General features: G+C 48.9%; 2 protein-coding genes across 7 annotated transcripts in view; both read right to left on the bottom strand.

The window, feature by feature from the left end:
• The window catches only part of LOC144121288 (transducin-like enhancer protein 4), a 67,118-nt gene extending 65,993 nt beyond the window's left edge, over window positions 1–1,125 (bottom strand). For 2 of the 6 annotated variants that reach the window (XM_077654409.1, XM_077654411.1), the window contains exon 1: window positions 653–1,125. In XM_077654409.1, the coding sequence (XP_077510535.1) occupies window positions 653–673 (21 nt within the window). In that variant the 5' untranslated portion in view covers window positions 674–1,125. The remainder of the gene's footprint in view (window positions 1–652) is intronic. The other 4 variants (XM_077654410.1, XM_077654413.1, XM_077654412.1 and 1 more) reach the window with 3 other exon arrangements.
• A 22,563-nt stretch (window positions 1,126–23,688) lies between these two features.
• Window positions 23,689–69,810, bottom strand: LOC144121287 (transducin-like enhancer protein 4). Its single transcript, XM_077654408.1, has 20 exons — window positions 69,371–69,810; window positions 52,879–53,043; window positions 52,739–52,783; window positions 52,383–52,445; window positions 50,586–50,660; window positions 49,414–49,678; window positions 48,186–48,208; window positions 45,708–45,800; window positions 44,635–44,688; window positions 42,579–42,822; window positions 40,740–40,879; window positions 38,750–38,814; window positions 37,053–37,233; window positions 33,090–33,158; window positions 31,930–32,031; window positions 28,923–29,068; window positions 27,880–27,991; window positions 25,984–26,066; window positions 25,044–25,224; window positions 23,689–24,896 (listed from the first exon to the last, which is right to left on the bottom strand). The coding sequence occupies exons 1-20, from the start codon at window positions 69,413–69,415 to the stop codon at window positions 24,789–24,791; spliced, it is 2,259 nt and encodes a 752-aa protein (XP_077510534.1). The 5' UTR covers window positions 69,416–69,810; the 3' UTR covers window positions 23,689–24,788.
• Window positions 69,811–72,089: the final 2,279 nt, after the last annotated feature.

The raw sequence follows: 72,089 nt of genomic DNA, 5'->3' as shown, positions 1-72,089 counted from the left end.
GACTCGGGCCGTCAAAAGCTTAGCCAAGTGTGTGTGTGCGCGCGCACTCAATTATGGGCTACCAAGTAGAGCACGCTGTAAAGCGCATAGCGTCACCTACTGTTTGAGGGCGCCTCCTTCGTCGAACTGTACAATACAGCATCGGCGGAAACCCAACAAAGCAATGGACCATAGGTGAACTCTTGCCCTACGCTGCTTTCGAACACACGTTCACGTGGGTGAGGTATTCGCTTACGACTTCAGTTATTTTTCAGTCGGTAAAGTTTGAGAGACCATACACAAGGGGCCCCCATCGGCTGGCGCATACGGTTCAGCTGCGCTACACTTTGGCGCGCATCGATCAAGTCACCACGTTCATCATTGCGGCCAATGATTCCACTGGCGGAGGTGTCGATCGACGCATAAGTTCGCTTCGTGGGCGAGGTTCGCATACGTTACGAGGGCGTGGTGGCGACCCTTGCAAAGCCTTTTCGGCGATTCACCGATTGACGGCGGCGGCGCTGTACCGAAGGCGCCGGAAGAGCGGGCATTATAGCAGCCGGCTCGCCTTGCCGGCGGCGGCTTTCACGAGCGGCGGGAGCGGGCAAGACTCTCGGGGGAGGGCGTTTTTAATGAGCGCCGCCGCTAAGAAGAGCAATTTGCGGCCACTCACCGGATGCCTATTGGGGAACATTGCGGATCGATGCAGCCGCCAGAGACGGCCGTCGGGGGGCGCCGCCTTCAGCTGGCTGCTGTCCACGCCGGCGCGGAAGACGCACCGGGTTCTCAGGCGCCCGCCATGGAGTCAAAATCCCGCACAATCCAAGGTATCCGGCCTCCTCGCGGGCCCCACACAACGCGAAACCCAGGTGCGGCGTGTCCCCAAACACAACACAAGGCCGAGACGCTGCGAGCAATGGCGGCGAGCAACGACAGCGGGCGAGCAGGCGCCTCGGCGGTCGACGAAAGAGCGCGCTGTTTCCTCGGTGGGCCGCGGTGTGGCGCAGCGGCGCAACAATCCACAAGCAGAGAGGAGCGATGGGGAGGAGGGTGTGACACCCTCCCGGCGGGGCTCAACCCGACGACCACCGGCAAATCGGAACACCAAATATGGCTCACAGTATGATTGCCCTTATCAACAAACATGACCGGTCGCCAGCGCCACTTTCTCCCCTGGCGGCCGCCGGTTGCCGCGGGGCGGGACGCCGCGAGCACGTGGGGCGCCCGCCTCCAGGCGCCGCGCGCCAATGGGCGCTCCGCTCGGCACCTCCGCTGACAGCCGCGCGTCAGGAGTGCGTGACCGGCGCGCGGCGCCCTGATCTGTAAATACAACCGCGAGAGATAACCGGCCCGAGCAGTTTTCCCCGCTGCAAGATTTCCGGCCCTTCGAACTTGGTCGTCTTTCGCTCCCGTCGGCCTCAAAAGAAGCGCCGCCGACCGCGCGCCCGTTCTCCACTATAAACAAGAACGCGCCCTCTCTCCCGGGCGTCGCGCCTCTTCCCCACGTCCGCGCTCCGGCGCGCGGGCTTAATTTAAATAAACTCTCCCGCGCTCCGCGAGCCTTGTAAACCCACTTAGGTGGTGATACATTGTGGTGGCACTGGGAGCGCACTAATTGCGCGCCGCCGCCGGCATAATGGAGAGTAATTGACGGACCAGGCGGGCGCGCACTCTTTTCATAATTCTCGCTTCGCCCCTGCGGCGGACGGCTTCACTCACTAGAGCAAGGAGTGGTGAAGTGTCACCCTCTCTGGTGACGAGGCCGCCTCCGGGTGGAATCCGCCTCCAGAGAAGCGAGCGGCGACGATTAGACAGGTTTTCGCCAAATTGCCTTTCTTTTGAGCCTGTGTTCGCGACGGTCGCCGTTTTCCGTGACACCTGGCGTAATGTTCGCGTGCAGTCGCGAGATGCGGCTTTTCTATAATGAATGCCGCTGTGAGGAGGATTACTGCCGCTCGCGCTATACGTGACCCAAATCGTGAGTCTCCCGAAGACAACCGGCAGAGCCGTCGTAACTCGTAGAAAGGATGACTGCCGTAAATGTCGCGTACGGAATGGTCGTTGCGGGTCAAATGCGAGGTCAAGAAACCAACCGCTGCGCTGAGCACCGTGCGCGCTGTCTCCGGCCTCTATCCACGCAGAACGCATTGTGTTTCGTCTCGGGCTGTTGCGTGTAAAGCGTAGACGCTGGCGCTGCACGCCTCCGCTTTTTGCGCTGTGCTCTGTCAAACCATGTACCGTGTTGCGTCTACTGTAGGTACACTTAGCTGCAGACTTCAATATCTATATGGCGATAAAGACGAGCACTCCAGGAGCCCGTTGGATGTGTCTTGCAACCGTATTCCACACAATGATGCGGCAGCCTTACTGCTGGGAGCCTCCTTTCGAGCCTATGGTGTCCACATCGGCGCGGGTTCAGAGGACCCCGCAGTATGTGACGTGTAATCAAACATTTCTGCGTTAGCGACGAGCAGTTTCGTGGAAAAATAACTCCAGTAGGCGCTGAGCTGCCTGTGGAGCTTAACAGTCTGCATCAAAGGAAGCCAGGCGTCTTTTATCTCCAACAACATTTAAAAAAAATAGAATATATAGCAACTTGTGGTTTACTATATATGTAGTATTCTGGTATCCCTGCTTCGTAAACTGCGAGAGGATGGTGAAATGTAATGCAATGGCCATAAAATTCAGGGTGAAAAAGGATGCCGGCTGCCTCGCATACTTGTGGAATTAAAATAGCATCCGCCTGAAGGAGATAAGGATAGTGGCTAAATAAGTGAAGAAAGGCTGAAGGACAAGGGAGAGCAAAGTCACAGGGAGATTAATAAAGATATATATACGCACAGGCGATCAGAAACTGCGGTCGTATACTATACCACATGTAGCAGGTGTGGGCTGAATTTAGCAAATTTTGTGCCGTTGAAATCGCCTTGTGTCGATTAATAAGCGTAATTAGAATTGAGCCATCGCCAGACACGTCGCTTAATCCAACACGCTGCTGGTTATAGAAAGCTTTCAGAAGTATCAGCGGAAATTTCGAAAACAGCTCACTTACGGCAAGCTTTGACGGCGCGGGGTTGCGCGCGCTTGTTTTACGGTCGGGGCCCGGGACTGGCTCTAGAAAGATAGTTGCACCTTTCCGTAGATTACATAGTCTTCTAGTCGATGGGCTGTCAAGCACGACACAAGTCCTTCGCTTGAGAGCACAGCACTACCGATAACGTTTGATAACAGCTCTTCGTACTTCTTTCCCGAACAGTTCGGACAGCTTTCGGACTCGAATCGCGCTTTCCGTGGCACTATATGCGACCTACCGAGTGTTTCACCTAAGATGTTCTGCAAGTTTTAAAGATAGGCTTTTTGAGTCATAACAGTGCTTTTTCGGCATGGTGTAGCGCATCAGAATGCAGCTAAGACGTGCTAACCACTAGGCTGGTTAACTAATACTGAGTAGTTAATTATTTACTATTACTGTGAGTCTCCTTGTTTCTTAAGAGGCACGTAGCCCACGGTAAGCACTATTCATATCAGTTTTTAGAATTTTGCAACCGCATGTCAGGGACTCCGTAACTTTTATTTATTCTAGTGGAGGGAGCGACTTGATTTGTTCTGTAATTTTAAAAATTATTAGTATTATCATTTAATGTAAAAATTATTATTTTTTATATTTGTTCTTATTTTGCACTGCTATAAGGTGTATTTGTGAATGCACATAAAACCTCAACTGAAAAGTGCATTTATAGAGATCTACACTTGAGGAGTGATCGACCGCATCACAAAAGTTTGCATACAGACTGCTTCAGTTCTGCTAATAATTCCCATTAAGAGAAGTATCAATTACTTTTGTTGCGACATGATTGGTCTAGGCTAAAACGAACTGCTTCACGACTGGTATACAAAGCCAACTATGTGCTTAATTTACATAACATCCTAGAATTGAAGCGTTTGTCACAAATCTGATCTTTCTGCAAGCAGTTGAAGTCTTTAGAAAGGGGGGGGGGGGGGGGGTTGCGCTGCCCCCCCCCCCCCCCCCCCCAACCTGTTTCACAGCCCTCGGCATGTGTATTTTGGCGAGATTTTTCGCCCACGACGATGACCTCGGAATTTCCGCTAAATGGGACCCTTAACGTTGCCGCATTAAAAGAACGTTAGACAGCATGCACGCTTAATTTATTTCCTTATTATATGGTTTATTAATGTTCAGAGCAGCCTCTTAGATAACAGTACAGCTGTAATCTAAATATATTAAAGCGATAGAATTAGAGGTCCCGTCCTCGAGAAACGCCGGCGTCTGTCTGTCCGTGTCACGAAAAAGCAGGTGGGCCCACTTGTTGCGGGTAGCCTGACCACCATGGCAGGTTTGCACTGAAATTAATTTAAATAAGTTCTGTGTAATTGCCACGTATGTCCACCGTGGCACTGAGCATCAGCTCGTTAGTCGAGATATAGGCAGCCTCCCGAGGAACTATATGTGCAAGAATGAGCCATTCTGGAGCTCGGTATACGAGCAACCTACAGTCTCGCAAGCTCCACTTGGCGGGGTAGTAGCGCCACTGCGCAAGGAGTGGTATGAGGACTCCCCGCGATGTATGAATCTATGAAAGAGACGGAATTTTTAATCCTATCGCATTGTATATATACTCTGGAGGGTAGGTTGAGCGTGGTTTAAGTTTTTGCCTCTAACACCCTGCCAGACTCGGTCTAGAAAAAAAAAATTAGGTCGCTCACGTTGCATCGAATCAGAAGTACTACGCTTGCATAGTCGCGAAACGTCTTGGGCTGTATCAAACAGCCATGATAATTAAGACATGCAGCGGCGTACAGACATGTATAACATAAACGCAAAACTTACGACAAACAGAGACAGGATAATATATATATTAGATCGTTGTCAACTGCAAAAAGGTAATCTTGTCGAGCAACAGAGATCACGAAGAAAAGAATTATGGGACTGATCAGACATCGGACGTGACAACTCTGCGAATGCATTTGGGTTCGCCCTCGAAGATTGTATTGATGTTTTTACTCTACGAAATTCTTTATATACAGGGCATTTCACCTAATACTTTACATAATTTTTAAAAATAAGCTTTTTGAGTTACAGAAGAGTGCTTTTTTGGCATAGCAGTGTCAACGGTGTAGTACATACACCTAAGACGTGTCAACTAGCAGGCTGGTTAACTAATATCGAATAATTAGCTTTTTAACTATTACTGTTAGGTTCACTAACCCACCATAAGTAATATCCATATCAGTTTTTAGAGTTTCGAAAATGCGGTTGCCATCGGCGCTGTGGCCCAACAAATTTTGGCTACATCGCGCCAAAATACATGCGCTTTCGAGTAGCTAGCAGGCAAAGGAACCTCCCCACTGCACGTAACTCCTCGAAATAGCAAAAATGCGACCCCGTAGATGCAACTCGGTCACATGACCACACAGGTCGAAGATTCCCGGGAATTATATATTCCTGACTCGCTAAGGTCCACCTAGATGATTTTACTTGTTGGCACATTCTCGAAAGTGAGCACTGAACACATTCGGCTCTTATGGTTCTTGAAGCCAAGACCCATTTCGAACATATGGCCGTAGTCGTTCAATGCTTTGATTGACATGACTGTACAGACTGCAACTTTCTCGAGACTGCCCTGGCCTGCTTAGCCATTGTTGCTGAGGTCCACCTGCTTCATATGACTGCTTTGAATTAATGTCCTCGAGTGTGCACCCCCTTCCGTGCCACAAAGCCTTTATCGTCAAGATCCACGCCGATCACGTGACCACAGATGGGACACTCTCACGAGTGCCCTGCCCATTCCTGGCCAGCACACTGCAGTCCTTATTGCTGTGATCTCCCTGTATCACACGACTGGCTGTGTCACCTGCGCCTGCATGGCATCCATATTCTTTGGGCAGTCGCAAGCCTGCGCGATGGCTTCACCGCACCAGAGTCGCACCAGAGTTGTTTGGTCACGCTGATCAGTGGCGCGATCAGCGATGAAGCATTGAAGGGAATCGTATGATGCGTCACTTGGTGAAGCGGCTTTATGCCGGCGAGAAAAGGCGGTCTGATCGTAGGTGAGGGGAGGACAGAAGAGCGCAGACCGGTTGAGCCGAGGGTATAAATAAATTGGCGGTGGCTTAGCTCTGGTTAAACCTGGAGTGACGCTATAGCTACAGCTGGACGAGTGGAACTTGCTCAGTCGAATTGCAAAGTCACTCTTTCGCGGCTCCGTTTCGCTGGGCGTTCCTTCTTCATCTTCGCCCCACTTGACACGGCGCATGCGCACAGCTGTTGCAGCTCGGTTTCGCCGAAGCGCCGCGCCGCCGGCAGCAGCAGCTGCTCCGCACCACGTGGCTGGTCACGTGAACAACCACATGGCGGTGGCGGCGCCGCCACCACCACGTGCCGCCGCCACGCTGAAGGCTCGAAATGCTACCGTAATGTAGCTATCGCTACAAAAGGCAACGAGACAAGACAAAAGAGAGTTTGGCCGACAGTTCGGCAGTGCAAGCAATTCGAGTTCGAGCAAGATGCATGCAAGGAACTCGCGCTGGGGGCGCCAAACGGAGGCAATGGACAAGAGGACAAGAGAAGCCAGCGAGACCACGAGTTGCCAACGAGAAGGGCCCCGTCCGATGTTGAGTTGGCGACGAGACGCCGCCAAGAGGCCACGAAGCGCTGACGAGACATCGGCTCGCAACGAAACGAGTCATAAACTACACCCCGCGGATGACCAAACATCAGGCGTGTCATACACGATCATGGTCACGGCGACGAAATTCTCTTGCCGCCGCTCCAGCTTCGAGTGACGCTTTGCAGATCCCATCAGAACTCTAGCAAGCTTCAATGAACTAATTTTCCAACCTGTTCCGGAGCCTTGCAGTCAGTTGCAACATTCAAGAGTGAGCACTTACTCTCGGCCCTCATAGCCTTTATCGTCAGAATACACGTCGATCACGCGACTATATACAGATGAGATGACATATTGTCGAGATTGTCCATTCCTGATCCACATAGCCCTTATTGATCAAATCCGCCAGGATAACATGACTGGCTGGAACATTCTGGAGTGTGCACTCACTCTGCCCACATAGACTGTATCGTCCAAATCCGCCTCCGTCACATGAGTAAAGGTGACACACACTCGAGTGTGCCCATTCTTGGCCCATGCACATGCCCTTACTGGTGAGATCTTCCTAGATCACGACTGAGTGAAACATCCTGGAGTGTGCACTGATCACTCGGCCCGCATGTTCTTTATTGTCAAGATCCACCTCCACCACCCAACTACAGACGGAACACACTCGAGCAGAGTGCCCATCCCTGACCCTCGTAGCCCTTATTGCTGAGATCCATCTGTATCACATGACTGGTTCGAATATTTTCGAGTATGCTTTAATCCTCTCCCCGCATAGCCTTTTATTGTCCCAGATGCACCTGGATCACGTGACTGGTTCCAACATTCTCGAGTGTGCGCTCACTCTCTGCCCACATACCATCTAGATCCACTCGATCACATGACTGCAGATGGCACCGACTATAGAGTGCCCATTCCTAGCCTACATAGTCCTTATAGGCGAGATCCATCTGTATCACATGACTGGTTCGAATATTTTCGAGTATGCTTTAATCCTCTCCCCGCATAGCCTTTTATTGTCCCAGATCCACCTGGATCACGTGACTGGTTCCAACATTCTCGAGTGTGCGCTCACTCTCTGCCCACATACCATCTAGATCCACTCGATCACATGACTGCAGATGGCACCGACTATAGGGTGCCCATTCCTAGCCTACATAGTCCTTATAGGCGAGATCCGCCTGGATCACATGGCTGGTTCGAATATTTTCGAGTATGCTTTAATCCTCTCCCCGCATAGCCTTTTATTGTCCCAGATCCACCTGGATCACGTGACTGGTTCCAACATTCTCGAGTGTGCACTCACTCTCTGCCCACATACCATCTAGATCCACTCGATTACATGACTGCAGATGGCACCGACTATAGAGTGCCCATTCCTAGCCTACATAGCCCTTATAGGCGAGATCCGCCTGGATCACATGGCTGGTTCGAAAATTCTCGAATGTGCCCCCACTCTCCACCCACATCTCCTTTTTGGTCCTGCTCCACCTAGGCCACATGAATGGTTCGAACATTCTCGAGTGTGCACTCACTATCTGCCCACATAATCTTTATCATCTAGATCACATGGCTGGTTAGAAAATTCTCGAATGTGCACCCACTCTCCGCCCACATCTCCTTTTTGGTCCTGCTCCACCTGGATCACGTGACTGGTTCGAACATTCTCGAATGTGCACCCACTCTCCACCCACATCTCCTTTTTGGTCCTGCTCCACCTAGGTCACATGAATGGTTCGAACATTCTCGAGTGTGCACTCACTATCTGCCCACATAATCTTTATCATCTAGATCACATGGCTGGTTAGAAAATTCTCGAATGTGCACCCACTCTCCGCCCACATCTCCTTTTTGGTCCTGCTCCACCTGGATCACGTGACTGGTTCGAACATTCTCGAATGTGCACCCACTCTCCACCCACATCTCCTTTTTGGTCCTGCTCCACCTAGGTCACATGAATGGTTCGAACATTCTCGAGTGTGCACTCACTATCTGCCCACATAATCTTTATCATCTAGATCACATGGCTGGTTAGAAAATTCTCGAATGTGCACCCACTCTCCGCCCACATCTCCTTTTTGGTCCTGCTCCACCTGGATCACGTGACTGGTTCGAACATTCTCGAATGTGCACCCACTCTCCACCCACATCTCCTTTTTGGTCCTGCTCCACCTAGGTCACATGAATGGTTCGAACATTCTCGAGTGTGCGCTCACTCTCTGCCCACATAATGTTTATCATCTAGATCACATGGCTGGTTCGAAAATTCTCGAATGTGCACCCACTCTCCGTCCACATCTCCTTTTTGGACCTGCTCCACCTAGGTCACATGAATGGTTCGAACATTCTCGAGAGTGCGCTCACTCTCTGCCCACATAGCCTTTATCATCTAGATCCTTCTCGGACCTGCTCCACCTAGGTCACATGAATGGTTCGAACATTCTCGAGAGTGCGCTCACTCTCTGCCCACATAGCCTTTATCATCTAGATCCTTCTCGGACCTGCTCCACCTAGGTCACATGAATGGTTCGAACATTCTCGAGAGTGCGCTCACTCTCTGCCCACATAGCCTTTATCATCTAGATCCTTCTCGGACCTGCTCCACCTAGGTCACATGAATGGTTCGAACATTCTCGAGAGTGCGCTCACTCTCTGCCCACATAGCCTTTATCATCTAGATCCTTCTCGGACCTGCTCCACCTAGGTCACATGAATGGTTCGAACATTCTCGAGTGTGCGCTCACTCTCTGCCCACATAATGTTTATCATCTAGATCACATGGCTGGTTCGAAAATTCTCGAATGTGCACCCACTCTCCGTCCACATCTCCTTTTTGGACCTGCTCCACCTAGGTCACATGAATGGTTCGAACATTCTCGAGAGTGCGCTCACTCTCTGCCCACATAGCCTTTATCATCTAGATCCTTCTCGGACCTGCTCCACCTAGGTCACATGAATGGTTCGAACATTCTCGAGAGTGCGCTCACTCTCTGCCCACATAGCCTTTATCATCTAGATCCTTCTCGGACCTGCTCCACCTAGGTCACATGAATGGTTCGAACATTCTCGAGAGTGCGCTCACTCTCTGCCCACATAGCCTTTATCATCTAGATCCTTCTCGGACCTGCTCCACCTAGGTCACATGAATGGTTCGAACATTCTCGAGTGTGCGCTCACTCTCTGCCCACATAATGTTTATCATCTAGATCACATGGCTGGTTCGAAAATTCTCGAATGTGCACCCACTCTCCGTCCACATCTCCTTTTTGGACCTGCTCCACCTAGGTCACATGAATGGTTCGAACATTCTCGAGAGTGCGCTCACTCTCTGCCCACATAGCCTTTATCATCTAGATCCTTCTCGGACCTGCTCCACCTAGGTCACATGAATGGTTCGAACATTCTCGAGAGTGCGCTCACTCTCTGCCCACATAGCCTTTATCATCTAGATCCTTCTCGGACCTGCTCCACCTAGGTCACATGAATGGTTCGAACATTCTCGAGAGTGCGCTCACTCTCTGCCCACATAGCCTTTATCATCTAGATCCTTCTCGGACCTGCTCCACCTAGGTCACATGAATGGTTCGAACATTCTCGAGAGTGCGCTCACTCTCTGCCCACATAGCCTTTATCATCTAGATCCTTCTCGGACCTGCTCCACCTAGGTCACATGAATGGTTCGAACATTCTCGAGAGTGCGCTCACTCTCTGCCCACATAGCCTTTATCATCTAGATCCTTCTCGGACCTGCTCCACCTAGGTCACATGAATGGTTCGAACATTCTCGAGAGTGCGCTCACTCTCTGCCCACATAGCCTTTATCATCTAGATCCTTCTCGATCACATGACTATACAGATGGCACACTCTCGGGAGGCCCAATCCTGGCTCATGCATTGTTATTTATTTCCACGTCCGCTCATGCACGACTATAAGCAGCACACTCTCAATAGCGCCCACTTCTCCGTACGCGTGACCTAGGCGCATAAGATAACGTTTTCACGGTTGCACCGATGTCGTCTACCTCAGAGAAGGGCCCACGATAGCTTATAACTATTGCTGGAATGGATAAAAATTAATAATCTGAAATTTGGAGCAGCACTGAGAAAGAACGGCGTCAACGGCTTTTTACTCTGAAGAGGACACGGATGAGGAGGTCATGGCATATTGGAGTTTAAAACAATGGTCGCCCGTTAATTAAGTTCAAGATATCAGGAGTTGAAGCGTAAAATTCGAAAGGGCGAAGAGAATCAATGACGCGCACATTGAAAGACAGAATTTCTAATTAAGTGGAAAGCGTCAGCACTGCTAGCTAAATTGCGTCTGAGTACGGTCGATACACGCAATGTGGAAGCATTGACCTGCTCGGCTCTTTGTCTTGTGGGCTCATAGTTTACGTCGACCGGTGAGCACTCTCTGATCGAAGCGGTAAGGAGCGTATAACAACGTCCGCAGCCGTCTGAGGTGGGATAAAGAAATAAGAACCGCCCAATGCTCAGTGTCAGGTGTCAGTTTTAAAGATTCGCTGCGAACCTCTGGTTTAGTTTAGTCTAGTTTAGTTTAGTTTATGGGGGTTTGACGTAACAAAGCGACTCAGGCTATGAAGGACGACGTAGTGAAGGGCTCCGGACATTTCGACGAACTGGGGCTCTTAACATGCACTGACATCGCACAGTACACGGGCCTTTGGAATTTCGCCTCCATTGAAATTCGACGAGCCGCCGCGGTGGCTGAGTGGTTATGGCGCTCGGCTGCTGGCCCGAAAGACGCGGGTTCGATCCCGGCCGAAGGAGGCGAAATTCTAGAGGCCCGTGTACTGTGCGATGTCAGTGCACGTTAAAGAACCCCAGGTGGTCGAAATTTCCGGAGCCCTTCACTACGGCGTCCCTCATAGCCTGAGTTGCTTTGGGACGTTAAACACCCATAAATAAATAAAAATAAATGAAAGAAATTCGACCTCCGCGGCCGGGATCGAGTACCTCTGGTTTAGGAATCACGTGGTCGAGGTTCACGTGGCCGACATTCCAACCTGGGCCGTTATTAAGTCCATCCTTGCGGAGGTTTTTGGTCGTCCCACCGTGCGAAAACTGCGCGCCGAAAAAAGTTTACACGCCTTAATCGCCATGGTCCGAGCTCGGCATATAGGTCGGAACTTTCACCAGCTACAATGAAGATGTGGGTCATCTGCGCAGGCGTGCCGATCCGACTGTTCCTGGGGCTGAGAAGATAAAGCTATCGAAAGGGATCGATGAAGACGCTTTTCATACGCCTTTCAGCTCGCCTTTGATCTCCGGCCTGGACGTCATGCTTTTTCGTTTCCTTTTTTTTTCTCTTATTTATTTTCGATATTTTCCTCATGATATCGCGAATTTCGCTATATCACTTGTTTCATTGCTCACTTAATGATAAAAACTCACGCCACGTGCATTTTATTTTATGGTTGTGCTTTAAACTGAGCCGTCTATTTCTTTTTTTATTTTATTACTCTGTTATTTGATCTATACTCTTCTGGGCTGTAGGCATGTGTTCAAATATTTTTAATATGTATTGACATTTTTCTTTTTTTTCACAGCTTATTTTGCACATAAATAGACGGTTCTGAATTTGATCTACTCCCCTTTTACATAATGTCCTACGGCCGGGCCTATAGCTGCAAAGTATTCAAATAAATAAATGCCTGCGGATGGCGTATAAGGCCAAGGGCTACAAAGCATGACCACACCTTAAAGGCCCTCTCACACGAGATACAACGTGCAGTAACACTTGCGATTACATTCTCTGCATCGAAATGAGAACGCGGTTTTAACCTTAAACAAATCTATATATGCACTGAGCAGGACCTATGTACAAAAATAAGGAACATCTTATACAGAGTGGAACGCAGCAAAACACAGTTTCGAAGCCAATTCTTCATACACTGTACATAATCATATCCGGTGCATAATCGTAGGGAAGTTACAAACTTTGTTTACTTTTATTTTGTTAGCATACCCTCCTAATTTCGACGTTGTTCTCTTTAGAATAAGCAGATGACCACGAGATACTACGTGCAGTAACACTTGCGAATACATTATCTGCATCGAAATGAGAACGCGGTTTTAACCTTAAACAAATGTATATATGCACTGAGCAGGACCTATGTACAAAAAAAAAGAACATCTTATACACAGTGGAACGCAGCAAAACACAGTTTCGACGACAATTCTTCATACACTGTACATAACCATACCCGGTGCATAAGCGTAAGAAAGTTACAAACTTTGTTTGCCTTTATTTTGTTTATACCCTCCTAATTTCGACGTTGTTGTCTTTAGAATAAGCAGATGACAACACCACCACCTCTGTAGAACCCCACAAGTGCGCTGGCGACCACTTATACCCCCAGTGGTAGCACTAACAGCTCATGGTGCGGACTCGGTCTTTCGTCGAGGCCTCGGAAATATTTCTGGCCTCTCTGACGTCATTTCAGCTGATATTTTGCCATTTTCAAACGACCAATCATTAAAATAAAATTAGAAAGTGAACAAAACAGCTGACGCACTTACGCAGCTGCAGGCACAGCATGGACAAACGGACAGAAAATTATTCTGCATGCCGTACTAAGGAAAGCACACCTGCTGCACCTGAAAAAGTTTGTTGACATGAAAAGCAGTATTCTGAAGAGTGCTAGAGATGTGGAAGGTGTGGCAAACCTTGCGCACTGTCGATAGTTTTTGAAATTTGTTATTAATTTTGTCTTCTGTGCGCAGAGCGGATTTTTTTTTTTTTAAAGGAGGCGAGCCTGTTGCGAGGAGGAATATACGACGGAACTTTGCGGGCAGTTGTGCTGATGTTTTTGTTACTGTTTTATATGTGAACTCATCTTCATACTTAGTCTCTTCTCTCGAGCTCTCTAAATGTGCTACGACCCCTCGCACGGAAAATCACTTCTCCTCCTAAAATAAGTCGAAATGGTTTGAGAAAACGGACCCTCTGTCCTCGAGTCCTGAAAAGTGAACGGCAGGCCCAGCTTCCTGCAGCTCCGGTCCAAAAACCACCGCACGGGTATTACATCCTATATATGTACCATACCGCGAGTCTGAATGCGAGGAAACTTGTGCTGGTGTCCCACATGTTTGCAACATGGTACATTGCCACGTACGGTACGGTCAGGAGCGCTTTATGGGTCACTCTTGAGGGGGCACTCAGAGGATAATCATCATCATCATCAGCCTGACTATGCCCTCTGCAAGGCAGAGGCCTCTCCCATGACTCTCCAATTAAACCTGTCCTTTTCCGCCTGTGTCCACCGTATGCCCGCAAACTTCTTAATCTCGTCCGCCCACCTAACCTTCTGCAGCCTCCTGCTACGCTTGCCTTCTCTTGGAATCCCCTAAGGACCAGCGGCTAACTTGCCTTCCCATTGCATGCCCTGCCCAAGCCCATTTCATCCTCTTGAAATCGATTAGGACGTCATCAACCCGATTTTGTTCCCTCACCCACTCTACCCGCTGCCGGTCCCTTAGCGTCACATCTATCATTTTTCTTTCCATAACTCGCTGCGTTGTCCCTAACTTAAGCTGAACCCTTTTCGTTAGCTTCCACGTTTCTTCCCCGTATGTGAGTACCGGTAAGATACAGCTGTTCTACACTTTTCTTTTGACGGATATTGGCAAACTGCCTTTCATGATCTGAGAGAACCTACCATATGCGCTCCGCCCCATTCTTATTCTTCTAGTTAATTCCCTCTCAAGACCCGGATCAGCTGTCGCTAACTGCCCTGAGTAGACGTATTCCTTTACCACTTCGAGCCCCTCAATGCCAATTGTGAACTGCTGTTTCCTTGCTAGGCTGTTGAACATTACTTTGTTGAACATTGTTGAAGATTTATCTTTAGACCTACCGTTCTGCTCTGCCTGTCTAACTCATTGATCATGCTTAGCAGTTCATCTCCTGAGTGGAGGATGGAGCTGGGCAATTTGAACCATGTATTTCTTTGACTCTGTTCGTCCAAAAAAAAAAACGCTTTTCAGCATGGTCTTCCAATGTAAAATTTCTCGCTTGAAAGGAACGACACCCTCCCCCCTTCCCCTTATAAATCCGTCCCTTAGTACAGGGCATTTCCGCACGTAGCAAATGCGCTAAGTGCGCATGCGCATCTTTCTTCTTTGTTCAGCCCCTGAAAGCATACCGCGGTGAACTGGAGTGCTGCGAATCACGCAGGCGATCTCTCCATCCCGGCGACTCCTCGCACTTCAACTAGTACGACACCGAATGACGGTTAGTTCCGGGACGTGAAGCAGCGCTATTTCAATTCAATACCATTTTTGTCGTCGTCAGCCTCTGTCTTCCTGCGCACGCTCGCTTCATGCGTCCGCCGACGGCGCACTCCGTCGAGCGTGCAGTGCTGCCGACACATGGCCGGGCACGACGCGAGCGGAAAAAGAAAGGGGAGGGGGGGGGGGGGGGGGGGGGGGGGGCTCTTTGTTTCATGACGTGGGCCGCATTATCGGCGAGCGCTTCACTGCACACGTGTGCCGCCGGAAAGCAGGGGAGAGGACGCGGCCCCGCTGATCCCGTTCGCCAGGAGGCGCTGAGCGAGACAAAGGCTCGGCAGGACAATTAAAATCCATCTGCGCTACCCCGGCTCGCGGAGGCGGCGTACGTAGACGTGTATATATACGTTGTGCGTGTGTTCTTGTGACATCCGCTGAATTCGCACAAACTTTCGCGGCTGGCGCGCAGGCGTGTATCCGTTCATGCATACTTGAGACTCGTCAGTCTATATCTTTTCTTCGTCTTAGAATAGCAGAAACGAAGAGGTCTAAGTATCTATATCGACTGGCAGTAATGAAGGGGCTTTATATAGTGGGTGCAGTGAAACTACACTGCTCCGGAAGCCTTTATCCAATGTATGTCTCAAATGTAGCCCACTTAGCCGACTTGTTAGTTGCAGTGCTGTTTTTTCTTAAATCATTTCTGGTTCAAGCTTCCTCGCCTGTATTTCTAATGTTGGTGTATCGGTGTCGTTGACCTATAGCGAAAAATCCACGAAAAATCCCCAGAAAACCAACTAGCCCATTCAGTTAAGCAACATAGGTGGGCCACCTAGGCGATATGACCATGTGGTATCATCAGAACCTGCCCATTGGATGGTGAGCAGGTGGCAGTTAAATTAATGATTGGTCGCGAGAGGTTGTTCAGGAAGTGCAATCTGGTTCGCAAAAGTCCCACTGGTGGCAGCACCTGCCATCGCAGGGCAGTGGCGCATCGCTTAACCGCTGTACCATTGCGCCGGGAGTGGTATGAGGACTTCCAGCTATCTATGAATGCAATAGTTTGACTACCTCCGCATGTATGGTCATTAACCATTAGCGCTATCGCATCATACTCTTAAGGCGGAGCCTAAATGCCCTCTCCAATTTTTATTTGTGATTGATTTTTGTCCTCTCTCAATAGCCTCTGCGAGGCTAACACTTGCTCTAAAAATATAAATGATGTTGGAGAAAATTCAAGGTGGAGTAGATTACAATAATGCAAACATTTATTCATTAGCACATACCTGAGCGAATCGCTACTACTACAGGCGGTGGGGAACCCCATACAACTTTATCAGAAACTTCGCCGTCTAAGAAAAATTCACTATGGCCTGCGAAGTTCCTGATAAAGCTGTATATAGCTTTGCTTTGTTGCTTTATGGCTGCGCTCATGTGTATGCTAAAGAGTAATTGCTCCATTCACAGACGCTTTTGATTCGAGGCCGCCGGCTGTTCGCGCTGTACGCATGTAACTGTTTTGCGAATGCAGTTCTTCATGCAGTGGCGCAACGAGAAAGGCAGTGGCCACATGAGCTCACTCGGTGCTCCAAGATTTGCTATGTACTACTTCGAAGAAGAACGTGTGAAACAAGCGTTTGCGGGACGTCTGTCGCACAAACATTTAAAAACGCGCAAGCATGACACTGCCGTGACATTTGGCATTGCGCTGAACCACGCATGTTAACGATGCTAATGGCCAGTACTTTCAACTCTGTTGTGTCCCTTGACGTCTCGTGTGCGGCCTGTTTTTCCGTTCGGCGAAGTCTCACGACCTTTGTGTGCGAAGCGAGGACTCGGCGAGACACGTGTCCACCTGCGGCAGGTTGTGTGCGCCAAGGCTTCGCGTCAGGCTTCCATCAAAACGCCCGTGCGAAGGCCGTGCAACTGTCGGCGCAAGTTACCGACGCAGTCAATTCTCGCACAGCCTCGAGCCCATCTATGCATGCTGCCCCTCTCGACGGCCCAGAGCGCTGCTTCCAGGGGATGCCTGTGAAGCAGAGCCGTCGCCGGTGTCATGTCACTTCCCAGCCGGCCCCGAGCACGTACCGCGGAGCGGAGTTTATGCCGCAAGTCTCTCTCCCGCCGTCGCCATGGTCGGTCGCTGGACCGGTCCCCCCCCCCCCCCCCCTCCCCCCACCGCACCGCAGCAGTAGACAAAGCGAGGCCACGGTGCTTTAGCGTGATGCGACGCGTGGCGCCATCTGGCCACTGCTCCCGGTCTTCCCCCGTGGGGATGGATTTCCGGCGCTCGCGCAGACAGGCGGGGCGTGTCGCCGCCGCACTGAAGGGCAGCCTAGACCGCACGAATCCCTCTGGCCTGGCAACAAGAGAAGGGCCCCCTCGCGCTAGACACCGTACCCGTCCCGAGGGGCCCACCGCGCGTGACACAGGCGCTAATCCAGCCAGCCCATCTAGCCGACAAAAGCGACTGAGGAGGGGACGGGCCCACACCAAATGGATAATACGGGCCCGCTCTTCTCCTCACCCCGTCTCGCGCGCCCGACTCGGAAGGGCCCCCCGCGCGAATGCGTTCCGCGTGCTCAAGCCGCCACCATGCCGCAGCGCTTCTTGTTCAGGAGAGGGGCACCGGTGCGGCTGCTTCCCCTTTGTATCTCTTTTGCTGGTCCCCCCCCCCCATCCTTCCCCACCTCTCGAGCGAGTATATCAATCTCGTGCACGCAGTGATCTCGAGCATTTTCGGTATCATTCAAGATGGCGGCCGCAGCGCGACAGAGGAGGGAGCCATGCACGGCCTCGGTTGAGGCGAGACGCGCCACCGTCTCTTTCGGCTTGCGTTCCGCTCTGCCGAGTTCGCTAGGTGGCGAAGGAGTTGGCGAAGGCGTGCGGGCAAGAGGGATACATGGCTCCAAACAATGTCGTCAGCCCCAGTCCCCCCACCCGCAAGATCCCCCTCCTCTCGCGGCCGCTGGCAGACACAGCCGAGCGGCCAGGGAACACGCCTTCCGAATGGAAGCGAGAAAGAGAAAGAAGAAGAAAACTCGGGAACAATAAAGCCTCGGCCAGACACGAACGCGCAGAGCCCAGAATAAATAGCCGCCGAAGAAAGAAAGAAACGAAGCCGGAACGTCTGAACAAAGAAAGCGCGGCGGAATGGGGGGTGGAAACCACCCCAGAAAAACGATGTTGTTGTTCGGGTGGAATGAAGAGCGAAGCGACGCCCCCTTCTTCCCAGCGGCGGCGGCGGCGGCTTAACAAAACAAAGCAACGGCAAACGCAACTGCGAACGAGACACACTCGTAGAAGCCAAACACGAAGCAAAAGCGGGGCTGCTGCGCCGACCAGACACGGCGCATACACGCAACGCACGCACGCTGAGCACACTCGCTCGCTGCCTGGCATACAGATTGTCTATGGAAATGGAACGGCCGCCGCCGGCGAGAGCAGGAGCTCCACTCCCTCCCCTGCTTCCCCGCCGCGCTCCCCTCTTCGCCCCACGTGACTTTGACGTGCTCCTGTCAGCGGGATCAACTTGCAAAGGTGGGGCTCGAGCGAGTGTTTCATCCGAGTCGGCGGCCGCTGCTCTCACTCCTCGACGCCGTTAAAAAGAAGCGCACAGCCGGGACGGATTCGAGCGAAAAAGAAGCAAGCGCAAAGCATCGCATACAGCTGGCGAGAGCAAGCACGTACAAAAACAGGAAACACGTAAATAGGCGACGCACCAATACGAGAAAGAAAAGAGACAAGCGGCGATAAAAGAAGACATTGACTACGTCGGGAAAGCGCACAAAACGCAAAAGTGTGCCGAGGGGGAAGAAACTAACCGAGCCGCAGATAAAAAACGGCGGCGGGAGGAGTGTGCCGAGGGGAGGAGAAAAAGAAAGCAAAGAGGGGCTAGAGCATGAAAGGCAAGCAAGTACTCGCGGCGTAGTAAAGAGCGAGGGGTGAGGAGCAAAAGCGTCTCGCTGTCGACGCGAGTCGTGTTTTCCTGCCTTTTGGGGCATTTATTTTTTGCTGCTTCGCTGGCCGGTCCTCTGCTTATGTGCCTCTCTTGCCGGCGCAGATAGAGCGTTATTATTATTCCGGTGCTACGAGGGTGATATGTGCCTACACGCACAAGCCCTCCTCCTGCTTCATACCCCCCCCCCTGCCGCTCCACTCTGAGAACCTTTGTGTTCTTTTTTTTTTCCACCTGTGCATTTTCTCTCTTGTATCCCGGCCCCGCTTTCTCTCCGCTTCCTGATCACACTCCGCAGCGGCGGAGCTCTCTTTGTGCGTTGTTTGCTTTCACCGTCCTGCACCGGCTTCGTGGGTGTTGCCTGTCTTTCATTCGTCTTGTCTCTCGTGCAAGTTTTTGCTTCGCAGCGGGTGTGTTCCCTCTGCCTTTTCTTGTTCGTTACTCTGCTGCTGCCGCTGCTTCCCGTCGAGAAAGCGTCAGAAGAAAGGAGGGGTTAAAAACGTTCCCGGCTCCCCTTCCATTTATCTGTACTTGCTGGGGCCGTCTTTGTGCAGCCGAGAGCTGCGGGAGGACTGAAAGAGCCTTTCTTCTCTTGCTGTTCCCCGCCCGTCCATAGGAGTTGGTTGTCTTTTGTGCGTTGGAAGAAGCCTTCCTCTCTGAGCCGGTGTGCGTTTTATTACTGTTCTCCCCCACAGCCCCCCATCGCACGACTGCAGCGAGAAACGGCACGGGATCGACGCCTGCTCTCGTCTCATCAGCCGGGCCGGCGTGCAGCGCAGCAGTAACTTTTTGCTGCGCCGCTTTACGACCCGCTTTTCAGCGCTTATCATGATTTTTTTCTTCTCTTTCTCCTCGCCGTCCGCCGGCACTTGCCCCCTCTCGCTCGGTGCTGCTAGCTGCATGCTGTCGGGCGGAGCCGCTTTCATTTTGATGAGCGCCGCTTTTCGTTCTGTTCTTTTGCCAATTGTCGGGGCCGACAACGCGCAAGCACGTAGCGAGCGAGGGCCGCTCTTTTTTGCTCCCCGCGTTTTCGCTCTGTTAGGCCTGCGGCAGCGACGGTGTTTCGCGTTCAATTTCTTGGTCCATCCCGCACTATCTTTTCATCTCCCGCATCGCCCCTCACCCCCTTGTCTTTTTGGAAAAAGGCGGTGCTTCCGCCGCCGCTTTCATTTTCGGTTTTCTTTTTTTTTGTTGCACAATGAAGCTCGGGCCCTTCCATCATTTAGGTTACTCCCAGAACTTTTTTTTTTTGCTTCATCCTCTTTTTCTTCCTTTTACTTTGCGCTGACTCATTTATTCATTCGTCTGCCGGTTCTTATCTCGCGGAGGAGACCCCAGGAAGAAAGGAAATGATGATGTGAGCCGTGCTCTCTCTCCGAAGAGAAAAGCAGAAACTGAACGCAGACTCTTCGTCAAGGCGAGAGGAAATCAGGCCATTATTCATGGCTCTCCCCCGCGCCTCAGCGCCGCCGAGGAGTGAATAAAGAGGTCCCTCCTCCCCCGCGCTGTTGCGAGATACTCCAGCGGCAACTTGAGAACCCCGGGCGCGCATCAATTACCCGGTGCGCTTACCTGAGACATCTTTCGCTCCCTGTGCCGGGGTCAAAACCATAACTTCCCGGGCCCAAATTTTCAACGCTCGTATCGAGCGGTGTGGTGCATAGCCTCTGGGCATTCCATGTTACTCGCCATTGTGTCCCTGGGTACAACCCCCTCCCATCATGGGCAGAACTACGCTGAATAAATCGCGAAACGATTCTGCGACCATTGAAAGTTGTTGCGAGTCCGAATTTAGTGTGTGCCAGCTGCTTCCAAAAAACATGCTCTGTAAACCGTACGCTAGCCAGCGAGCTTCCCAACGTTTTCCATGTGATGAGAACAGTTCGATAACACCAAGTGAATTCAGCTTCGTTTTATCACAATACTGAGTTCAACTATGCGCTGCCGTAATAAATGTTACACAAGGGTAAGTCACGTAAACTATGATGTACTTATTGTGCTTCTCGTAACTGCCATCACAGAAAAAGGAGGCGCTTCTTTTGTTTTTGTTTGATTTTGTACTTGCCAAGCATTTTTAAACGGCAAAAACTATTTTGGGAAACTGCTCAAGTCGTTAAGCTTTTATATGAGTGACTCAATAGCTCCTAGAAATAAAGGACCGTTGGTTACAGGTAGCAGAACAATAAGCTGCCGGGGCTAATGGCCATTTCTCTCTAATCGTTAGTGACGCATAAGCCTCGTTACTCATGTCGTGTATATCGGCTCGCGGGATCATAACAAAACGAAGCGGCAGCCTACTGCTGCATCCAATTTTGTGCGGCGGGCAGAACATGAATGTTTTATGCACTTCCTTGCTCATTCTGCCGCTTTTATTCTATAAAGTATTCAACTCGACGTCTACCTACGTCATTAAAAGCTCAGGAACGCAGCGCGCACACATGATAAATGGAGACCCTAAATAACAAGCCGTCTTAGTTAAGCCTTGATAAGGCTGCCGATTAGACAGAAAAATAGAAAAGGATCGGTATAAAAAACTGTCCCCCCCAAAGTGGCAGCAGCACCGTATAAAATTACCATACGGCTCATATGAGATCCGTGTGAATGTCGTTACCACAGATGGCATATTCGGATAGCTATAGGTTGCGTGATACCACAGCGGTTGATTATTAGACTCATATACTATCACGTAGGCACGGGAGACTTCGGCTCTGACACACTACGCCGGGAATTCCGCAGAGCCTACCCGATACAGATATTGTGAAACCAAAGGCGCATTGCTTTTAGCTCGACAACTCAGATGAGCAGATGTATCTACGCGCGTTCGACTACAGAGCAGGCGACTGGCAAAAGCTCGTTTCAAACATCGAAAACGATAAAGGAAATTCCGCTCTTCAGCACGTTTTTTTTTTCCCCTGAGCTCCTGGGCATGCTGGCGCGTAACCCCTACGCTGTAACATGGGGCTAACTGCGCGGGGTTTTCTTTGTGCCCGCCGAGTACGCGGCCACCGCTTCACAGAACTGGAGCTCCCCGTCGTCATCCTGTCGCCGTCTTGTAAAAGCCAGCCCGCGGACCGCAAAGCTAAACCGGCTCCCCAGGCTGCCGAAGAACTACCTCCCCACGCTGAAGAGTTTTTCAAAAATGCCAGGGCGAGCAGCGCACAACACAGGAGCAGGAACCCGCCGCTGTTCCGCGGTTGCTAGCGCGCCCCCATCACCTCCTTGGGAAGGAAAGGCAAAGGAGGGGAACGCAGGGAGGGAAGAAGCGCACGACACTCCGCGTGTTCTTTCTTCTATGCTCCCAGGCTACAAGGCCGAGCTAGCGGAGGCCAGAGGCCTGGGGTCGCCCAGGCGCCGCAAGTTGCGTTCCCCCCTCCCCACCACTACTTCCCTACAGCCATCACTGGGCGAACACTTCGGCGAGAGCTCCCAGAAGGAGAGGCGCCTAGGGCGAAGAAGCACAGTACATGCCGCAGCGGCGGCGAAAAGGGCGGGCGCTTCTCCGGAGCGAGTCGCAAGGGGGAGGTGCGGGGGAGGCGACTGGCGCGTCACGTTACGCCCCGCTCCGCAAAGCAGTCATCGATTTCCCTTCCCGCCGGTTCTTGTTGACGTCTCCGCGGCTGTCCCCCCCCGGCTTTCTTCCCCCGGCCTGGCGCTATTTGCCCGTCTCCTTTGTCGCCTTTTAGTGCTGCTGCTCCGCTGGCCGGGCGTCTCCCCCACATCGCTTTTACTGCCGAGAGAAGTGGGATCTCCACCCCTTATCCCCCTCCTGACCGGTCGACAAGAAAACGGGAAGGCGCGCGCGGCAGGGGAGAAGGGAGCCCAAAATAACGTAGCCAAAGCACCAGAGGAACAGCCAAAGCGGAAAGAAGAAAGGCGGATGAAAATGGGATAGGCCGGGCGGCGCGGGAAGCACATAAATTGGGAATGAGGAAAGAAGGGAGAGCGCCAATGCGATTAGAGACGGCGCTGCGACGGGGGAGCTGCGGGTGGCGGTGGAGGAGCGGAATTTTCTCTACTCGGCGAGCAGCAGCTAGGGACGAAAATTAAGCGGCGGAATTGGACGGCGCTATATGCTCACAGCGAGGGAATACGCTAGCGGGATCCGAGGCTCGGAACGAGGCACCATAACGTTATCACGTTCTCCTGCTACTCTAGGCAGCTGCACATACCCCCCCCCCCCCCCTCCACACTCTCATTTTTCTTTTGGGGATACTTGGAAGTTTTGTACTGCTGCAAGGCGCGAAACGAGATCTCCCTCCAGCACACAACTGTGGGCCGCCAGAGGCACGAGATTATTCAAGGGACTGTGGAAAAATTGACTCGCCAGACACTGGGTCGGTTAGCTAAGGCATGTGGCATATGTGGCTATGACGTTGCAACCCATCAAACCAAAAATCCAAAAAAGAAGATATGTAAAGAATTGGTCATAATTTACTTAAGTAGACTGATGGATAATGCTTCTGAATATAAATCTCAATCTGGCAGAAATCTGTGCTCACTACATGATAGAAGTGATGCATAACTCAACTGCCAATTACTGCAATTACAAGGAGGGCTTTACTAGCACGTTAAATGCATTTAGTGCTTCTGACACAGGTGGTACTATGCATGTACTGATCACACCACCTCTTTAAATGCTGACACAGAGTTGTGGTATATAAAAAAAGATGAAGTGGCTTACAGCCATGTTCTAAACTCTGGTCCAATTCCCATTCATTGCCAGTAGCTTCAAGCCGATTGACTGTTTACGTTGCATGTAAAGGCTGGCAGTAATCTGTTAAATCTGCCGTTCGCCTAAAGTTATGAGATCGGCCCTATATACAGGACCTCCATACGTGTCTTGGCACATGTTTACTGCACGGCATCTAGTGGGAGGGGGCATTTAACGGAACAGTTTATTGTACTAAGATGACAAGGCTGGCACCGGCCAGCGTGGCTTTGTACACAAGGGCGGCCGACCAGGCACAACACAGTCCAACTGCACAGCCTCGGGAAGGCCAGCCCATCGAATGCAGCACTGCAGTGTGGCAAATACACCTCACTTGCACAAAATGTTGGCAGCAAAATGGAATGTTTCCTGAGCTCAATAAGGTCAGAGGGCTACGGGAAAGTTTTATGCATAGCTATGAGACCAGAGGCATGTCGTCCTTGGGAGGCCTGCAAAGCAGCACAGAGACGGCCTACAGTGGTGATGGCAATGCTCAGTATCCTTTCCTTCAAAGGGTTGTTTGCCCTTTAGGGTGGCGTAACAAGGAGAGTGAGACAGAATCAATGCATAACAAGGAGATTCACTGAGCTTGCACTTACACTTAATTTAAAAAAAAAAAGCAAAGATGACCAAAACATGTGGATGTGTGCACATATTCACCCAGCCACTCCATTGTGAGATAACGGAATACTAGCAGTGAGGCTCTCTCTTTTACAGAGCATTCACTCGCTGTAGTCACCAGAATGTTCTTGCACACACCCTCTTGCCTGTTGGTTTGTATTTTGGCATGGCGTGTACCAACGGGGTGCTTCAATGACAAACTTGTAACAAGATCCTGATGGCACTCAGTTTGTGCGTTCCCGGTGATGTGGGTGCAACAGGTGAATGTTCAGATAGAGAGGCACAGGCATGCTGTCAGAGTCCTGTGCACAATGCCCACCCTTTGGAACCAAGGCAGGACTGCTTGCTGTCATCGCGGGGACACTTGGTAAAGCTAAGACAGGTCACAACTGCTGGCCAATCAGCACGTAGCACCGGGTAAGCAGCTTACACACTACACGGCTGACACATCAGCAGAAGTCGTCAAACTGGAAGTCCTTGGTATGTGACGTCTTGAATCTGAACCACCAGTCCAGCTTGTCAGAAGCATATCTCAGTCACATACAAAAGTTATGCTCATAAACAACCAAATCGATGCACACGTGCACAACCACAAGCAGATGATGATTTCTGGCTGGCAGACAAACTTCAGTCCAGCTTAGTAGATCACTTCGTACACAGTGGCCTTCTTGTCTCCTGAGCCGGTGACGATGTACTTGTCGTCGGAGGAGATGTCGCAGCTCAGCACTGATGAAGACTCCTTGGACTGGAGACAAGTGCATGTGGGGGAAAGAGAGACACAAAGGCCAGAGTGAGAACTGTGGTGGGAGTAACCCAGCAGGAAGTCAAGAGACAATTTTATAACAGCAGTTAGCATCACTACATTATCTGGTTAATCACTGCGGGCTTATACCTGGAAGATGGAGGCTCCATAGGGTGTCCTCCAAGCATTGAGCAGGTTGTCCTTGCCCGTGGAGACGAACCACTTCCCACACGAGGCAAATTTCAGTGACAGCACACAGCTCTCGTGAAGGTGCAACTGGTACTTGTCTGGCTTGCTGCAGTGCAGAACCTCCACATTGCTGCTCTCCATCCTGCACCAAGTGGCAAAAGCAAGGAATCGAGTTCAGCCCCCTACACTACCCTCGACAGCCGGGAAGAAAGCACAATTCTCCAATTGTGCAGTGCTCTACAAATTGCCCTTGCTGGCCTGGAAGCAACTCAAATGCCATGCAAACTCAGCTGATATTTGTTACTTGCGTATGCAAGTTTTTCGTTTCAGTGCTGAGACAGTGAGGCCGCTCTTCACTATTTATGATCAAAAGTGACAAACATGCTTTCCGTTTAAAATATGGGAAACAAAGATCTCAAGAAAATGTGCATCCTGCCCTCAGAAATCCAGCTACAACAACACTGAGGAAGCCCGGGACCCTTAGGGACGTTTCTAGAAGCCAGCATGTGTGTGTGATTGCTCTTTTGCACCTTACTGAAAAAACAGAAACCCAGAAAAACCAAGAAAGCAGACACAGTGACACTGAGCTAAGAAGTACACAAACTTGTCTGCGGGTCTGGGTGGATATGGGAATGAGTGATGCTAGCATGCAAGCATCTTTTTTTTTGCTTACATTTATTTTAAGTCACTTGTTAGTGCTAGCAATGCTGCAGCTACTAATTTGGATACCCCTGTCAACCGTTAGTCTCAAGCGATGACAGTTGGCTGCCAGCCTCAGTTTTCACCACAGCTAGTTTCACAGACATAGATTGCAGGATCAAATTTTATACGAAAAACAAATAGTTACAGCTACAACCTCAGGTCATTGTAAGAGTTCTTGTAACAGTGGAGTACCGCTTACCCAACAGCTAGCCATTCTCCAGTGGGACAATAGCCCAAAGAGAAGATCTGCGAGGTGAAGTCGTGCTGCTGTAACTGCCGCCCCTGCATTCACAACATCCAACAAAAATATGTCAGTGTACAGAAAAGACAGCCTTTTAAAAGGGCTGTATAGCAGTGCTATTTTATGCTGAGCTCAGAATGTTCTTCGAGCGAAACCAACATACTTAACTGAATACTTTTTTTTTTTTGAATAGATCAATCAAAACACAGTCTTCAATGACACAACACTCATTTGCCAAAACAAACTCAAAGGGGCCCATGTGCTATGCAATGTTAGTGCATAAAGGAGAACCCCAGGTGGTCAAAATTATTCCAAAGCCCTCCAGTGCGTTGTCTCTTCGGCTCTCGCGCATTTTTGTACATTAACGCTGTCCACATAAGGTAAAATGCGAACCCAAAGCGACCAAACCTTCTACACAGTCTTTGCGTGACAAATGAAATGATGGAATCCATTATAATTTTACTCCCATGAAAGACTGCAATGACCAACTGCTACTGAAAAACAAAGGATCTACTGTGAACCAACAGCACTGACTCAGTCTGCGTTACCATAGTGCACCAGGTTTAGACGACCGTAAGTCGACCTATTTTTTTCTATTTACAAATCCAAAATGGCGGGATCGACTTACAATAGAAGCAAACCCTGGCACCATAAATAAAGCCAAGACAAAAGAAATATCAGAGGTGCTACAATGTAATTGCAGTTTTATGTTTGCTTTTTGTGACCCTAACCAGTATCATTCGGCTATTCTACGCACTTGTTCGTAAGGCTTTTTCTTTTTTTTTTCTATTTTTAACTGCGTACTCGGCATTCATGGGAGTGTTGATAGTTCATGGAAGGGCCGCTGCTCCAATCGCGGCGGCACCGCTAGCAACCATAGCACCACCTCTTGGAACGGCAGCACATCTGGGGAGTGTCGGTAGCTGATGGAAGAGCCGAAGCCGCTCATGCATAGTTCCTCTCTGGCTGTTTGACACATTTGGCTTGACTGCTGACCCTGTTTTACCAGTTTTTAACGTAGTGCTTCGACAATCGTCATTTGTGCTCCGGGGCCTTTGTTAGCGTTTGGGGCTTGTTCACGGCTACATTCAAGATGGCCGTCATTCTTTACGCCAAAGAAATGAACAACTGTGCGCCAGGCCGCAAGTTCGATGTTTTGGAACAGGCGATGCAAGTGTGGTGGCTGCAGCAAGGAAAAATTTTCAGCCGTTCCATGTGATGTCGTGGTGCGGTTGTTTTTAAAGTACAGGATTTCGCAGGCCGCCGCCGCAATGTGGTTGTTTGCGAAGTGGGGTATTTCGCTAGATGATGACATTAGAACGACGTGCTGAAGGACCATGGCAGTGATGATGATGGCAGCACTAGTGAGGACGATGGTGCAAGTGTGGACAAGTAGTCCAGCGACACGTTTTCATTTTGGAAGACGCCCGCGGGGACGCACTTCTTTTTTTCCCCCCCGGTATATGGTATGGGGAGATCGACTTACAATCGTGTAAATACGGTACTACCACTAAAACCAGTTATCACAATAGTGCACTTTTATTTTGACAACATCTGAAATTTTGCACGTAGTCAGAAAAAACTAAAATAATGAAGTGAAACTCTCCTCCTACTGTTGGCTGACTATAGCGACAACTTGAGCATGTTAGATAGGCTTTAGACTATCTAATCTTAGTTGAATATATAAAACGAACATTACAACTACACCAAGGCAAACTACACGACAAAGTCCCTGCACAAAGAATGTCTCCTAACACAGAACACCAAGGAAAGTTTCCTTCACTGCACCGAAAAGGCACTGCAGACTAAAGCAGGCTGTGTTCAAGTCCCGATAGCCAGAAATCCAGTTCCCACCTCTCGGAGATCCCAGGAGCGCACAGTGTTGTCCAGGCCACCTGTCCAGAGTTTGGTGCCGTCGCTTGAGATGTCGATGCAGCTTGCACCATCTGTGTGGCCCTGGAACTGCCTGCATGTTGGATGGGGAAGAGGGACAGGAAGGTGTTCCTCACTGGATGGAAATTTTTTTTGACAGTGAACTGTGCTGTTAATGTGAATGCTACGTACAAAGGAATAGATTTATTCAATGTTGAATTGTACAAAAACATAAACTAGCCAGCTCGCCTAAGCCTGGTGGCTTGTGTATGTGACTGGGCAGGCTGGAGAGGGTTGTACACTGAGCAAGCATAAATCCACCGATAAGTAAGGAGAAAAATGTGCAGTGCTAATCTTTCATATGTATCATCTGGAGTATCCTGCCATGCATGGCTTGGCAAACCACTTCACCATGCATTAACAGTCTCTCTCTTTAGGCAGTTAGTTGATGACAGCTAAAGATGGCTTAACTGACAAGTTGACAGATGCAGTGCACTGTGTTCGCACAAGAAACACACAGCTTTTATGAATAGTCACAGTCTACTGTAATGTGACAAACGAAGTGACTTCAATAATAACATTTAGTAATGCAAATGTTTCTACCTCCAGATGAGTGCCAATAAAAGGCACTTCTTGCCGTATATACATCCTTTGATGGTAAAATCCAGGAGCTCACAAATTTTCAGCACTCAGAGATTTTAAAAATCATACTGATAAGATGATGATTTGATTTAGTTACGCAAAGGCAGCTTTGCCAATGAGCACCATCATCAGGCTCAAACCACCAGGACACCGCTGCAGTACGCACAAATAGTAATGCCACTTTTCACTATTTTCATTGCTAGCTGTTACTAGTCTCTTGTAATGGTATAAAGTCTTGTCGAATAACAATGTTTGCTACCAAGTTATTATACAACATAGAGCACTCTGCCAGTCCGAAAATTACGCATCTGGGTATGCTAGCCAAAGCTGAGCAGTGTTCTGCAGCCTTCGGCACCAGCAGCTGAAAAGGGTGAGCGGCCTACCTGACAAGTGTTTGGTTGTGTAAGTCCCAGACGGCGATGTTTCCATCTGAACAGCAGCTGAAGCACACCTTGGAGTCAGGACTTATTGCCAGGGCATAGCACGCTGGGGCATTCGAAGTCAGCTCTGCCTTGATTCGTGGGGTTGGCTGCATGAATGTGCATTCTATGCTCAGGTACTGAACACGCTAATCACTGTTGACTCTTGACACAAACAAAAGACAATAAAGCGAGGATTATTAACTAGCAATCCTTTAATGCATAGCAGACACAGAAAAAGATAAGAAGACAGAGACAATACCGACCATTAACCAGTCTTATACCTGTAGCGCAGTTTTGTGCAAATTACTGAATGAAAGCTATTACCGCTAGTAAACGATAAGAAGAAACAAACAACAGATAACAAGATAAACAATTATAACTAAAAGATCACCAATGCATGGAAAAAGATGAGCAGACAAAGATAATAAAGAATTCTGACAGTACAGATGAAGTTTTTTGATACAAGTTTTCAGCGAGGCTTCGCTTACTCTTAGTGAATGACAGAAACATCTCATTCAGGGCGTGCATTCATGAATGTGCAGCAAAAAGACATTGTTTTAATCCATCCGCAACCTGTTTTCCCAAAGGAAATATAAAAAAAATAGTGTTGCAAGAGCCGCACCCAACCTTTCCAGGATGGATAGCCTTCAAAATGTATGTGCACAGGAGCCTCCAAACACCATCCAAGGATGGCGCGCGAGGCCACGGGGCATCATCGCCATCGGCATCAACTTTTTTCTTCCTCCGCGAATTCCAGCTATCCACATATGCATCAGTATCGCTAGCTCCAGCTTTTAGAGCGAGAGCTCTATTTCATGACCAAGGCTGCAAAAGCCAGGCCATCGCTGACTTGACTTTGAATAAATGAATGAAATAAATATTGCTGTAATTGGGATTTGAACCTAAGGTGGCGCGAACAGATCAGGTTCACTGGCTACTGCATGAGAGCATTATGCTATCACCGCAGCCGATCACGCCTCGTGCTAAACTGCAACACACTCTCATGCTGTGCACTGCACATTGTCGCCTTCATCAATTTCTATCTGCAGCTCAAACAGATCAGATCAGCTTAGCCTCGATCAGAGCTTAACCTGAGTCTAATATCGTCGACAGATGTGCCGATGGCCTAGCAAAGCAATACCATGACCCAATCAGGCTAAACACATGCTTTCACATGTCTACTCGGTTTAGCTACGTTAAAAACCCTATCATTTTTTGTGGCTGTCAACTGGACGTGCATTGTGGCTTTATTGTGTTTGCTTTTTTTTTTGCATGATGGGCAGGCAAGCACCTTAATAGCTACACGGCTGGCTTTAAATTGAAACTTGTAGAGTTTGCTTCCGAACATGGCAAGCATGCAGCAGGCAGAAAATTCGACGTGGACAAGAAGTGTGTTCGACGATGGTGCAACCAAAAGGATGCACCGAGGAACACAAGCTGCAAAAAGCTCGGTTTCTGAGCCAAGCCATGCATGAGGGCACCATTCACGACTCTGCTGGGCTGTATCTTGTCCTTGCAGAACTCCGTGCCTACGGGCATTGTATTCTGCAATTTCAAGGTGACCAGGATCTTGAACAGTTTGGACAGTACTGCAGACAACTTCTTGTGAGATGACCATGCAGCAGAGCTCAACACCAGCTCGGAGTCTAAAAACTTGGCGAGTGACGATGATTAAACATAGAATAACTGCCACTTAATCCCAATTGGTGCGTTGTTTTTAAAAGAAAAAAATTATTAGACGTCTCGTACATGAGTCGCACCCCGAAAATTGGCAATGGAATCTGGAAAAAAAGTGCTACCCTCGCATGCATTTATACGGTATCATCCTTTTCGATAGTTCCCAGGTCACAGGGCTTTCTCCTGGGCCTTTCAGTGCAGCTCAAATAGCAACACCAATGCTGCAAATCTTGGAGGACAAGAAGAACTTTTCACTGCCATGGATGCCAACTAAACCTGGGGACAACTTTCTGTGTACTACAGTAGAGACTACGAGTGTGAGCCATCAGCTTCGAGACCTCTGCTGTCAGATCGTGAGCAGATGAAAACAGTACGCTGTGTGGAAGTAGTCACCTCATGTTTGCATCTTCTACTGCAGCACCAGAGAAAGTTGTATGTTAGTACATAGAGCCCTGCTAAATGGGCCAGCACCAAATGCAGTGGCCTGGAAACATTCAGAAAGGTTGGTATTTATTTATGAAGGAAGTTAAGGCTGTGAAGTTTGGTATTTACGAAGTACTGTCTGCACAGACCACAACCGTTAACATATAGTGTCATGCTGTACCGAGAGCAAAGAAACCAAAAGGAGAATCAACCATGCCCTAAGGAAACGAGCGGCCGCCAGGTGCAATACTGGCAATTCACAGACAACACCAACTCCGAGAACAGGGCATAAGCAATGATAATTTAGTGCCTGCGGGTGTCCGGTATCACAGTGAAGGCCGCGTGCAATGGTGGCTCCTGGTGACGGCAACTAAAAGCATCTAACGCAGCGCTTTGCTCTCAGAACGGTAGTGATATAACCCACCAGAAGGGTCTGAAGCGCGCACATTCTCAGAACACTAACTGAATGTCCAGTAGCAATTATATTAACATGGCAAAAGACGTGATAATAGTGTAGGGTTAGCTCTATTTTTGACCACCACATGCTGCCAATTAGGAATGCAGCGAGGGCATTCTTCTTTTTATTGTTAATGAGAGCACTATCGGTAGGGTTCTGGGAACCTCGATTTAAAGAAAGTAACGGAGGCAGCAAGCAGTGTGTCTGCTGCCAGCATGTGTATCTATAAGCTGCTCTGAATGTCCCTATCACCACCATGCCAAACGTAAAGCACTGGAATTTCCATTAGGCATCCCACATCCTTTCATTCATTTGATCGGAGAGTGAGCGGCTATGCATTCCGGCCTTTCCAAAAATTTCACTGACCCACTGCCTTGAGCACCACAAGTGAACAGAGCCCAAGTGACTTACTGCTGCTAAATCCCAGATAGAGATGGTGCTCGCTTCCCCACCAACAATGAGTGTCCGCCCGTCGGGAAGCAGCTTGCAGGAGCGAATGTAGTTGTCCCTTTGCTGCAACGAAGTTTGAAATATTGGCATGAGCACCTCGCAAAATCTCACAAAGAGAATTGCGAAGATTCATCAAGGGTGGAACCCTATAAAACAGCGATGACACACTGCCTCGGCCATCCTGGATGGACTGTAGTAACAAAACATGTAGCATGTTAGGTAAGCAACTTTCATCTTACTTCCACGAAAGCTAAACAGCCTACAGTTACTTAAGCTAAAAACATAGCCAGTCAAGCCTCCCAACCTTGCTTAATTTAGGCTTATAGATTCATGCAACAAGGTCCCAGCTTTCTCGAGTACAGCTCTTTTTCTTTCAAACTTCTTCACAGACAATATCACTTTGATGGGCCTTAAAAGGATGCCAAAAGGGGATGGAAAGGAGGGTTTCGTGATGACACAAATTTTAAAAATGACCTGGACACAGTGTGCTATATATATATATATATATATATATATATATATATATATAAGCTGGTCCTCCAGCCGAAACGTCGTGAATTAAATCCTGTTATGTTTCTTCAACCTTTGATATATATATATATATATATATATATATATATACTACACACATGGCTGGTGGCGGTGCTGACTTACCGAAAGAGCAAGGCCTCACATTGTTTATACTCTGCATCATTGTAGGGCAGCAGGACGCATTCATGAGGAATGCGCGGTTTTGTACAGTTTGTCGCATTTTACCCGGTGACACCAAGGGCAAAACGGTCCAGGGGGGCAATGTGAACTATTTCGGCTAAGAATAATAGTGCAAAATAAATAAGGTTGTACAGTTGAACCTCGTTATAACGAGGTTCAACAGTACTTTCTTTGTTTTCGTACTCAAGTTGACTTCATTTGGATCACACAAACTTTGGATGATATGAATATTTCACATGCTCCCAGGGAATCTGCGTCAGATTCTAGTGTACCATGTTTAGATAACTGCTACACAACTTCTATTCACAACAGAGTTTTAGTAAACCAGAAAACAACATAAATGTCAAAGACAGGACCACAAAACTCCTTCTGTGAGCTGCCTGTGAAAGCTTGCTTTTGAAGTCACTCACCAAGCAGTCCAGCTGGGAGACAGGAGTCTTAGTGGCTGGTTGGCTGATGTCCCAGACTTTGACACAGCCCTGTGAACAACATTATCAAACTTCAATTGGGCATCAGCTAAAAGCAGAGTAAAGCTTAGCCCCCTAGCAGACCAGGGACCCCTATAGCTTTTTCCCTGAACCAAAGCATGCAGAGGTATCTTTCAACAAACAAACTACATGTGACCTGGCATTGGTCGGCGACACTTTCGTTTAGGAATATCCATATGAATCCACAACACTCTGTGCGAACTATGGGATTATAATGCGCACCCAAATTACGCAACCGGAAAAAAAAAAAGCCCCAAGCCCGCTTCCAGCGTGCATGCAATTTCTGCGGAAGAAAACTGTGCAAACGTTTTTACATTTTCAGGAGGAAACAGGCTGTTTATTCTCCTGAACTTATTCACTTGCTCTCGGACAGCTCCTTATCACTCTCTGACCACATCTCGTGTTCAGTGCTGGCCATAGCATTAGAAATTCCGCAGCTCTGGAATGCCTTCACGACCATAAAAGATGAAATCCCAAGCCAAGCTTCGGCCATCCACTTGGCCATTTCCTCGATTAAGACACACTTCAGCCTATTGCTGGCTGTAAATGTGTGGCAGCCATTCATCAGCCACTCACTGTAGAGTGCCCGAATGAGGTCCTTCATGGGTTTGTTGATGCACACATCCAGTGACTGTAATTGCAAAGTCATTCCACCCGCTATCACCACAAGGTCCATGTTGCAAGCTTGGCTTTGACAGGCTGGTCTAGGTGGCACTAGAAGGTGCCCACAACAAGCATGGAGCGGAACCCCAAGCTAGCGCCTGGCCTCTTGCGCCGTACACAGTCTGTCCAGTCAATGATGAGGTCTGTGTCCATCGAACCCTTCTCGTTGGCGTGCACTATAATGCCTCGCGGAAAGTTCACAAACTTGGGGAGCATCTTGCGCTTGAATACATGGAAAGGAGCCAACTTGCCACTATCTGCTGTACAGGCCGGCATCGCGGTTACCCGGGTCTTCTCGTTGCCTGATGTAAGCACGTGAACTTGTTTTGCACCCATCAACCTTACCGTGGTACTGGTGGGCATATTGAAATAGACAGGAGTTTGGTCGGCATTGCCGATCTGCCAAAGTTGATATATATGTTGCTGTGTTGCAACGATAGAACGTATCGCCGACATAAGATCAGCTTCTCCTCGAAAACCTCTGGCAGCTTCTGGCACACACCAGTCTGCCTATGAAGCGAAAATCCTTTACGCATCATGAATCTTGTGATCCAATTCCGGCTCACGTTGAATTGGCTTCTTGAGAGGCCTCGATTACTAACAAGCTCAAGGGCCTTCACCTTGAGCACCTAGTGAAGTCAGCCAGCTCATCTTCAAGGTCTGGAAACCTCCCCACTCGCGGACCGTGGTGGCCTTTGCTTGGTGTCTTGCACTCGAACAATGAGTTTTTCAGTCTCTGCCAGTCGTGAACAAAAGTCTCTGGCATGCCAAAATGACAGGCTGCATCCTTATTGCCGGTCTCTTCCGCACATAGAATAAAAATAACTTTACGCTTAAAGCTGTTCTCGTGGCAGACACGATGCGTCTTCGTGGCCAGAGCATTCATTCTCAGACAAGATAGCCTATGGACGGAACAACGACAGCACCGCACTCATTGCAAATGGCTCCTCCAATGCAGAAAGTGACAATGATGATGGTGATGATGCCACACCATATATTGGTGATGGTAATGGACAGCTACGGGACAGTTTCAGTTTTGTACCTGAATCTAACACGCATGCAATTTTAAGAACTATTTTCCCCGAAATAAGGTGCGCGTTGGCATTGGGTAAATACGATATGTCTTGTTTGCAAAGCGAATGCTGTGAGACCTGCACAGCTAGCAAATCAAATCAGCAAAGCACTCCTACCTCGTTTACAAACTTGCAGTTGAGTACACCACCTTGGCAATACGCAATCCAAGGGAATGACAGCAAAGCTGATGTGAAACAGAAGCCTCTAGCAGCGAGAATTCAGCGAAGCATAATGTGGTGGTGCAGTAAAAATATATAATCTCCAGAATTCCTTACGACCCCTCACCACCCTCCATTTTTTCTTATCGCCCATTCATAACTTTGCAAGAAAAAGGCACTGCTGTTTTAAGACCTTTGCATATACAAAGTCACATAATGACAACACACGGCAAGAATTCAAATGCAGCATTTCAAAGGCAGCGGATATGATTGGATGGTGTGTCTTTCTTTGCCAATACAGCTATCGACAGGAATGCGCTCAAGAACTGCAGTAGCCCTCTATCAAACCTTAAGATTACGGCTACAGGTCATCTATTTCTCACAGTCGGCTGTACAAAGCAAAGTTGTTACAGAACTGCAAGATTCAATTGATTATTTTTTTTACAACGATGTTCTTTGAAAACTTAGCCCAAAGAATTACTTAAGATTTCTTTTCTCACCAATAGGTAAACTGTTTTAGGTAATATATATCTTCTTTTCTTTATCAAATATGACAACAGTCTCTTTCCAATGCTTCCTGGAAGCGAAACAACAAAATACACCTTAATATAATAGTAGCTACTATTCCAACTATCCAAAAACTTTCAAGGCTGCTAAAGTGAATTTCGATCATGGTTCCTTGATGCAGAATGAGCAGTGAAAAAATGCAATTAGGAATTTCTGTTGGGCGGATATAAGGAAAACTCCCAGTAAGTACAGGGGAAGTTGCGAGACACAATAATATATTTCATGTGATTTTGGCCAAGCTGGCTTCAGTATGCTGGCTTAAAATGTAGGGTGCGCCATCAGCCAGGTCGAATTGATTTTATGAGTTAAAGGGACTATGCAATAAATTAAGTGAGATTACGTAAAGCAGACGAGAGATAGGCATTTCATCACTCGTCACCCCAACGCAAGAATTTTTAAGATTGCATCAATAACACCGAAGATATAGACGATTAAAAATTACGCTCCCCCTCTCCCCCCTCAACTCGTACAAGCGGGGCACCAGACAAAAAGAAAGCAGCTCTGGGGCTGGCCCCGCCCATGAATACGTCATCCGTTGACGTTCCTTGTGCAACTTCCGGTTGTCGCTCCTAGCACCCCAGCAGCAGCATCGGAGGCGTGATTGCGGTGCGCGTCGGGTTTCTTTGCTTGTCTGTTGTAGTCAGCAGTAATGGACCCATACCTTGAGGTGCGACTGCTCGCTCTTACGGCCGCTATGGGCATCAAACCCTATGCGTTCACGCCGTACTGGCTGAACGCCATCGACAACAGTAGCGACTCGGTGAGCCACTGTGAGTGGCTCCGGAACTCCCGACAGAAGCAGGCGGCAGAGGAAAATTGAAACCGTATGCGTGAAGGCAATGTCCTCGCTCGCGCTTGCCCAAGAGGGCCGCGCGGCGGCACGAGCAGATGATTTTCACGGCTACCTGAAGTGTGTCTGTGACGTCGTGGCTGCTGTGGCTCCAGCGAATGACAGAGTGTGGTGGCCTGGTGATGTCATGGGTATAGTGACGTCTTTTTTCACGATTTTAGTTTCAAAATCGGTCACTACGAGCACACCAATCGGCCCGCGAATTTTTAAAAATTCATAATAAATTGCCGGCTCAGTTCCGAAGACTCACACTTGGTGTGAATGCTTCTCAGCATCATTTCTAAGCATTGAAAGTATTTCCAAGCGACTTTTTACTCATTGCATAGTCCCTTTAAGTAGACTGCATCTATCACAATGGCTAGCACCTGGAACTTGCCCAGTATGACAGCATCATGAATTATGTGAAAAGTTGCATTAAAAAAAAAAAAATGGAGGGGACGCTTAAGCTCCACCTCAAGGATATGACGTTATAGCGTTAATGGCTTAAGCTCATATGTGAGGAATTAGTAATTCTCGACTAATTCTCACAGCAAAGAGGAATGCAGGAGAAATTCTGTGAACAAAAGTGCTTACCTTGCCTCCTGTGTAGACATATTTGGTTGGATTGCTGATGGTGACCGCACAGACGACCTCGCCATGGGCTAGGGTGTTGATCTGTCGTGCGTGACGAGGAATGCCTGCCCCGATCAACGCATCAGGTGGGAATGGCACTGGCTGCATCTGGCCCTCGGCACTCACGTGGAACGAGTAGGCCCTGCATAAAAGAAAGCACATTGGCCATCTTGCGTTTGCATCGACTAAGAATGTCAAGGGAGCGCTGTTAATTTACAAGATGTTTTGTTAAATTCACGTCAACCTTTACCAGCATAAAAGATATTCAAACACATATCAAGTCTCTAGGGGCCTGTGCAAGAGAAGCAGGTGCACATGCTCAGCTACCTGAATCTGTAGGCGAAACAGCAGGTGCATCAAAAATTACACAAAGGAGAACTGCAGAGGATGGAAATGTGAAAGGCTTATAAAAGCAGATAATCCAAACAAGCCAACATTCTTTGATGTGAAGAAACATTGAACTGTAGTCGATGTAATGCTCTGTGGAAATGATTAACTTGTTGAGATGTTAGGGTAAGTAAAAGGAAAGACATCACACTTTGGAACCAAAACCCAGGTCCTCCTCCTGTTGCTCCACTAACAAAGTGTACCTGCAGCTGCCCCCTTCCTTAGGCTTTTGTAGTCGTCATGATAATGTTGGCCAGTGTCACTTTTATTTATTTATCAATACTGCGGAGTCGCCCGACTCCAAGATGGGGTGAGCACAAAATAACAGGAAAATACTTCTACACATATGCATGGCCACCTTCACTTTTTATGGATTGCCCTCAGAGAAAGTGGGCATCCACAAAAAGAGCTCTTTAAAAGTAAATATGAAGATTAATGAAATGAAAAAAGGGAGAGATGGTATGCAATGAACAAAATACTATGAATTAATCACAGTAAATTCTCTTGATGTTCACTTGAGATACCTATGAATGAATCGTTTAACAATGCAAAAAAGCATGCCAGAAGGGTTCAAAAAATGTAAACCCTTTCAAAACTTTGTTAACAGGAGAGATTTAGATATCAGTGAGATGAGCTGATCACTGAAGCAGCAATAGAGGCCAATTCTCTAGTGCTCACAGACGGCTTGCTCTTAGATTATCATTGTTAGATTATTATTAGATTATCGTTAGCACCCATCCTGTCCTCACCTTTTCTGTGTGCTGTATCAATGCAAAGTTCTTCATTCAGCACTGCCACAGCACAAAAAACACAGCCTTTGTAAATTATCAATTTTAATCCAGGCACAAAGGCATTAGCACGCATGCAAAACATAAAATATCATCACAAACCAACATAAACTAAGACCTTGCTAGAGTTAAAGTTGGAGGGAACAGGAAATTTTTCATGACAAAGCTTTATTTTTCCTCCTACCTGCAGATTTACAATCACATATCATTAATGATTTACCTATACGCAAACACAAAAGCACAGAAAACATCCCTTACTCTGTCACAATATCACCTGCAGACAAAGGATTTGCCACTACCAGACTTTGTTTGGGTATACTGCCACCACCAGCTCTGTTTGTGAAGACAAGATAGGATGTTTTACAATTTCAGTCTCCTAAATCCAATGAAAAACACTCAATCTTCGTTTATGGTATATATTCGTATCCTTGTCTCCCTGAAGAAGGATCTGGCACTAATGATCACATTGTGAATGAAACTCACGGTTTTCCTCCTGGTATAGAGCCAAATCCAGGACCACGCATCGAGGGATGTGGCTCATAGCCAACCTGCATCGCGGCATAAAATGAAATTCCACCAAACAGTCACAGGAATATTAGTGGGATTAGAAAAGATGCAGATATGCTGCACTTCACTCTTCTAAATAAAAATGAAGGTTTCTGCATCTTTTTATTACTAAAGTAAAAATGGAGCAAAAAAAAAAACACACAGGTACCAGTATTCAGCATTTCAATCTTAAGGGGGAAACTGGTGTCAAACAATTTTTTTATATATCAAAGTCACAACTGTGAAATTTTCAGGGAACACATGTTTGTGTGTGCTCATTTCAAATATTGTATGTAATTTCATGTAAAACTAGTGCTTGTACACATATGTATCACGTTTTGTATCTTTTTGCCAAGAGCTTTTAAGAAATTTTGCTGCAAGGTATTTGCTAATATGCATGTCATTGCTTTTCTGTAACACCAAAGAATGCGATAAGGGTAAAATTATCATCCCACCTATAATAAAATTTGAGTTATAGGGTTTTTAAGTTGCCACTCCAGAAACAAGAATACAAACTTATCTTACCGTTTCTGAAGAGGCAACTTCAAAACCCTATAACTCGACCTCTGTGATAGGCAGGCTGACAGTTCTGCCCTTATAGCATTCCTTGATGTCAAGACAAACCAATGACATGCATTTCAGCAAATTCCCTGTAGCAAAATTCCTTAAAAGCTTTCACTGAAAAGCTGACAATATATTACATAAGTGCACAAGGAGTTCATTTTTAAGAAATTGACATATTTAAAATCAGCACACAAATATACATGGTCTCTGAAGATTTCAGAATTGTGACTTCATTATAATAAAATGTTTTTTCTAAGACGAGCCTCCGTCCTTAACTGTTAAAAACTGCTTCGAAATGGCTTTGCATTACCAAGGATGTAGATTTTAGCGCACTTAATCTGCTAAACAAGTGTTTGCATCTTAACTGTATCAGTCTGCAGCTTTTGCAATGCTGCCTTCTTTCTAAAACTTATGAAACAAGCTGATGGCACTGAAGACATCTGACCTGACAAAAAGCCTAGGCTACGACAAGAAAAAAATCGCAATGCAACGGTACAAAAACAAACAGTACAATATTGCACAACACTACTTCATGTTATACAGAAAAACCTCAGTATAACAAACATGGATATTAAAAATTATTGCCTATATTGAATTCTTAATAAATATTTTAAGAAACACATGCAATTTCTACTTTATATATTGAATGCAGTTAGCCACAAAACCGGGTATAACAAACTTCCCAGTGCCACGCAGTGCCCGTTCGGATGGCCGGTGGTAGGCTTCACAGCAGTACACAAGTGGCTAGTCGTTGTATGGCAAGTCGTTGTATGGCGTTGTATAGCTCTTTTATTTCGCAATCGCCAATAGTGCCATGAGAAATAGGGCGGCGTCTAGGGTTGGTAGCCCGACAGTCAGCATGCGCTCAAACCTTTCCGACCTGTTGATAACGCCCCGGAAGCAGGTATATGAACAGGTACAGCCTTGCAGTAACTATTGTGTGCTTATGTCGGCTGTCCTGGAGGTGGTGCAGACAAAGATAGATTTCCCTCTAACCTCACCAACAACTGTGACGCGGGGAAGCCACCCTAGCTGGTGCATGGCATAACGGCTTTGTGTGGTGGTGGCGCTAAGGACGGAAGCCAGTCTAACTGGTGCTTGTTCTTTTCTTTTTTTTTTACGGCATCTGGAATCGCAGCTAGCACCTTTGAAAATGACGCTGAAACATCAGAAAAGGTCCCCCATTTCTATAATGAAGATAGCCTGAGTCGCCGCCCCCTCACTGACTAAACTGTGCTGGTCTTGCACGCATTTTTGATGAAATTTTATATCATGAATTTTGGCTATATCAAATTAGCTTATGATTTTTTATCTACTTGCTATAACGAGGCTTGGCTGTACAAATGAAAGGGAGTGCTCTCACCAGTCCTCTCGAGTAAGAGTTGAGCCCTGGTGCAATGCTATTGTGCAGAACGCCTTGCGGATAGGCTGCAGCACTGAGGTCTGCCGGCATGCCGTGGCCACCAGGCGCACCTCCGTGCAGGGGATATGGGTACGGAGGCCCTGCGTAGTGAGGAAGCAACCACATGGCTCAACCTGTGCTTAACTGTACTACCTCTCATGAGAACACACTTTGCCTCATCTGTTGCACTGTTTATTGTTCAGAATGTCAATCACCAACTCATCCAGCAACATGCATTGAAGCAAAATGTGCTACCTTTTATTTTCTCACATTTGCATAAGACGCCAGCTACTCTTACTGAAAATGGAGCTGTTATAAGCTAGAAAAGATAAAAAAAAATGAAATACATCGCCATCAATGACTGTTTTACAACTAAACTTAGATGGAGCAGCGAGGAAAAAATCAATGCTCCTTTTCTGAACTCAATTTCCTCAGCAATAATGCATCTTCCGCTGAACAAACATCAGTATTGCCAGAAAGCTACACAATCGATTTTTAGTAAGAACAAAAATTAGATGGATTTGTTCCCAGCATTCCTAATAGCTGAAAGGGAAGCTGAAATGGTTTTTCGAGATAATTCAAAGGTTCGAATGTATGAAACTTTTAGGTGAAACGCGTCAAGTAGATTCGCACTAGCATTTAAAATGATGACGTAATCGCCGATCAAAACAGCGATGATGTTCAGGCTTCTCCTCACTGTACTGGAGATGTGCCGAGAAACTCGTGACATCATTCTTGCCGAAATTTAAGGTTTCCGCTGCCTTCACCCAAATGCAGCCGTGCGTCATCTGATGCCATCAAATGACGCTTCGTGTACTGCACCTTCGGTGGCATTGGTTTTCTTCCTTCAAGCAACCATTTCATCGCTTTAAACATACCACTGCCGTATATGACGTCATCACTGCGGCCCTTTCCCGAAACTGTGCACTTCGGAGAACCATGAACGCCTACGCGGTTTCAGTTGGCGATTATATTGTTTTGTGGCCCGAAGTCTGGACACTTCCTCCACGTCGTCTTTATGAAGATTATCCGTTGCAATATCATCATTTCAAATACCTCCAAGTTTCATACATTCACTTCTTTAAGTTTGTCAAAATCTAAAACCTCTTCAGGTGCCATTTAAGTTTGGGCCATGAAAAGACATGAGCACGGCAGATCTGGCACAAGCTCCAGACGGCAAAACAGTATATAAAATACTTAACAGGCTAAACAACACAAGTACAGATGAAATATCTGTGAGAAAGTGATTTTAGTAACTGTTTAGAAATCAGTTCAAATGACAAAAATTAGAAGATTTGACAATTTGCCATTACTGAGGATCACATCGACAACCTCTGCCAGTCACATGTGGCACCCAACTGACTGAGCTATTCTGCAGTAGTTCAACTGATTCCCCTCATGAAGGTATTTGTTAACAAAGATGCACAACCTTACTTTAAATGTCTTAGCCTGTCCGGCTCTTTACCGGCACTGCATTCAGTATGTGGCAATAGTAATGAATGCGGTGATGGTAGGGAGTGTACAACCTAGTATCAGGTGCCACTTGTTCTAAATATCGCTACGTTCAGTGATATGTTGTGGCAGTAAGGAACAGCAAACAATCTTACTTTGGAAATATTAGGTATCACTGCTCCTTACAACCGCTTCACATCCATTACGACCTTTCAGTCAGTAGGGGACACACCGAGTGAGGCACCTGGCTTGTTACGCAGCTCCAGTAAGTGCACATTTAGCTCAGCACAGCACATGCTCTGGCAAGGCAGGTACCAAGTACAGCAGCCAATTAGAACGGTTGCATACCAAGGGCAGCAGCCTTGGCTCCCTTGTGGGACGAGGAGGGGGCAGCACCAGTGGGCGTGGCTGCCTTGGGAGTAGGTGTACCACCACCCTTGTCACCGCCCCCTTCCTTGTGCTTGGAGGAGGATGGCGTGCTGGAGTTGGAGGAGACGCTCGAATGGGGAGACCCGTGGGGCTCCTTCTTGAGGCCCTTGTCAGTGCCATTTTCTCTTGGCGACAGTGCCCCATTGGGTGCTCCCACAGAATCCTGCACGTCATCCCAACATCAGACATTGCTGGATACTTTATTTCGAAGAAACAACACAAAATATCCCCGCATTTTGATAGAGGCAAAACAAAACAGCTCTCTTGTGCTGTGCAATGGCAGTGCACATTAAATAATCCCAGGAAGCCCAGATTGATCTATAGCCCTTTATTACTGAGACCTCTCATTGTTTCCGTGCAGCGCTGGGACATTAAACTACACATCACATACCAAAATGTATCAACACAACATATTGCTGTATTCTCATATTCTGCAAGAAACAGGTAGATATTCAAGTTACAGCAGTTTCAGTCAGACTGACGATGACATTTTAGAACCAGGTGAAAAGTTAGAAGCTACCCAGCAGTCTTAAGTAAATCGTAAAATGTGGGTTAACGTACCAAAGCAACACCTGGGCTATGAGGGATGCCGCACTGGAGAGCTCTGGATTACTTTAGACCGCCTGGGATTTTTTAATGAGTGCTGACATTGCGCAGCACACAGGCGCTTTTTAATTTCACCTCCATTGAAACATGGTCGCCGCGACCAGGACTGAAGCCGGGTCCTCTGATTCAGTAGCTGAGCATCCTAACCACTGAGCCATTGTGGCGGCTCCAGCCTTAACGCTTTGCGATGACTAGTTGGGCTCCTCTTGATAACGCAACGAGATCGTTCTGGTCTGCTGTTGGGAAGCTTTTTCCACGGTTGAATTGCACTTGTTTTCCTCACTATGCATGATGTGCCATCTCTTTAACTACACACTGCCAAAATTTCGTTTAAAAGACTTGGGCACATAAAGAAACACCAAAAATAAACATTCAGCGAGTTGTTCTTGCAGAGATGTTTTCTACTGTGGGGTCCAAGATTGGCGAAATGGTTTCGGATCGGAACGAACACAAAGTGGGTAAATGTTTTAGAACTCAAAGGGTTATTAAGGTTGAAGATGCCACTTTACCCACTTGCTAAAATCGGACACTTTAGTGAGCAATTTTTCACCTTCCTGTAGCTGCAGCAGTCTTCTTTTTAAAGAAATATTTTGTCCCACAGATGAACAGAAATACCAAATGTGAATCTTTTGATCATTTAAAAACACAAGGGCTGCACTATGGTTGGCACGCTGACCTTGGAATCGCAACATGATGACTTGGGAACCTAACAAGCCTCAGTTTATTATCAGACACACAAATTTTGAGGCCCACTCTTGGGAGCTCAATTCATTTAATTTCAGTCAATGTTTAGCTCAAACACTTCTCAAATGTAGACATCTCACATGTTCTATTTCTTTATCAATGCACTTTCTAGTAACTTCTAGTAGCGGACTTTCAACCAATTCCACCAATGCAGTTGTCAGCAGTCCCAATTAGTGAGTTTACATGGCGAGCAGTGGGTTTTCCTATTTACTACAAACAAACACCATTGATCAAAAGGCACTACATATAGTTTCACTCAATAAAACTAAATGGGATTTTGAAGTTTGCACACCCACTCACTTGGGCGGATTTAAGGGAATGGCGGCAGAAATGGTCGGCCCCCCCCTCCCTGAGAGAAATTTCACATAGGAGAACCTTGCCCACAAAAGTCGAGACATACAGGGCTCGGACGGGACCACCACCTCCAAAAGTGAGCTACAAATCTGCCCCTGCACCCACTGTATGTAAGCGATGCTCATGTACAAATTCTTACTGCTAGCAACCAAGAATAGGAGCTTCTGAAGCTTTCGCAGTTAGAACTGGAGGAACTTTTTTGTAAGCATGTGCATTCCACGAGCACGATGCTTGAAATGAAAATAGTCACCCAGCAAGCAAAAGCATTCACCTCATTGGCAACGTCAACCACCAGCTCTTGGTCACTCTTCTCCCCATCACTATCCTGAAAGAAAAAAAATTGATTAAAAAATCGGCACTGTCACCGGGTTCCCAATTAACACATGCGCACCAATGGCAGCACATTTTCTATTACTAGTAATAAATGCACATTCATGAAATCTTTCCTTTCATTAATAAAAGACGTGCAGTGGCAATTCAATACAACCACTTCACCACACACAAAAAAAGTAGCTAGTAACGTGATGCCTCACGTTACTGAAAAATGTTAACATAAGTATGTTGCCTGTTACAGTTCCCAAATGGTAACAAGCACAAGTTACCGAAAAAAGGAACCCGTTACTTGTAACGCGTTACCGCCAAAACTGCTCCCTACATGGCGCCACACCCACATTTCCAACAAAAAGCCAGCGGAACAGTGCAATAGACACATGAACAGACTCGAGACTGTCTTTTTCCCAGTACATGAGCATCCTGCAAGAATCATAGTGTAGCTTCACATTCCAGTTGCTTTTCGCATCAGTCTGCACTCATCTGTAAGGTACTGTGAATATGTGGCAGTCCTTGTGGTCCAGCACACAGCTCAAAATGCTGCTCCGATGTCCATGCTAATGCCAAGCTCAACTGCTACAGGAATGTGCTTAATGCTGCCAGATCCTGATCACGTTTACTATAATTAGCAGCAGCGACGACTGCACCTAACCTTCTACCCACGCCGCCATGTCCACAGTGTATGTTACTGAAAAACTACACACGCTTCATCCCACTACACACACCCACTTCATCTCCTTACACCTACTTCTCGCCACACCTACTTCACTTCACTTATTTTTTGTGAGCTGTATATTTTGCGAATTTGGTTGAAGGTGCATTTTAAAAAAAATTCCTGGCCGCTAAATTTTGCGAAGCAGGGGGGACAACAGGCCCCTTAGTTCTGCCCTCTTCCTTGCCCTCTGGTGGCGCTGGTAGACGGGATACTGACGCAGCGCAGGAGAAGCGCTACTTTGTCATTTGGCCTTCACCATCTTTGAGTAATACTGCAGTCCAGTGGAAGTATATCCTTGCCTTGTCCTCTTTCTTGCGCTTCTTGAGGTCATGGTCAATGTCTGGAGACCGGCCTCGAAACTTTTCCCTCTCTCCTGGTGAAATGGAGTTCCTCTGCAAGTGAAACAAATTAGAACATGTGAACCTGAACTGACAAACAAAAATATAAGCTTTGCGTACAAAACACAAGCACTTGAAAAGCAAAGACAAACGTTCACTTAATTGTACAAAAGATAGTGTGCGTTCACATTCTGGTTCTTCTACTACAAATTCATGGTCTTTCTACTTACTGATTCACTAGACATTTTATTTTCTCGCATTTGCAGAACTCGAACAAAAATATAAAAGGTAATGTATGTGAATGTTTCAACACTTCTGATAAGCTGCCATACGACTTCACATCCATGAATGTATTTTCCTTGCATGATTCTAATCGTATCACCAAGTCACTAACACAGGCATGTAGCCAGGATGTTTTTTCAGGAGGGGCACAAGGTAATACCTTGTATCAACGGGGGGGAAAGGGGAATATGCACCTGCAACGGCATTTAGAAGCATTTCAAATAAAGTTGGTTCCATTCTACAACAACATTTATAAGGACCACATAGAAGCCACAAAAGGCTGGGGTTCACATGAAACTTGGGTGCCAAAAATAAACATGCAATACAAGGTAAATAATGCTCCCAATGAAGTGATTTGATCTTGCTATGCAAAACTAAGAGGTATTTGGCCAGGTATTTTAATTGACAATAAGAAATCTTCCGTCGGTTTTTAATGCCCAAGTCTGCCAATATGTTCACGAAGTAAAACCAACTGAAACACAGCAATACTGTTAGGAGATAAAACCCATTCAGGCAGAAAATCATACAGGTGCCTTAATTGCTTACCACACCATGACAGCTTCCCAGCCTGCTACATTGTTTTCAACCCCAATATTTCTGCTGACTCATTGGTATGTCACCATCAGTTCAACAGAATTCAAGACATGCTGTAGATGTGCACCTGCAGGATCCTCCACTAGAGGGCTACTCCCCATGTGGGCTTTCAGACCCCAGTCCTTTCCCTGTCCCTACCTCCTGTTTTGTAAAAGAACCCAGAAAAATGGGAAAGCAAAAGGAGGGGGGGGGGGGGGGTGGCTCTACTACTTTCCCACTCACAAAACATGAGCCAATAAACCAGGCACACCTAAGACCCCTTTTAGGGGTTTGGAAAAGGGGAAAAAAAAATAAGTGAAACACCAACCCCAGAATCCAGTTCCCCCTCCCCAAGGCTATAAGCCACCCTCCAACTAAAGCATACTGCCCCACAGAAGGGTGGGTGGCGTTCAGACAGGAAATGTGAGGAGGCCAGGCGGGTTTCTCAGCAGCCACATAAAGAAGTGCCTTCGCCGTTATGCCCCCCCTTGGAATTCCCTCCCATGAAACCGCGACTCGTTACACGGCGCTCTTCCTGGAGTGAGCGCGGGAGAAAAACAGACGTCGCCCTGCGTCTGCAACGGGGAACGTCCTCCGCTACGCTCCTTTGTTGCGAAGAAACTGCCCCGCTGGCTCAGAGGGAAAATAAGGGGGGGGGGGGGGGGACGTACGCAGAAGCGCGCGTCATTCGGGGCGCCTGCCCCTTCCCCCCAATCTTTTGAGCAGGACCCCGCGAGACGACGCAAAGCAATAAAGTGGGCGCCGGTACTACCCCCCGCGCGGCGGACGCCAACCGACACTCGTACGGCACCGCAAATTGCCGGCCGCCGCGGCATGCTGCTCCCCTTCTCGAGCTTTGGGTATTTTTTCGCTGAAAGCCTACAATGGGAAGCGGCTGTCGGGGAGAACCCTGGCGTGGGGGTGGGTATCTTCCCGGCGAGGGGCAATCCGTCAGCAACAAAGGCGCCTGACAATCGACCAGCGCTACAGCAGAAGCCATCATCCTCCACAACCTTCCGGGACGGGTGGCGGCGCGGTCTGGGGAGGGGGGGGGGGGGGGGGGGGGACGCGAGTGAGTGGGGTATATGCCGGTCAACGAGCACTTGTAGCGGCGCTGGGAGCACGCGTCGCGAAACATGCATCGACCCCCTCTTTGAGCTGATAGCACACACGATCGAGGGACGCCCACCAGCGGGGCACGACAACGCGGAGGGGCCACGGGGGGTCAAAGGGGACCGTAGGGAGCCCTTCTTCAACGCGAGGCGGCAAAGCGGACGTCTGCGCGCCGTTTTCGGCACGCAAAGAAACAAAAAAAAATGCAGACAGGGAGCAGGAACAAAACACTCGCTGCGTCCTCCATCCACGACGCCAGCCAACAGCACATGTCTGCAGACAGACGACTTCGCCTTTCGGGCGGCTCCTATACAGTCTGCCAAACACACAAGGGCGCCTTCGGTAACAAGACTTGGCCCTCAAATCCGACGATTTAAAATGCCCAGCAAAAGTACCGTGGTGAACATGTCACTTTGGAGACGCACATAGGCACGCACAAGGCGAGCTGTAACGTTTGAACGGGACACTTACATGCCGTTCTTCGCTGCTGTGAACTGCACCGGTCACCAGGGCAGCCAGGTACAAGCGTTCAACGATTCATGAAAAAAAAAAAATGCGAGGAAGGGGAGAGGGGACAGAAAAGAAAGGAATACGGCAAATAAGAACCGTTGCATTGAAACACACTGCAACACAAGCACGCGAGCGTCAAAACGCGAAGCAACACACCGCCCCATCGATTTCGTAAAGCAGGGTCGTGAAATCGATTGGCACAATGTTTTGCGGTGAGCGCTCTTCTGGTACACGAGGACCGTGTAATGGTCATGTCACCGAGTGCTTCGATGATCCCGTCATCACTCTCAGATAACGCGGTTTCGAGAGCGCATATATTTTATGCTTTGGTGGCTCAGTAAGGACGGGAGTTCACTTTCTCGAACGCGTCTGCAAACACCGATGGGCAGAGGGATGTAACAGGGCCCACACGACAGAGACCGGACAAGAACGTTCAGGAGACCACGCCCGACGGCGCGCATTTGACGCCTGGTCTCGAAAAAAACGCCCGCCGCCGCCGATCTGGCCCCGCCAGATATTGACGCGCGGCGTCCGGAGAGACCGGAAGCGGCAGCCGGAGCAAGCCAATAGCAGCGCAGGAAGCCCGCTCTTCGCGAATTGTACGAACTACAATCGTTGCTATCACTAGCCTCTCATCGATGACGACTCAACTGACGACGTCCTTCCAGCTATCAATCAGCTGCACAAACGCTGTTGAGTGCCACCAGTTTTTTTTTTTTTTTTGTTAAATCAGGGGGAACATGCACTCGTGGATCGACAGTAGTAAACCAAATACTGTGCTGTGCTCAAATAACGGCGGCTGGGACCAAAGCTGGCTCATAACCTTTATCTTGTTAGGGAGGCGTCCATAAAATCCAGCGTGCGCGCTGCTGTGCCTCTCTTAGGACCGAATAAACTACAATCGTAGGGAAGACAAGTGCAGGACAGGCATGTAACGCCATAGAAAAATTGGGGGACACTTCATCATCATGATAATCAGCCTGGCTACGCCAACTGCAGGGCAAATGCCTCTCAAATTAACCCTGTCCCTTGCCAGCAGCGCCCACCGTATGCCCGTTCCGATGCGCCGCTGGTATGGCTGGCGCCATCTATGGACGTCTCTCGTAATCGACTGGTCCTAACTTTCCGGCCACGCCGCCGACAACGCCGACACCGTGTTTTCTGCGCCAACAATCCTACTGGAACGCACCGGACGCGGACCGCTTGTCGTCCGAGGCGGCTGCTGCGGCGGCGGCCGCCGCTGCCGCGGCCGCAGCGGCTCGGTGGTCTTTGAGGGCAGCGGCCGCGGCCGCCAGGTGCGTGGGCGGCGGAGGTGCGGCCAGCGACGACAACGCCAGCAGTCCCGCCGCCGTGCTTGGGGGAAGGCCCCCGCCCGGGGGCTGCAGGCCGGCCAGGGCCGCGTGGGACATCATCGGCAACGGGGGCGCGGGCATCTGCTGCGCCTGCATCTGGTGCTGCGCATCCACCGACAAAACAGGACTGACATGATCACAAAGCTTCGTCCTCTCGGATGCGCACGCTCTTCACTCTCAATCAATGAATCAATCAATTCTCTACATCGGGAAGATTAACGGCTGCATGTCCAGCCCGCATTCACACGTTCGGTGCATAGGAGTGATGCAGCACCACCCATACACTCGCATGCCGAGGCTTATATAAAAAAAAAAATGAGGCGCCTCTGCCTGCACACACTGACGCATGACAGGCTAAACATAATCATTACACACAGAGAAAAAAAAACATCGTCTGTGCGCTCGTCCGTGGATCGTTTGAACATGTGAGCATACTAAAGTTCCGTTATAACGAAGGTGGTACAATTAGGTTCGTTATATCCTAGGTTAACACACGAAAGCTCGTGTACCCGAGGTGGCGCGCCACGCGTGACGACGGTCGCCATTTCCGCCTGCACAGATCCTTCTGATGCGAACGCATTAATAAACGGGCCCAAGAAAAGGCAAATGAAATTCTGTACACCTGAGTGTGAAAATAAATGGAAAGATGAAGGAAGCTGCTAAGTAAAAAACCCGCGGCCCAAGGAGACGGGTTACCCCAATCTCCGCTGGGTGAAGATAGGATGGGTAGGGTAAGAGAATGGGGAAGTGGGTACTGAGGTACGGGTAACGGGGAAGGGAATATGGACAGCGAGATGTGTGACCCTATGTTCGGAATGGGATATTAGCTCAGAAACCGTCACGGGCGCACTGGCCTTAATAGTAGACGCGAGAAAAGCTGCTTAGATAGACCCTCTTAAGCGCTAAGAATGAGAAACGTCACTCCTTAGCAAGATGCCGATAATGCAACGGACTGAAAAAAAAAAATGATGTGAAAAGCTGCGACTTTCGCTGAAACAGCGCCACATACCCCGATGATGGCGTTGAGTTCGGTCATGGTGACCTGCTTGGCCCGTTCCACGGCTGCCGCCACTTGTTGCTGGTGCTGCGTTGTAAAGAAAACGACGCATGGTCCGTCAAGGCCATGAATGGTCAAGATGGCCTGACACTCTTCAACGCAAATATCGAGTGTAGCATCGACTCACGTACCCCACACTTTAAGCCCCAACTCGATGGACACATCCTAGGCGTGCGGGCGGAGCGCCTACGCGCACGGGCGTACGCTGGAGCCTGTCTGCGCATGCGCGACGCGCGAGCAGGCGCGAACAGGGCTCAGATATCTGTACACGTCAGATATCCGCGCCTGCTCACGGGTACTCGCGCGCGCGTCGGAAGTGGGGTTCGGTTTACAGTTAGAATAGGGGTCACTCAGTTGGTTAGGGAGATAGGGGTAATAGCGGGACCCAAGTGCGCATGCGCAGAACGCTAACGCCCCTTGTGTTTTTGGGTCAAACGAATGGTGAACGAAGCTTTTTATTTGTCTGAAGATGCCCGCACCACCAAATTCGAGCGACAAAACGGCTCGAATCGTGAAATTCCTACCAGATTTGACTGCTGCTAGGCTTAGGGAGTAAGCGTTGCTTGGTCGCCATGGAGACAGGACTTCCGGAACCGGAAATAACTGTCAGCGACGGCAACTTCCTAAGTGGATAGCCCTGGCTCGGATTGAACACGTCCGCATTATAAAAAAAAATATTTGCATCATTTCTCACATTTCCTAAGCAGTAATTGGTAACTACAACAGTTTACTTGTCGTATAAAAAAAACAGCATATATATATAAACTTATTTGCTCTGAAAGCTTCTCTTTCCCGCCGCCATGGCGCTGCTTTCAAGCAACGCAAAGCGACACTCTGCGACCCTATTCTGTAGACAGAAAACGTGAACCCGTTCCCCTAACGCTAAGCGCATGCGGATAGCGTCACCCTATTCGCCCCGACCCTACCCTAAACTCTCTAATAGGAGGACCGCGGGGCTCTCGGGGACTTTTTTTTTTGGCTTGGAGCTCTTTCATGTTCCCCCACTTCACGGTTTAAGTTGTCCTTTCAGCGCCCACCAAACCCTTTTCTTCACGCCTTGAAATTCTTTCCATCGGCTCGAGAGGGGGAACGAGCCAGCGCCAGGAGTAGCAGTAAGTGTTTATTGATAAAAATAATAAAAAAGAAGTTAAAAGAGTTTTGCTAACCCCGGCATCTGCCATCACTTTGGCGGCGGCACCTGAGCTGGGGAAGCGAAAATAAAGGAAAGCAGGCAGAATGAAGAAGGGAAATGAAAGAGGTGAGGGACAGCAAGAAACGGCATAGGGAGTGGTCACGTATACACTATTTACAAATGGTAACAATAAAGTTGTCCAGGTTCTACGCGTGTACAGTCAAGAAGGAAAAATAAAATAAAAACACACGCGCACAACATTTTGCACACAACAGCTAGGGTGGGGCGCCCAGCTGTTGTTAAACGTCCAAGGTAGTGCACACGGAGCGTTCGGTCACAGCACATCACTACCTGGCGCAAAACAGACGGGACGTCAAGCTCGTCTTTTCGAGAAATGCACAGAGGCTCACCATAGTTCGCTCACGGGTGCGCGCACTGCCCCGCGGCCACAATAGCGTCTTGAGCGAGTCTGGGAGTATGCCCAGCGCCCTGTAGGCCGCGAGCATATCACGACGAGAGCGCCAGGATCATGGAGGTTCATTCCCCTTTTCGACGCCCGTCGCGGCGCGGCGCTGGGCGCGCAGCTGTTAATGATTATGGAAACACGGGAAACGCACCTCTTGAGAAAGGAAAGGCAGGATCTGAGCGATGATAGCGTTCAACCTCTTGGCGATCTCCGTCTGCAAAAATGAAAAGTTGTGGTCACCTCCTGTCCGTCCGCGAATGGCGCACAAACTCCCGACATTCATGCAAGGAGCTCATCTAGCGAGTCCTGTTGCATTATCTCTCGTATACCGAGCGCACCAACGAGATGGCGGGAATGCCCAAGGCGTGCACCACCGTGGCCGCCTCCGAGATTCGTAACGGCATTACAGCGGAGGCCACGGTGTTTAGGACGAAGCAATCGCCAGCATGCCACGCAGACGGAGACGACATGGACAAGGTGACATGCATGGCGTCTGCCCCGACTCACCTGTTTGTGCATCTCCACGTTGAGACCGTAGGACATCTCGTAGTACTGCGAGGCAAAACGCGCTGCCATCAGCGACGCACACACGACAAGCAGTGCGGCACAGCGCAGGACCCGCTGCCGCAAGGAGCTGCACCACTCACCATGACGTAGTGCCTCTGCATCTCGGTCTTCTCGCTGGCCAGTTTCTCGCACTCCAACTTGAGGCTGTGGTACTGGGCCTGCAGGAAGCCGAACTCCTCCTTGATGCGGTCGCACGACTCGGTCACCGTGAACTTGAACGGCTGGCCCGCCTGGGGCGGAGGACCCTGGGTGACAAAAGGAACAAAGCTTTTGTAAGACAGGTGAGGCATTTAAGAGACCCCCCTTCCCAAGATCTCTGCCTTACTCCAAGTGCAGTGTTCGATTATATGCTTGGCAGAAATTAGCTGGCCTGCTTTGTAGCCGTATGGCTGCGCTTGGGTGGATGCCAATGCGTAATTACTCCCTTTAATACTGGTCTGCTACACTTTCCGCTACACTAATTAACCTACACGGGAATAAAAAGGGAGTAAGCTTTGCTCTGGCGCAGACCCTTTTAGGGGCTTGGTGTGCTGCCCAAGCCCCGGGGTATACACTTCGATCACTAAATGTACCGTAATATTCACCAAGTTACCGCAAAGCATATTAACTTAGCAATTGAAGGAAGCCTTGAAACGCGGCACCGCGGAAGTCTTCAGGTTAGCAAATAGAGGAGATTTAAGCCTCGGTTAAAATAAGCGCAACTGCTGGAACTTCGCATGCTTTGATGAGAAAATTTGTTTTAGTTACCAATCGGAAGTGTTCCGTATTCCCAGTAATCGAAACCTATGCCATTGTTTGGGTAGAATACCCTGCCCATAAAAGGAAGTGCGCTAGCGGATAGCCCACTCCCTTTTTACTCCCATAAGCAGTGAGTGGTTTTATTAAAATAATAATAAAAAGGAATTAAAAGATTTTTCGCTAGCCCCGGCATCTGCCATCGATAGTGAAGCACATGAGGTGGGGCAGCGGAAATAAAGGATAGCAGGCAGAATGGAGAAATGAAATGAAAGAGGTGAGGGGACAGGAAGAGAGTCCCATAAGCGCTAATTCGTGTTTAGAGTGTAGCCAGCCAGACAGGTCTGAACGCAGAGAAGGAAGGATTTCCTTTCCTCGATTTCGGTGTTTTAACTTAATAATAATAATAATAATAATAATAATAATAATAATAATTGGTTTTTGGGGGAAGGGAAATGGCGCAGTATCTGTCTCATATATCGCTGGACACCTGAACCGCGCCGTAAGGGAAGGAATAATGGAGGGACTGGAAGAAGAAAGGAATAGGTGCCGTAGTGGAGGGCTCCGGAATAATTTCGACCACCTGGGGATCTTTAACGGGCACTGACATCGCACAGCACACGGGCGCCTTAGCGTTTTTCCTCCATAAAAACGCAGCCGCCGCGGTCGTGTTCGAACCCGGGAACTCCGGACCAGTAGTCGAGCGCCCTAACCACTGAGCTACCGCGGCGGGGTGTTTTAACTTCTTAAGGTGCTTTTCTCCCCCTTGTTCTAGACAAACCCATTATATATGTGAGGGAGAGGTAGTCTCACTGTAAAATATAAATGTTGGGTGCTGGCTCTGGGGAGAACCACACACTGCGAGGTGTTTGAGTAGTGTATGTGTGCGAGGGAAAATTGGTCACAATAATAATGTCACGCCCCGGTGACGTCCAATCGGAGCATGTGGAAGCAAGGAATGATGGCAGTAAATTATCAAACGGTGGCCAAAGTGAGCCGCCGATTACAAAGTCTTGACGACATCGTCCAGCTAGTTTTTACGGCTGATGACTCGTTAAACAACTAATGGCGGCCGAGCAGAAGTCATTAGCCAACTGGTCAACAACAGTGCACTGCACCTGAACTTTTTTGCCCCTTTTTCTACAGCTGCTTTGGTAGCTTACTCATCAATCGATGGCTTCAAACATCTGCCACTCTAAAGGATTCAGAACGAGTTTATTATTATTATTCTGCATGAGTGAATACACATACACAATACAGGAGGAGGTTCCAGAGGGAAAGAGCTTACAGATGTTAAAATATAAACAAGAACGGAAAAATAATAACTTACATTCAAGACGAAGCAGAGCTATGAGCTAAACACGCTTTTGATGAGTAATTGGAATACAGGAATATTTTAATAAAATTTACACTGTGTACATTTCAAGGGAGTGCTATTATCAATTAGAGCAGTTACTATGAGTGATTGAATGTCGTCATCGCTATTGAATGGAATTATCAATGTCAGCGTTGGCTGCACTCAAACATACGCTGCATTATTATTATTCCCGACAGGCATTAATCCATTTCTTCGTGCGAGTCTTTCAATGATCGTGTGTCATGCTCTAAAGGGCGGCAAAGTGAGCAAGGTGAAAGAAAGGATATATATGCCAGTCTCCTTAGCGAATTGTAGCAAAAACATTTTTTTTTCTATCGCCCTGTGCCGCTACACAGCCTTCGTATGCGGCGTCACCCTGAAGGACCGGATGTACAGGTCAGCTAGGGCTGGCACTCGGGGCCGCAAGTTGTATAGCGCAGAGCATAAGCTTTTTGTGTATAGTAAGCGTACATAGGGTCGCTTACACGTCTGGCCTTTATTGCTGCACCATAAAAAAGAAAAAAAAAGGAATGCGCACACAGCTGCGGTTAACAGGGCCAACCAGCCTCTCCCCACTATGCACCCCCCGCAAAAAAAAATCTTCACGCAATCTACCCAGAAGAATATGTGCCACAATGCGCGAACAGTGTGGCATATAGAGGCGGACCTGTACTACATAGTATGGACGTGCCAGAAGAATTAACAGAAAAATATAAAGGATAAAAGAACGGACGGGGATTGAGGGGTGGGCGGAAATGCCGACAGAATACACTGCTGTGCTTCTCGGTAATGTCGACTTCGTCGACCACACGGTACAAAAAAAAAAAAAATCGGCAGAAGCAGTTAAGACTGCTTATTTGTGGCAATGGGGCAGCATTACTGTCCGTAGGTGCACTGACACAGACTACCCACACACGCGCGTATGATACCGCCCGGAACGCTGTACGACGGAAGGTTGCAATATGCACTCCATTGATCACCGCCAACTAGCCCACCTTTGCCTGTTACTGCACGACAAACGGTTGCGTCACAATTTTGGTGCGAATGTTGTCGAGAAAACTGACGCCACATGGAGGTCGGCCAGTGTGGCGACTGGAGAGTATACATAGACAAACGACATGCATAGGATTGTCTGAAGCGGCAGTGCTCGGCTTGCTGTGTGCGGCATACGGCCGCTTGATGACGTCACCTTTTTTTCTTGCCATCGCTGGAATTGTCTGTGTCATCTACGAGTGCACCCGCGCGCGCACACACACACACACACACACACACACACACACACACACACACACACACACACACACACACACACACACACACACACACACACACACACACACACACACACACACACACACGCGCGCGCGCGCGCGCGCGCGCACACAGACGCCAGCGTTCTCGTAATGTGACAGTAATGCTTTCGCATTAAAACTATCATAACTGCGCACATCGAGCGAGGAAAGAGGAAGACGACGCGCGGAGGCGCTTAATTGGCTTGGCAGCGCGCCTAACGAGTGTAACTTGCCGGACTGGTAGGAGGCGTGTAATTTCATTCCCACGATGACCGAAGGGAAAGAGCCCGCGCGCAAAAAGGCAATTATCGAATCTAACAGCGCATGTAATGGAAGGGAAGGCAAGCGGCCGCGGACGGATCGCCGGTTCCAGGGTACCGATTACGGAGGTCAGGAAAGTCAACTACCAAGCACAAGCAGTGGGAAGTGGCATTCCGCGAAACTAGAGGGCTCTCCAGCAGCTTCAGAAAAAAAACGAGTCCGCGTCTACAGCGATGAAAGATGCCCAACCGGTAAGCCCTGCTTAAAAAGAACCTTGACACCCTCTCTGACAGCAGCCGGTGGAGTCAGTTTCCCGTAACTGACGTTGGATTCGCTTAAAATGACTACACCGGCTATCATCCGAGTCCCAGCACCAGGTAATAGGGAGTTATAGCATAGGGGGACCGTATCGATTACGGGGATAGAGGAACAAACAGCCGGGCGGCAGTGCGCATGCGCACTGGCTCCGGTTCGCCTATTCTACAGCTCCCTAAAGCTTGGTGCGCCCAGCCACTAATATTCTGGGGGGGGGGGGGGGGGGGGGGGGGGGGGGGCTTCTTTTTGTGTCAATGAAGCCATACCAGGCGGACTTAACACGAACACACGCCGACACCATCAAGGTCGGCCTCATCCCAACCACGGGCGTAGGGAAGTTGACGTGGAGTCGACGCGGTACGTAGTGTCCGAGTTCCAACCTGCCAAGGCAGGTCACCCCGCTCATTCCCTGTCCAGCAAACTCAAAACAGCCGCAGAGTCGCCCCTGTTCAGAGGAGCGTATAGGTTCGAGGTCCATTGCCCGCACAGCGCAAAATGAGCAACACGCACGTGCGCCGTTACACGGACACAACCCGACAGAGTTGACACACGCGCCGGGAGACCGCGCTCTCCGCGGGCCGATTGAGGCGTCGCCCGGTCGGAGCAGCGGCGCCGCCTCGCCGAGCCAGCGACGACGAGCCATCAGCGTGTCGACCTCGAAAGGCGCGCTACATCATCGCAGGCGGCACACGTCAGCCGCCGGGCGTTGCGAGTACGGGTGAGAGAGAGAGTATAAAAGACGGCAGCTCGCAAACGAGGCGCGAGGAGGAAAAGCGGTCCAGAGAGGAGACGCGGCCGCCGACTCGAAGCCAGCCGCGCGCTTCGGCGGAGACGTGTGCATGTATAAGCGCCGCGAACAAGAACGGGATAGGAGGGGGAAGGGCAGCAGAGCGGGCGCAGGGTAAAGAGACACGCACACAAAGCGGCCTGCGTTAGATCGCGCGGTTGGCGAGCTTGGCTCTCTTTGGGCAGACACAGCAGCAGTTTTTTTTTTTTACTTGAGGGCTTCGGGGCATCTTTCGCTCCGCGCAACGCTAACGGGCTGAAAGACAGACAGCACGAAAGCGTTGCGCACCCACCCGTGCGCAGCGCGAGACGATGTAGCTCTGCCGTGATTGCTGTCAGAAATAAGAGTTCGTCCGCCCCTACTCTGCTACCGACACGAACTACATCCAGCGAGCGCGTGCCGTGGCACGTTGACGACTGCTGCTGCTTCGGCCACGTCTATCCCATGGTAGCGACGAGCTGCGTTAAAATATCTTCCTTGATAACCGCTGTGTTGGGCCACGCTTCGAAGAGACAAGAACAGACACATCCATCCAGCCAGCCACGAATCGGGGGGGAATGGCTGGCACGTGAGAAGTCGGCCGGGCGCTGCAGTGTTTGCCGCGGGCCGTTCGATCGGGGCTTTTGACTGCAGCGTTTAGCAGCGGCCCAAGAGCGCCGCGAGCTATCACAATTTCCTGCTCACCACACCAAATGAATGCCACGTCAGGGCTCGAGTACGTGCCTTGCACAGCTAACAGCGCGAAAGTATAGTGTGTGGTGGCTGGGGCCGACGCATCGCTCAAAAATCCAATCGGATCGCAATCTGAACACCAGTTTTTATCGTTGCACAATTTTACAGCTGCTTTAGTTCACCCCCGCCTTAAAAAAAGAAAAAAAGGCTGGAAGACAGAGGAAAGCACACGTTCCTTTGGCTCGGATTCATAGATGATTCGCGATTTATTTTTTTTAGTGGCCCAAAACACTTTCTGAACGTGGTAAGTAAACCGTATACCAACCATTACATCCCGTGCAGATAAGCAGTCTTAATCCGAAAACTGTTTTCCACACGCCCAGCTTCTCCGAAAAACCCCCTCTTCCTCTCCTCACTCGGCTATGACGTCATTTCGACTGCTATCGCGTCACGGCAGAGCTGCTAGCCGGATGGATTCGTTTCAGCGCCACGAAAGACATCTAGGAGCAAGCCAGTGCAGCAACGGCAGAGAGAAGGCAGGCCGGGCAGGCCCGATGAGTCGCGCGCCTCAAAGCCGGGAGTAATCGGATTACACGCCTGGGGGGAGGGGGGAGAAAAAAAAGAGCTACATAAAGAGCACAGACGCATCAGCGAAACGCTGCGATGACGATGCGTAGCCCCTCCAGCGCAACACGATTGACGAGAGAAAGGCTCGGAAAGGGGCGCCGAGGGGCAATTTTCGACCGGTGACGATTCCAATTTGTAGACGTTCCCATGACCATTCGAGTAACTGGCCTTTGGGTTGTAGGAGAGCATGCGGAAAAAGCTTCCAACGTCTTTTCCAGTTTCTTGGCAGGTGTCTCCCACAATATAATGTGGAGAGAAAAATTGTTCCTGCAGGTGATTTCCAGCCCAGGGTCGGGGGTTCGACACCGGCCTCGGTGGCCCGCATTTAGGTGAAAGCGCTCTGCGAAAAGGTCAGATTTCGGTGTGCGTTGAAAAAAATAGAAAAGAAAACAAAAACAGCACGAGATCGACATTATTCAGGGGCCGTCAAAGCTTTATCCCTCGGGCGGCACTCTTTCGCAGGCGACCCTCGGGCATTTGTTTATGAAAACGAGTTTGGGAACGACCTCATCGCGTCCAAGTTTATAAACGTGTGAAGGGGGCGTCCTGCCACACCGCTAAGCCACCGACACGAGATTTCAGTTTACATGCAGTAACCGCCGCAACAAGAACAAAATTAAGTAAACAAAGGATTGGTTTGGTTTATGGGAGTTTAACGTCCCAAAGCGACTCAGGCTATGGGGGACGCCGTAGTGAAGATCTCCGGAAATTCAGACCACTTGGGGTTCTGTAACGTGCACTGACATCGCACAGTACACGGGCCTCTAAAATTTCTCCTCCATCGAAAGTAAACAAAGGGCTTTCAATTAAACAGTTTCATCGGCGTGGTAATGAAACCTCATAACCTCCACCTTCTGTTCAAAGCTGCCGTTATATTGTCATAACGAAATTTCTGAGTAAAATAAAAGTTTCCCCCGCTCTCTCTTCTGTTCGAAGCAGAAGAAAAGAGGGGGGGGGTGCTACGATTACGCGTAACCCCTCGTATCGGCCAGAGGTGGAAACTTTGCTTGACCACAGAAGGCAGGATAATTCCAATCTTTTTTTCCCGTTAGACCAATATCCCCTACTAAACCGTCGCCACTGCCAGTGCGTCTAGGGGGGGGGGGGGGGGGGGGGGGGGGTCAACTGCGCTTGCGATGGGGCAAGCGTGCATGCGCCCACTATGCTAAACCCCCCGAATGGCAGGTCAACAGATGAACGGCGCAGTTTGCGACAGACGGCAAGTGCTACACTTTAGAATGTATACTTACGTCTGGTGCTAGCGGACGGGAATTCAGTCATTTTTTTTTTTCTCGACTAGGGCGGTCAACCTATCGATTACAGAGATGTTAACGCGTCCATTCTAAAGGGACACTGAGGAAGACTCCATCGAAATGTTATTCTCAGTAAAAATTGATTCCCTGGCTCTCTCTGCGTACAGTAACGTTCGTCCAGCGGCAAAAATACGCATTTATTTATGGATTGAAAAAAATTACATTTAAATTTTTTCCCGCCACTGGATTCAATCTCCGTCGCTTTGAAGTGAACGCCCACGTGGCATAGTCTCTGGGATACGCGCCGAAAATTCGGTGTCGACGCACGCAGCTTACTCCCGAAAGCGGCCGCTGATGGCGACATCTGTATTTCGTCAAGGGAAGGCTGCACTACCATCATCACCAGCTTTCGTTGAGTATGGTCTCTTTGTCGTTAGAATGCCATGGTCTACCGATGCAGGCCAACTTCAACTTGCCCTCAGAGTCCTTTTCTAATTCATTTAATGTCTGTTCTTCTTTTAGGTGGGAGGGGGTGTTAGCCTCCTTACAATTATTCACAAATTTCCAAAACATTTATAGATGCAGCGAAGAATGTGACTCCTGCAATGTTCACGTCTGTTTCCGACACAGCATTCCGTCGCAGACGACTGAGCCTCCACTATATACGCGCCGAGGCGAAACCGCGCGCTGCCCAAAAGGAGGCGAACCATGCGAAAGGCGCAAGGGAGAGAAAGAAGCCTGGCGCGCAGCCGACCAGCGCGAACGGGCTTCGATCCGCACCTGTTGCAGCAGCGAGCAGACGACACGCCGCAGCGGCGCGGCAGGCGGCAAATACGGGCCGCGACAATGCGCCTGTCACTTGCTCCCGAGCGCGATTCATTGCGACGCGGGGCCGTTGATCCTCCGAGACGAGCGGAGGGAGCGCCGCACGTTGCGTCTCCGTTCTTCTTTTCTTTTTTGACGTTTTCAAGACAGGCCTCCTCTTGCGGTGGGAAATCTCCGAGGAGAACAAGTTGAAAAGTACATTGAAACAGAAAGGAGTAAGAAGGGAGTAAGCTGTACTCTAGCGCACACCCTTTTATAAAAGGAACTGCGCTAGACTTACTCCCTCCCTTACTCCCTTTAAGTTGCTCACTTTTTACTAAACTGGTCCGGTGCTGGTATTATAGGCGTACAAGTCGAGTGTCATACCAGCACCGGACGAGTTTAGTACGGAGCACTCACACGAATTGCGGTATTCTTACGTCGCTACAGCAAACGACGATGAAGCCGAGCAAGCCTCCCTCTCATCGCGATGTGTGATGGTGGGCATTTTGGGCGTTTTTACATGCGAGTTGTGGTGACCTTGCTCGGTCTGAACCTGCTGATGCCGGTGCAGGGATTGATGAGTCAGCATGAGGCGCGTGGGAAGAAATACAGCGTTCCTTCGCGGTATTTGCCCAAGTAGGAAGGGTTGTCAAAGGTTCGCCAGAAGGCCAGGGCCATTGAGTTTACCAGTAAACCGCAGAGCTTCTGTCAACCGGTCGCAGTCCCATCAATGAAACCGCTGGCAGCTGCGGGTCCAACAAAGAACCCCCTCCCCTCCCTTCCCTTCCAAGGGGAGACTGCATGACAGAACCTTTCCGACTCTGGAATGTCTTAGGGGAGGGAACAGCACGAGCGGTCATAACTGAGGTTGTTCTAGGAAGGCGCCGGATTGACCCCTGCGGAAAGGGACTTGGGGAGGTCCGTCCTGTTTGTTTGTTGTTTTTTGTTCTTGAGAGGGGGTTTCGTGTGCACTATCAAAGTTGCAGGGTGGGACGCGCGATTCTGAGAGCCAATCGTTTTCGTGGAGAACGCTCTGTGCATCGCATTTTGTAAATAATTTGATTACTTTTTTGATTTTGTGTTTTGGAGAAGAGTTGTTAATATGGCCAAAGCTGAAGGGGGCAGCACGCAGCAAGCGTGTTGAGACTTGCTGCTATTGGATACTTCTTGAATGTGAGAGGGACTCCCGAGGGCTTAAAACCGAGCCCGGGAACCCAATCCGTCGTTCTGTGCCAGGTTTAGAAGCTCTGCATCTTCGGCTATGCCGAGGAGGTAAGATTTCCCTGTTAGCCAGTTCCATCTTGTTTGCCACTCTGTTTGAATATGCTGTACATTTTGTAAACCTCCTGTATATAAACTTCAGTTCATTTTCTCGTTAACTCCCGCCGTTGCAAGTATTCATTACACCGTCACCGACGGAGCACCTCAGGTGTAACTCGCCGTCTCGGACGGCGCACCCCTGGTGCAAGGAAAAGGACCATCGTAACTTTACTGTCGGGCCCATGCTAACGCGGTTATTTGCCCTTACAAAAGTGGTCTAGAGGCAGTGTATAGATACAGACTCTACTGCCTTCCTAAAACTTTTTTTGTCTATCTATAGTCTATAGACAAAAGTCTAGTAAAAGTGCATGGCCATAAATCTATAGATTGTCTATAGACTGTCTATAGGATTTGTGTTGCATATAGACTGTTCTCTGGGGTTTGTCTTTAGACTTTACAGACAAGAGTATATGGACAGCATATAATAGACTGTCTAAAGAAATTTTTGTAAGGGTAGTCAGATGCAACTTAAGAACGAAGAAGCGACATATGCCCCTCAAACCAAATGCATCCACCTACCGTCACGACGGTGCGGTCAACCGCAGTGCACCTGCCAACGTCGCTGGCAAGTGCACACCACAGCAGTAGCAATGCCCGGATTCGAACCCGGCAGCTGCTTGACCGCATTTCGATGGAGCCAAAACGAAAATGGCGCCCGTGTATCGTGCAACGGGCAGAGCGCGTTGAAGATTACCAGGTGGTCGACCATTACGGCACCTCTATCACTCTTTTTTCTTTCACTGCCACCTTCGTCCCTTCCCTCACGGCCCTGATCAGGCGTCCACCCAGAAGTGAGAAAGTTGCCGCCCCATTTCCTTTCCTCAAACCACTAATTTGGTGAGAGGGGGCATCCTTCGAGGGGGGGGGGGGGGGGGGGAATTTGCCGCTTCCTTCTCGAGTAGCATCCGATTGCACCAGACGTCGACAGCGTCGCACACCTGCAGCTCTGAAAGCGCCGAGGCAAGCAGGAGGTGTCGGGCATGCAACAAGCACGCAACGCGGACAGTGCAGTGGCAGAGGTCTCCAAACTTACCCCTCCTCACCCCAGGACATCTCTCAAAGTCACGGTGGTACAAAAAACTATTTTGAAGAGTATTTCTGGCCACATTAGCGAGAGCACCGACCGCGGAGCACGCTCAAACCCGCTATTTTCGGCGACACTCCCTTGCAGCTGCACTCTCGTGATGGAAAGGGCGCAGACGGCGTTTGTGATCACGACAACATCTTTCTTCGTCACTCAGCGATGGCGTTTATGTACCGATCACCGGGGGAATGCAAACGGCGCGATCGTAACTCATCCGCCGCGGCGTGCTGCCTTTGTAAACACATGCCGTGCGGCCGGAAGGGCGCACATAGGGAGGGAGGGGGGGGGGGGGGCTCAGACACCGACTACAGTAACAGGGCTCACAACTTGGTCAGGGAATGGAAGCATCAGCTAAGCCCTCATCAGCGAACGTGGACCGGCACGGTTTTTCCCGCCTGATTGGTGATGAGCCCGCGAATAGTCGGGGCGTTGCTCAATTCGCGTTGCCCTTTTTCGTGCTATGAACGGAACAACCAAATTGTGCTCGGCACAGGGCACGCTCAGACCTCACGTATATAATCTATCGGCTAGGACATACGTGTATGTGTGTGTGTGTAATATATATATATATATATATATATATATATATATATATATATATATATATATATATATATATAATATATATATATATATATATATTAAGGAAGCCAAGTCACCGAAACCAAGGTGCATAGGGGCATGTTTCTATTTTTTTAATTTCTACTGCAAATCAATTGGTTTTAAAGAAAATTTTAAAATTTTCTTTAATAAAATTTTCTTTAAAACCTATTGATTGCCACTAGAAATTTAAAAAATAGAAACATTCCCCTATGCACCTTGGTTTCGGTGACTGTTGGCTTCCTTAATATGTTTGTCAAACGAGCCCGTCATTTCATTTGCCTTGTATGTATATATATATATATATATATATATATATATATATATTATATATATATATATATATATATATATATATATATATATATATATATATATATATATATCAGCTAGGACAACCCCAATCCGTTTCAAGGAGAATAGCCATATCATCGTCATCAACATCATCAGGTGGCGCTAACTATCAAAAAGCGTCGGCTTAACGGCTGGATAAGTGTGTGCGTGGGGTAAGAAAAGTGTGAGCACTGGAGCATGCAGCACTTCCTGTATGTGTACGGTAGGTCATTTCAAGGCTGATGCATTTTTTAAACCATCACGAAAACGTTGACCGTGTCACCCGCGCCCGGAAAGCACCGAAAATTGGAACAACGCTACAATAATGTTATGTAAGTTACAGTAAATTTAAATTTATATGTTGCATGAGAACGTCATAAATGTTAAAAATTAACATATAACGTTATATGTTATATCAAAAACACTGAAGGTAAGCGTCATTCTAACACTGACTTAAATGTTGTTATAATGTTAAAACAGAAAAACAATATTCTACGCTGTGTCATATTAACGCCCCAAATAAACATTGTTTTAACATACTCTTCTAATCGTTATTATGACGTTTTAATCATAACTATGAAACAACATTACAAATACATTTCAAGCAATGGGTGCCAGAACTTTCCCCACTGTTTTTGCAGTAAATATATTCTTGAACTTGCAGTTCTTTGCGACTAAATCTCTTAGATTGTGCCTGCTATCATAGACTGCATGCACAGCCCCATTATGCTGTTCAAAAAAACTTCGCTTATCACCCATTCGCCACTATCACTCATGGAAGGAACCTCAGTAATGGCCACATAAGCTTGACTCCATGGTATCCGTTCGGAGGTGAGTGCATACGAATTGCACATTGTCCTGTATAATGGCGCTCAAGTGTTGCTCTCGTTGTTGGATCTTGCAAAGCGTTGTAAGTTGTGTATCGCCCCAACTGCCGTGCCTGCGGTGCTCAGTGGTTAGGGCGCTCGGCTACTGATCCGGAGTTCCCGGGTTCGAACCCGACCGCGGCGACTGCATTTTTACCGAGGAAAAACGCGAAGGCGCCCGTGTGCTGAAAAATGTCAGTGCACGTTAAAGATCCCCAGGTGGTCGAAATTATTCCGGAGCCCTCCACTACGGCACCTCTCTTACTTTCTTCTTTCACTCCCTCCTTTATCCCTTCCCTTACGGCGCGGTTCAGGTGTCCAACCATATATGAGACAGATACTGCGCCATTTCCTTTCCCCCAAAAAAACAATTATTATTATTGCTCGTGAAGTGTGGCCTCACCATTTTAGATAATGCTATAGTTATGTTGTTTAAATGTATGATTAATGTTTGCAGAAGGTTATTCGTACGCTTAGTAGTAACATTACAAAAACGTTAGGAAAAAAAAAAGACATGAAGAACAACACTGAATTAACGTTTTACCAGAACAAAAATGTAACACTGCTGTAATGTTTCGGTGCTACGTGGACGGGTTGGAGCACGGGGTTGAAGCGCAGCCCATAGAAACAAAGTTACAGAAAAGTTGCCAAAATATTTTCCTCCGTTTCCCAGGGCACACATGGAGGCGACAGTTGGTCAACGTTTGGCCAGAACTTTGAAGAACAGTGTGACAAAGTGTGCAAAGACATTTCGGAACCGGGCGGCAGCGTTTCGATGGAGGCAAAGCGCTAAGGAGCCCGTGTTAAAGATCCCCAGGTGGTCAAAATTATTCCGGAGCCCTCAACTACGGCTCCTCTTTCTTCTCTTAGTCCCTCCTTCATCCCTTCCATTACGGCGCGGTTCGGACACGGTTCAGGCGTCCGCCGTTATGTGAGACGGATACTGCGCCACTTCCTTTGCCCCCCCCCCCCCCCCAAAAAAAAAAAAAACGTCACGATAAATGTCTTATGATGCAGGACATACTCCCAACAGGCCTGCTATGAGCTTGTTTCTCCGAATCGCTCAATTAAGCTTCCCGGCATCCACGAGGAAAACCTCGGTTTTAATGGGCGTAAAATGCAAGTGGCTACATCTTACAAATGCTGTTTAAGCGTTTTCTATTTGCAGCACAAAAGTATCGTAATCTTCTCTGACACCGCTCTGCGCCGATACGCCCACACAATGTGCTCGAAACGAGACCTCGACGCTTCGCAAGCAGATGCGTCGAGCAGCGCTTGGCTTCTGACCAGAGCCGTGCAGACCTCCCGATAAATTTACCGCCACTCCCAACAGTTCCAAAATCCAACACTGACAGGAAGGACAACGCACCGGCGTGCATGTGGAAAAAAAAAAAAGCATGCATTGCGGAACTGATAATCTCGCAACGCATTATTTGCTAAACACTGCCGTGGCTGTCTCAGCACATAACATCGACGTCAAAGCAAAAGTGAACAGAAAAACTGAAAACGAACACAGGAAAACACCACCTGGGGATCTTTAACGTGCACTGACATCGCACAGCACACGAACGCTAAAACGCCCGTGTGCTGTGCGATGTCAGTGCACGTTAAAGATCCCCAGGTGGTCGAAATTATTCCGGAGCCCTCCACTACGGCACCTCTTTCTTCCTTTCTTCTTTCACTCCCTCCTTTACCCTTCCCTTACGGCGCGGTTCAGGTGTCCAACGATATATGAGACAGATACTGCGCCATTTCCTTTCCCTCCAAAACCAATTATTATTATTATTATTAAAACAAAAAATATATATCACCTGCTGGAGAATTAATACAGCCACCAAATTTGGTTGAGTGATTAGTTGTGGTGTTCGCCTACGGCCGCTAAATAATTGAAACGAATTTCTTCCCTCATATTGCTTCCGTTTCAATCGCCGAACTATGGCTGCGATGCCGAAGTTCTTATTAGGTCACGTGAGGCATAAAAAGTCCCTATATTATCGCTGCTGCATCATTATTTGTCACTTCGCTTCTCGAGACAGGCTGGTTTTATGATTGTAGTGAACTAAATCAACGATGGAGCGATGATATCGCAGTATCTATATGCCTCACGTCACATATACTGAAATTCGACGTCAATGCCATCGTTCGACTGTTGAAACCGAAACATCACAAGAAATTCAGTTACTTTTGTAAAGGCCGCGGGCGAAACCATGTGGTGATCCGTGTACTAATACACACACATCACAAAAGGGGGAAAAAAACACCAAACAAAAATTTGATGTCTATACTCCTTTAATTAACACTTTCACAGAGCTCTCTCTCACCGCATATTTTCTAGCGCTTAGTGAACACAAGGGACAAGAACACAAATACACAGGACGTACGCTAGGTCCTGTCTAGCGCACGTCCTGTGTATTTGTGTTCTTGTCCCTTGTGTTCACTAAGGACTAGAAAATATGAGTTCAAACAATATCCAACCTAGCCAAGTCTCTGCCTTACTAAATATCTCTCTCACCACTGAACTAAAATCAAATGTACTAATATTTAATCTCCGTCAACTAAAAACCCCGCTTTACTGTTACCGTTTCAGCTGTCTTATTTGCATTTCATTTGACGCTAACTGTATGCATACGTCAAAGACTGTGCAGCAGAAATTAAGGATAACCGCCAGAAAACGAGTCGGAGGAGAACTGACTCCTCTCTTTTTGTAAACTGCACCGACGATTCCTTGCTGGAATTCCACGTAAGTACGCGCTCTGGAATCCATCTCATTACGTGACCATTTGCACCCATCGGTGCAAACAACCCCTCTGTGTCCGCAGCTTGTCGGCGAGGGACTGCCATGGAGTGAGCTCGCCAACAGGCAATGTCGATACGCACTCAACAAAGTGCTAAAAACCGCCGTTCTCCGATATGGCACTCTCCCGTATCTGCCCCTACGTATGGTCGGTACTACAAGGCACGCATTAGGGTCAATCGTCCTGCAATATCTACGACACAAGCACGGCGCAAGAGATATGGCTTTGCAAAACAGGTCCCCCCATGTGGCGATTTACCCGCGATCGAACCCGCATTGTGGAGAAGCTCTAGAGCACAACCCACGCGCTCTTCGCGAGAACGAATACAGACTGCAGGAAAGAAAATTCCGGTCATATCGCGCCCGCAACGCAAGGAGTGAGCGAGCGATGAGCACGACCCAGATAAGAAACAAGCTGCTCCGTGTTCCGATTACGTACTGCAACACAAATGCAGTGGGAGTAGAGAGGGCGGGGCAGACTGGGAAACAGCCTGTGAAAGAGCGCGGCACACTTTTTTTTTTACTGTTCCACTGACAAGAAAACGCCATCGTTCTAATCAGTACAAATTGGATATCCTCGTCGTCTGCTGATATCGGTGCCCAGGCTTCAGGTGGGCGGGGGGACAGTCGAAGAGTCCATAAAAATGAACAGCCTGCAAATAATGAGGGCGTTATAGTCTGAAATCCGTTGCACGAAGCGAGAGAGCGTTAAAGGGAAATCGCGGCTTGCCAAGACTCCTAACGAGGCGACGACCAGGAACGTTCTGTCAAATACGGCGAGTTGCTGGTACCCCGCACAGCTTCGCGTACACAGAACTCGCACGAGCTTTTCGGGCGAGCAAAAGCGAAGGCGCAGCTGTTCCACACAGGGCACGCGAATACAAACAAACGCTCGCAACGTGCCAAAAGCAGCAGTGCGTAAATAAAAGCATGACATGCATCTTCAGATCAAACCGATGCGCCGAAAGAATGTTTCGTTTACCACGGCCTCGGGCTTGACACGTGGCGGCACCTATCGGCGGTAACCGCAAGTAACCTCCTTTGGACGGGAGAGCTAGGCCTAAACAACAACGGTCGTTGCAAGCGGTGAACTTACGCGGTCACGCTTGAGCGTTGTTGCTGCTCATTCTTTCCCATAGCCATTTTGTTATTTAACAGAGTAAGCAACAACTACTTTTGAGACGCGGCCCCGACATCGCAGCACAGAAAACGGTAATGGGAACAATACTGGAGAGAACAAAGCCAGAGAACTGATTGACAGCTCGCAGAGAAACGGGTTTCAATGGAAGCCGCAGCATGACCATGTCACGTAGATGCGAGGACAACAGAAGAAAAAGAAACAATGCAAAGCAGCGTCGCGATCGCAGCTATTCCTGCGAACGTTGCTATCGCGCACGCGCCGAAGCGGATGTTAACCAACTTGGCGCGCGGTCACGTGCGAGCATGCGAACTCCTGCGAATGTGCTCACCGTGACAGGCATGGCTGAGCTCACGGGGTGTCTAGCCGGGTACATGACGGGTCAGCCTCGCTCCCGATGAGGCGTCCCAGCGCCGCTACGAGGCCCGCCGTTGGAGCGTCGCCATGGCCGTATCCGAGTGGCTAGTATCCGCTGCTACCTGGTACACCACCGAAGACACATCCCGCACCACGAAGCACCAAGCGGACAAGCCGAGGAGATTCACCCGCGAGGCACAACTTCCCGGGTCGTCCTAGTCGGCGCAGTTGTTGGGAGCGCGCCGGCTTTCGTAAACGCGCGGTCTGCCGAACGGCGAAGAGCGATTGCGGAGCCCAGAGATTGGCTTAATCAACAAACATGACTGTTCCCAGGCGTCAGCTCGACCGCGCTGGCACCGCTTTAGAGCCGCTTTCCACGAGAAAACGTTGGGAGAAGCGCGGCCCCCTCATCCCCCGGTCGCCGAGCAGAGCGCGTAGGCGGAGCGCCCACGTGGTTCCCGGTCACCGACGCGCTCCGCCTCCGTAGCTTCCGCGCGCGCTGCCAGACAGCTGGCCATCAAAGTCACGCGGTCACCGACGCGCTCCGCCCCGCGCGCCCGCCTCGCGGCGCTAATACGATTTCCATTTCAGCGCTGCCGCCGGAGAGCGGCGGCGCGAGACGGCCGAACCGGGGGGCGAGGGAGAGGCCGCCGATCAGCGCCCCAAGCAAGATAATTATACAGAGCTTGATGTTGCCTTTGATGAGCACTTGAGCGTGTAGTGTTGATGTTGAACAAATGTTCAGAACCTGGCCCCGAGAAACCCTCCCGCCGCAGCAGCGGCGGCGGAGGAGCGCCTCCCCGCAGTGAGAGACCCCCCCCCTTATTTTTATCTTCTTCCAGCGCCGCGTCGCGTGTTATGGAGGCGACGCGGACGGCATTTATTTATCCCTCGTAAAGCGGAAAGAGGGCGGCCCCTGCGTGCCGCCTCTCTCTTGATTATTTCGCTCTCCTTCGCGGCGTTTTGTTCTGCGGCTGCCGCTGCTGCTTCTGAGGAGTGAAATTGTTCCCGCGCCTGTTTAACTCGAGAGCGCTCCTCTCCCGCGCCTGGGACGAGATCAATTAAACGCGCCCCCTCTTCCCGCCGCTGCGGCGGCAGGCGACCCGGCGAACTTTTTTTTTGTTTCCTTACGGCCGCCGCTTGTCGCTGCCGCCGCCTTGGGCGTCCGCGGAGATCCGCCGCCACGAGAAGCTCTCTCGATGCACTTGCCGCCGGACCGGCGCTCTATCGCCGAGTGCAAACAGCCGCCCGCCCTTTTTTTCCCATCGCTGCTCGTCGCTTTCAACCTGCGTGACTGCGAGCGAAGGCTCTTGGCGGAGGTATTAGTATGCGGCGGCCTGTGCAAGAAAAGACCTCTCGGCTGACGACTGAGTTGCTGTCATGTAGTACGTGCTTCACATGGCGCGAAGATAAAAGAAAGTTCTCATGCTTACAAAGCAGCATCTGGAGTGTTTTGCGCTTGCGCAAGAGTGCAGACAAAGGAGTCGATAATTTAGTCATACAAAGCACTTTTCCTTCCGTGCTGCTGCCTTTTGCAAGCGCCTGCGTTACTTCTTTTTACCTGTCTTTTCCATCTGTTTCCATAAAAATGAGACAAAGTCGGCCTTGGCGACATTCAAGTTCAATCATGAGCTGTGGAAATGCTCCGGAGGCATGGATTAATCAGCTGAATGGCGTGCTCATACGCTTTAAATACACGCATTTGAATAGGAGCCAACGAAGCGAGGTTTTGTGTCAGGGAAGCAACGCTTACCCTTCTTATAGTTACCTCGCCCATCCCATTTATTTACTAGGTATTTTTTCCCCTGTAAGCATTCGGACGAAGATTTGTAGCTGCCTGCAAGCGGTGATGATTAGTTTGCTAGCCTATGTAGACATCACCACGATGACATCGAACAGTAGCATTAACACTTAAAACAAATAACGGTCAGGGGGACAATCAGACCCATGAATAGCTTCTAGCCTATTAGGAGGCTGGAGGAACATCTGCCGAAATGCAAGCCCACGGGTACTTTCGCATTTCGCTTCCATCTGCCACTGATGCAAGTGGTATCATAGGCTGCCGCTGTATCTTTCCTCGGGTGTCGGTGATACGATCCTCATCGGATCTTCCTCTTTTTATATCTTGCCTGCGCAGCTGTCTGCTGTGCAGCTTGACTCACACAGTGCTTTGTCACCACTGTACACAATCCTGCACAGCTTGAGTCTTGTTGTCATTTCGGCACGTTTGACTGAAAGGAACTAAAGAATAATAAAAATGTAAGCATACATTCCACAGCACGTTCAGTTATAGCCTGGCGTAAGTACTTTCCCAACTGCTGAAGCACGCAGCCGGCTATGCAACTGAAATACCTCACTTATCGCTCTCTTACTATCACACCGAAGGCTACGCTCGATGAACAGAAGAAAAGAACTGAAAAAAAAAAGGATATGTCACGTGCTGAGAATTGATTTTCGCCGTGCGTATGCAAGCAGGCGGGGCCGCAAGGTTCGGTGCCTAGCTCCTGGGTGTATATATAAATACCCTCTGTGCAAGCTGCACACCGCGTTTGTCCATGCCCGCTCAACCTCCCGCAGCGGCATACCCCCTCCCCCCGATTCCCCTTGTGAGTGAGCGCAGATTTTCGGCTCTTCCCGAGAGGGCGGAAGGCGTAGTACGAATGCCGCCGCGCACCATTGCGGCTTCCACCCCC

The sequence above is a fragment of the Amblyomma americanum genome, chromosome 2 (genome assembly GCF_052857255.1).
Source record: "Amblyomma americanum isolate KBUSLIRL-KWMA chromosome 2, ASM5285725v1, whole genome shotgun sequence".
Taxonomy (NCBI): domain Eukaryota; kingdom Metazoa; phylum Arthropoda; class Arachnida; order Ixodida; family Ixodidae; genus Amblyomma; species Amblyomma americanum.
The sequence above is the reverse complement of the archived record's forward strand: the minus strand, read 5'-3'. Positions and strand labels throughout refer to the sequence as shown.

Coding starts and splice junctions, on each gene's coding strand:
- LOC144121287 (XM_077654408.1), bottom strand. CDS start 69,415: ATGTACCCGGCTAGACACCCCGTGAGCTCAGCCATGCCTGTCACG. Junction 44,689..45,707: donor AGCGCAAGAAAGAGGACAAG/GCAAGGATATAC, acceptor TTTTTCTTTCAG/GATAGTGATGGGGAGAAGAG. Junction 42,823..44,634: donor TGGTTGACGTTGCCAATGAG/GTGAATGCTTTT, acceptor GATGACGTGCAG/GATTCTGTGGGAGCACCCAA.